Genomic DNA, 58071 nt, shown 5'->3' on the forward strand with positions numbered 1-58071 from the left:
AGAGACGAAGTTGGAGAGAGAGATGGACGGAGATACACAGAGACTGCAGTTGTTGGGACAGACAGAAGAGAGAAGCCATGGACCATTCTAGGACTAGGAAAAGTAGGAAAGGGAAATCGAGTGGGAGGATTTTCAAGAAGAATGCCTTGGTTGTCCGTGACCCATGTGATGGCCCGTGTGCTTGCTGGGCTCCAGGGCTTGCAGGGGGCAGCTCCTGTATGGCCACATGTTTGTCGGATCTGTCCAAGTTGAGCAAAGTGGTGGTGGCTGAGGGAGCACTGCTCTCCTGGGGAGAGGTGCGAGAATAAAAGTGTTAAGGGATTGGGAGGCTGACGGGCTGGCCGGTGGGGGCAGTCTGCTAACGCAGGGGCAAGGGGATGTTGTGGACTGAGGGGCACATGTCTGTGGATTTCAGGAAGAAAGGGTAAGTGGTTCTGGAAGGGCTTTGTTGGCTTTGTCCGGTGAGAATGAGGATGCTCTTGTAGTGCAAGGGGAAGGGCCAATTTGCAGGGCAGAGGCAGAGGGCGTGGCCCTCATGCTGGGGCAAAAACAATTAGAGCACTTCCTTCGAGCCGGATTCGAACCAGCGACCTAAGGATGTCCACCTAGCATCAAGTCTACAGTCCTCCGCTCTACCAGCTGAGCTATCGAAGGATGCACTACTGTATATCCACTGACAAGCACTGGGTCCTTTCTTTTTGCAGAAATGGTGGAGACCAAGAAACTGGAGCCTCACCGGTCCTCAAAGAGGAGCACTGCCTCTAAGCGCCTCCCCCCATGCCCTCCATCCCACCCCAAACCCCACTCCCGGTTCTGTACCTCCCTCAGTTCACCACTCACTCCAGACAGGGGCCGTGGTGCCCACCTAAACCTAGTTTTACTTTTCCGCGCAGTGAGGGCACCTGGGAAGTGATGGAGAAAGGACGTCGGGCCAGGCCTGTCTGGGGACTTGGCTCGCGTTCTCCGCCCACAGACCCGGATTCCTCTGGCAGAGGCGGGTGCTCCCTGAAGCAGCTCAAGATTCTGCGGGCTTCCTGGACAGGCAGAGCACATCGCTGTCCAGGTCGGACCTCTCGCCCTCGCTCCGCGTCTTTGACAAACGTTTCAGATCCCATCTGGTGCGTGCCCGCCACCTGACACCACTCGCTCACCCACCCAGCTCAGGTCACACAGAAGTACGGCAAGCCACACCCAAGTCACCTGCCCTCCTATGCCTGTGTCGCCACCCCTGATCGGGAGACCGGCAGGTCTGCACCTGCGAGGTTGAGGGCCATGTCTGCGGAGGCCCCCTACTGCCCACTGTGAGGCCCCAGACAGGAGGAGGTGGCCGTGCCGGGGCTCACCGCGGTGTGTCCAAGTCACCAGAGTCCACCTCCCAACCATGGGCACACCCTCCACCCCTGTTATATCCCCCAAACACCAAAGCTAGTTCCCCCAAACCTGGGAACCTCCAATTCCCATGGCGGGTGGAGGGCATGGACACATCCAATGAAAGCCTTAGAATCTCTCTCTGGTCCCTGTCCACTGGTCTCTGCAGATGGTGACATTCAAGGCTGGGGAATCTTTGTGGCCACAGAGCAGTAGGTTCCTCCTGAAGGGCTCCTGTGGGAAAGCAGTGGCACTGCCCCCTGGACCCTGGAAACTCCACAGCCCCAGGCTCAGCTCCTCTTGGTCAGCAGTGGGGCAGCGGGGAAGACTGCTGCTGCAGAGGAGACCTGGAGACGAAGATATGTGGGAAACGCAGTCTGGATGCATAGGCAGAACCCGAACCAAAAAGGAGCTCATGGCCGCAAGGGTCAGGGGAGGGCAGCGACTGGGCCCCAGGGCCTGCAGAGAGCCACACTCCCATCACCGTTCCTCTGACAGTGCTTTCCAACTGTATCGCCAGCCTTCGGGAGTTTCCCTCCCACAGGAGAGAAAAGAGCAAGGGCCACTCCTTGGCTTTCCTCTCTGCACCCACATGCCCTGACAACCCTCCCCCAACCAGCACCATCCCTGAAACCCGGCTCAGTGGTGGTGGAGGGAGGAGGGTGTGGAAGGCTGTAGCCTCAGGGGCCCAGCACTTAATTCAGCCAGCTGGTCAGAAGGCACAAGCCAGTGGCCTGTGTCAGGAGGACAGTTGTTGTGCCCCTCCAGTATCACACATCCAGCCACCAAGCCCCACTCCCTGGCCCTTTCTGCTCCCTGCCTTCAGCCACCATTATCTGCCCCCCACCCCGGCCTTTTCCTACTCTCAGGTCTCTTTCTCAGGTCTCAGCCTTTCCTTTTGCTCACAAACTCCCTTCCTCTCCCCATCTCCCCCTCTCCCTTTGCAGTCGCTCTCCCTCGGTCTCTCTCTGTCTCTATCTTTATCTCTGTCTCTATTTCTCTGTGTCTCCATCAGAAGTAGCAGGAATTGGTGCAGGGGTTTCTCCCACAATTGTACAGAGTGTGAGCAATCGTTGCTCTTGCAGAAGGAACTCAAACCTTCCTACGGCAGCAAGAACAGGTGTGAAATTTTGAGGAATTGGAAGTTTTCCCGTGGCCTCGGCCTTGTTCTCTGACTTGACAGGAGAACTGAGTGGGGCCTCTGAAGTTTTCATCGTGACTTCAAGCCTCCTCCCCTGTCCTGAGAGCCCTGGTGTCTTTTGCTCCTGCCAATGCCAGCGGTTCTTGGTGCAGGAGCACAATTGGCAATGGCTTGGCAAATCTCAGGGTGGCAGTCCTGTCCCACAGTATATAAAGCAAATGGTGAAGGTTTTCTGTCTCCCTAAGTCTATATATTTATGGTCATTCAAGAGAGACACGGAAAGAGAGAACGAGTTCGAGAATGAGGGAGAGAGAGAGAGAGAGAGAGACAGTTGGAGAGAGGGATGGACAAAGATACACAGAGACTGTGGTTGGGCTAGACAGAAGAGAGAGGCCATGGACTAACCTAGGACTAGGCAGAGTAGGAAAGGGAAACTGAGTGGGAGGATTTTCAAGAAGAATGCCTTGGTTGTCCGTGACCCATGTGATGGCCCGTGTGCTGGTCAGCCTCCAGGGCTCACGGTGGGCAGCTCCTGTGTGGCCACATGTTTGTCAGGGATCTGTCCACATTGAACAAAGCAGTGGTGGCACAGCGGGCACTTCTCTCCCCGAGGAGAGGTGAGTGAATAAGAGTTTAAAGGACTTGGGAGGTTGAAGGGGCTGGTTGGTTGGGGCAGTCTGCTAAGGATGCTAAGGGTGTTTTTTGGCTTAGAGGCATGTGTCTTGGGATTTTGGGGAAGGGACAAGTGGCTCCAGAAGGGCTTTGTCGGCTTTCTCCTGTGAGAATGAGGATGCTCTTGTAGTGCAAGGGGAAGGGCCAATTTTCAGGGTAGAGGCAAGGCTGCACTAGGCAGTGGTGGGCTTCATGATGGGGCAAGAGCATCAGGGGTATTGACTTCGAGCCGGAATCGAACCGGCGACCTAAAGATATCCACAGTGTGTCAGATATACAGTTCTCTGCTCTATCAGCTGAGCTATCGAAGGATCTACACTGGTAAGTGCTGAGTCCTTTCTTTTTGCAGAAACGACAGAGGCCAACGCACTGAATGGCCCTGGGTACAACATGCTTTTGGTTGGTTGGAAGGCCCCTAGGCAAGGAGCGATGCATATGCTGGTTCCGTGGTTGTCAGGCATCCTGGGGCAGCAATTTTCAGAATGCCTGGGACTGGACAGTCACCTGTTGACTCATTTCCTCTACCCACCACCCCCCCCCGTCCCTTTCTACACGGAGTAGGGGGAAGACGCCCATCCCAGGCCAGAAAGCCGGCAAGAGGGTGAGGGGAAAGGGGACGTCGGGCAAACGGATGCGTGGGTTGGTTGGGGGCGGGCTTGCGGAGGAATGGAGAGCAGAAGAACGCAGCCCACAGGGTCACAGAAGATCCCTTGAGGAGGAGCACAGCCTCTAAGCGCCTCCCCCCATCCCACGCATCCCACCCCAGCCCTCGTCCCCGGTTCTGTACCCCCCTCACCTCGCCACTTACTCAAGACCGGGGCCGATGTGCCCACGTAGACCTAGTCTTACTTTTTTTTTTTTTTTTTTTTTTTTTTTTGCGGTACGCGGGCCTCTCACCGCTGCGGCCTCTCCCGTTGCGGAGCACAGGCTCCGGATGCGCAGGCTCAGCGGCCATGGCTCACGGGCCCAGCCGCTCCGCGGCATGTGGGATCTTCCCGGACCGGGGCACAAACCCGTGTCTCCTGTATCGGCAGGCGGACTCTCAACCACTGAGCCACCAGGGAAGCCCCCTAGTCTTACTTTTACGCGCAGTGAGGTTTCCTGGGATGTGATGGAGAAGGGATGTCGGGATGTCGGGCCAGGCGGGCCGGGGGTGGAGGGAAGGGGGTGGGGGACGACGACGACACCACGCCCATAGGTACCCATCGGCCCGGCCCGCTGCGGCCAGCCTACGGGCTTGGATCCCCTTTTCTGCCCACAGAGCAGAATTTTTTTCAGTAGCTGTTTCTCCAGCATCCATCTTCCACTCCCTGCACCCTTCAGTTCCCTTCCTTCAGCCTGCTTTGTTTTCCCCACCTCCTTCCTGCTACCAGGTGTATTTCTGATCCCTAAGCCTGTGTTTTTCTCTCAAACTTTTCCCCTTCTTGTATATCTGTGTCTGTTTCTCACTTTCTTTCTATCTGTCGGGGTGTGTGGCTCTCTTTTTTGATTTTTTGGTCTGATTTTTCTCTGAAACTTTTTTTCACTGTTTCCTTCTTTGTTTCTATGTCTCTTTCTCTTGCTTTTTGTCTCTTTTTTTTTCTGTCTCTCTATATTTCTATTTCTATATCTCCATGTCAGAATTTGCAGTGTATTTGTTCCTGATTCACCTAGTTTCGGCAGTCATTGCTCTTTCAGGTGGAACTAACACTTTCTGGGTGCAATGAGAGCTGTGTATAGGGCAATAGATATTATCTGAAGTGTAGGCTGAGAGAAGCCAGTGGGAAAATAAAGGGAGAGGTCCAGAAGTTTAGGAATAGTTATCCTGGATGTGTTTTTAATTATGTATGCTCAGATTCTCTTGGGCTTTTGCTGCAAGTTTCTTTTACTCTGCAGTTTTGAAGAAATCTTTAATGGCAATCAAATAAATTTTGCTAGGATGAAACTTACGTATCCCTGGATTTAATTATTAATAAAGTAGTACAATTGGCTCACCGATTGTAATAAAATATATTATACCAATGCAATTTGTCATTAGAAGGGAAAATAGTGGAAGAGGGGCAGTGAGAACATATATATGAGAACATTCTTGACCCTGTGCTCAATTTTCTTTTACAGAAAACTGCCTCCAAACAGAAACAGTATTAACTGGAAAATTAATAAATTGATTTTGTCCATGTATATTCATTTATGTGTATACAGCTGCTGGAAAGAATGTTCTGGGGTAAGCAATAAAGGATGGCATCTAGTGCACAGTTAGAGGGGATGGTCTTAGCTAGGATCTTGGATAGGTCATCCACAGTAACAGGAGGAATAAAAGTACTCAGATGCCTGTAAATGGGTACCTTGTAGATGTTCTCCTGTGAATGCTTCTGTTTTCTTAGTGAAATAGAAAGCTGAGAGTGAGAATGTATGCTGAGGTATTGCTATTTTGAAGACACAAGAGAAGGGATGAAAGAGTAGAAGTGAAGGGATTGAGAAAAATAGTGAGATTGTTATGCATATGCACTTGAAATTATTGTCATGAATTGAAATTGAGACCATTTCAGCATCATTGGGTTTCTCTTCATTCTAGTTCAGCTAGGTGAGGGCACGTATTGAATGCTTACATTAAATAAAGATTGCTATTTTGTTAAGTGAGTTTTTCTAAGCAAAAGAGGGACGATCATATTCAGACCCCTAGATCAAGAATTCAGCCAGGAACTTGAAACTTCTCTTGGTGATTCTTTTCAGGACATAGATCATCTTCATTCCTTCACCACCTCCTGACAGTGCTCTCTCCTTTGCCTAAAGGCGCTCTCCTACTAAAGGTGACCTCTCCAAAGGCACACTAAGAAAGGGGCAACACTTTGATTCAACCTGGGTTTCAGTGGACATCAAATTCCACCCATCCACTCTCTGGGACCCCCAAAATATGGGCAAAGATCCAAAGTACACTGTACTTACAGTTCAAGCCGTGAAAATATCTAATAGGAGTTCAGATTATGGGTTAAAACATTCTCGGGATCTTTGAGAGCAAACCGTAGGGGCAGTGAGCTAATTTTCCAAGTTAGTTGTCCAAGATGCTTGATTCAAGTCTGCAAGAATTGAAACATCTCCATCATCCCCGGGGCATTGCCTTTTTGCTGAGTCACATCTCAGGACAGTCCCACTCAGACCCTCTCTGTCCTTCTCACTTCCTGGCAGAGAAAGATGCAGAGGGAAGGGTAGGAGCTCCATCGGGAGATCAGAAATAGGACTTGGGGGCTTCCCTGGTGGCACAGTGGTTAAGAGTCCGCCTGCTGACGCAGGGGACACGGGTTCGTGCCCCGGTCCGGGAAGATCCCACATGCCACGGAGCAGCTGGGCCCATGAGCCGTGGCCGCTGAGCCTGCGCGTCCGGATCCTGTGCTCCACAACGGGAGAGGCCACAACAGTGGGAGACCCGCGCACCGCCAAAAAAAAAAAAAAAGTGCAGTGCAGGAAGATATTCCAACAAGCGTGTTCTATTCCTTTTAAAGAAATCTTACTTGTCCTGCCTGTCAAGTCAAAACCTGCTTGGCCCACAGCTCTTTCTCTGGACACCTCCTGGGACACAGGCAAGAAATATCATTGCTGGGTTCAATGCTTGGATGGCAGCCTCCAAATGCTGCCTGACTACTGTTGTCAGATCACGGAAAAGATAGTGTGCTCTACATCTTACCAGTTACTAGACTATCAATAAAAACAAGGTAAGGTTGTTATAGATTACAATGAGGAGCCACATATAAAAAGGGCTCTTCCCCAGTCCCTCTAAATTCCTGTCTTTCAGTCCCGTTCTTTGACACGTCTCAGGATGACCCAGGGCTTCTAACTCCCTTATTCCCACCCACACACCTGAAGTGAGATCTGGACTTAAAGCCTTAGTACTAGGAGCAAATATATCTCCAAAATGACACCTGAGAATAGGTTTTCCGGTTCATGATTGTGCGGATCCTAAATCGTTCATTTCATCATCAGTGGCTGTCTTAATCAACATAGTCTAAAAGTACTGGCTTCTCTTTGACCTTTGACACGGCTTATAGAAGAGATGAGACAGAGATGTTGCTCCCAGAGCCATTGCGCTCTTCCCAAAGCTTCTGCCCAGGAACTGGGGAGAATGTTCGGGGGCGGGGAACCTTGGAGGAGGGTCTGGCACCAGTCTCAGAGCCGTCTGCACCAACACGAGATTTTTTTTTCTAGGTTAGAAGAGACATGGAGGTTGAAGTATTGTGCCTCAGTGGTCCCCAACCTTTCTGGCATCAGGGATGGGCTTCGGGAAAGACAATTTTTCCACGGTGGGGTGTTGGGGGATGATTCAGGCGATAATGGGGAGGCACAGCAAGGGGTAGCAAGATCAGTGAGAGCGGCTGTTTTTTCTTTAAGGATTAGTGTTGGACTCTTCTGGATAACATGTGAACAGGCCCTCGGGTTGAGTGGCTTTGGCCTAGACAGAACTCTTCTAGCAGGTGGGGCACGGACCTCTGAGGACAACGTGCGGGATTCTGGGCTCTCACTGTTCCTGTGAGATTTCCAGTCAGTCTGAGCAAAGCGGCAGGGTCAGGAAGGGAGACACTATACTACTGAAACCACACACCTGCGAACTCAAGACCACAGGTTGTTCTGGGAGCTGGCTGAGTCACTGACCGCTGCTGGCCTGGCTCTAGGACTTCGTTCTATATTCCTTGAAAATCTGTAGCTGACACCACACTCACAGCTGAGAAGTAGCTTCAGTTCTTTCGTCTGTGGGTTGATGGACGATGGAGCTGTTAGCAGTGGGGAAATGTACTGGGTTTAAAGTGTTCTGGAATAAAACTCAATTGGAAAAGTGAAAAAAAGACATGAAAGCCTATGTAAAAATCCTATGGAATCTACAGAAAGCTATAACTAATAATTGAATCTAGAAAAGTTGTAGACTACAAGATTAATATTGAAATTAATTGTATACATTACTGTTTATACTATATATACATATATAGAGAGTATATACCATATATATGTGTGTGTATATATATATATACATATATATATATATATACACACACACATATATAGTATCTAGAAATGAACAATCAGAAATCAATTTTAGGGCTTCCCTGGTGGCGCAATGGTTAAGTAATCCACCTACCAATGCAGGGGACACGGGTCCAAATCCTGATCCGTGAAGATCCCACATGCCATGGAAAACTAAGCCCATGCACCACAACTACTGAGCCTGAGTGCCACAACTACTGAAATCCGTGTGTCTAGAGCCCATGCTCCACAACAAGAGAAGCTACCACAATGAGAAGCCCGCAGACTGCAACGAAGAGTAGCCCCTACGCGCCACAGCTAGAGAAAGCCCACACACAGCAACAAAGACCCAACACGGCCAAAAATAAATAAATTTATTTTAAAAAATCGATTTTGGATTCTTTTAAAAAGCAATCCAATTTACTATAGAATCATTAAATATGAAATACTTAGCATTAAAACATGTACACTTGTACACTGAAAAAAAAAATGCTGAGAGAAATGAAAGAAAACCTAAATACAAGGAGAAACATTTTGTGTTTGTGAATGAGAAGACAATACTGTTAAGATATCGATTATCCCTAAATTGATTTATGGGTTCAATGCAATCCAAATCGAAACAACAACAGGTTTGTTTCCCAGAAAATGACCAGCTGATTCCAAAATTCATATGAAAATCCACAGACATAGCATACTCCAAACAACTTTGAAAAGAACAAAGTTGGAGGACTCACTGTGCCTGACCTCAAGACTTATAAATCTGCTATAATCAAGACTGTAGTATTGGCATTAAGATACAAAAAATAGATCTATGGAACAGGAGTGCAGAGGTAGAACCACACATGTATTATCAACTAATTTTTGACAAAATTTCAAAGGCAATTCAGTAGAGAAAAGTAGTCTTTTCAACAAATGATGCTTTTAAAAAACCCCACAATTTTTATCCCTACTTCACACTGAGTGAAAAATTAACTCAAAATGGATCAAAAATCAAAACTATAAAATATTTAGAATAAAGTCTTTGTCAACTTGTGTTGGGGGAAGATTTCTTAGATGCAAGATTAAAAGCATGATCCATCAAAGAAAAATTAAGTACAATGATTAATTGTACTTCATAAAATTAAGAACCCCTGACCTTCAAAAGACACTGTGAAGAGATTGAGAAGACAAACCAAACATTGGGAGATAATACTGTAGTTGCACCCTCAGTCTTTAGAGAGGATTTTGCCTCGTAGGGGACATTTGACAATGTCTGGAGACATTTTTGGTTGTCAAAACTGGGACAGTACTACTGGTGTCTAGTGGGTAAAGGCCAGGGGTGCTGCTAAACATTCTATAATACATATGACAGGCCCCCACTACAAAGAATTATCCAAAATGTCACTATGGTAGAGGCTGACTAAAGTTACAAGTCACAAGGACAAATTTATCTCTTGCATCCTTTAGGGCATGGGCCAGTCAGGACTATCACCACCTACTAAAATGAACTGATGACTCCTTCTCAAAGGCTTGAGGAAGGGACAATGCCTGGATTCAGACCTGGGGACAATGAGTGCCAAACCATGCCCAGTGCACCCTTTGGGTACCAAAGGCAGTGCACATGGGGCAGGAAAGTCATTGTCCAAAGGTCAGAAAGTGAGAATGTTCTTTAAAGAGTTCAAATTCTGACTTTGAACCCATCCTAGGATACCTTGCGGGCTGGGCGGGGGTGGGGGGGCGGTCAGGGTACTCTTCCTTGGCTGGCTCAAGCCTGGGAATTGAATCACTTCCCTGAGCTGGTGAGCAGTTGCCTCCCTCGATGATTCGCTTCCTGCTTAACCCATCATCCTTTACTGGCTTGACTTTACCACCTTTACCTGGAGGGAGAGACGGAAAGAGAAAGGGTGGGTGCTGTTGTAGCGGGGAGACCAGTGGAAAAACAGAGAACATCCCGTAGGAAACTGTAGCGGTTCCAGAGGCAGTCAGCAGCAGAAACTGCACAGGGACACTTTGCATCTGCCCGAATTTGGCCGGGTTAACACTTAAGAGCAAATGATGAGACAGTCTCACTTCACTCCCCGCTCTCCTCCGTGCCCCACCCCGGAGTCTGCAGAGTCTTCCTCCCCAATTCAGCCTGCAAGGAGAGAGGCTGTCGTTTAGATTGGATCGGTTCTTCTTCCAGGGAGCCTAACCCTACCCCACCCTGCCGGTTTCCAGGCTCTCCACCTCTCCTCAACTTGAACGCCCCAGCTTAAATGCCACAGCTTTGGCAAGTCCTTAACCGCTCCTGTAGTGAGGACACGGGCAGTGATCACTTGTGATTAAGAAACAAAACCTTGGCAGCGGTGGGATTCGAACCCACGCCTCCAAAGAGACTGGAACCTAAATCCAGCGCCTTAGACCGCTCGGCCACGCTACCAAGCCTACATCGGATAATTCTGTACACTTGCTAATTATACCTTTCTGCCTTTTTTTTTTTTCTTGCGTTGTTCTCTACTGCCTGACCCGAAACCATGATTCTAGGTATCACCAAGGGACACCAAGAAAGTTCTTCTCAGCTCTACTAGGACTCGAACTTGCATTCACCCAACCCAAACAGCTCTTCTCACTCCAGGAGCTAAAAGGCAAAGACCTTCAAAACCAAGTATCCGCTCCCGAAGCGCAGCACTTGGGATCTAGAATGTAACATCTTTGCGAAGGCGGGTCACGTCAGCTTCAGCCTGGCGCCCAGTAAGCGCTCAAAAACTGTTGAAAGGACGAATGAACTCCTTGACTTAGACTCCAGATCACTTGGGGATCGCGGTGGTGGAATATGAAAGAGCAAACTGTCACCCTCACCCCCGCCACCCCGCGCCACCCCGCGCCACCCCGCGCCACCCCCGCCACCCCGCGCCACCCCCGCGACTTCAATTCTTTGCTAATTTTTTTTTAGTTTATTAATTAATTAATTTCTTTTTGCTGTGTTGGGTCTTCCTTTCTGTGCGAGAGCTTTCTCTAGTTGTGGCAAGCGGGGGCCACTCTTCATCGCGGTGCGCAGGCCTCTCACTATCGCAGCCTCTCTTGTTGCGGAGCACAGGCTCCAGACGCGCAGGCTCAGTAATTGTGGCTCACGGGCCTAGTTGCTCCGCGGTATGTGGGATTCTCCCAGACCAGCGCTCGAACCCCTGTTCCCTGCATTAGTAGGCAGACGCTCAACCACTGCGCCACCAGGGAAGCCCCTGATAAATTTTGAGTTTGATACTTTTCGGTTCTGAAGCCGGGAGAGGAGTCTTCGAGTCTCCAGAAGTCATGCACAGTGCGTGCGTTAAACGACTGGGGGCGGGGGGGGAAGCTTGTCTCCTAGTTTCCTTTTGCTTCTCTTGGCCGAAAGCGCAAATAGCCGACGCTGATCAATGCCCGCTCCCTAGTGCCATCCCAAGCAGAGTCTGCAGTCCTCCTCCCCAGTTCAGCCTGCGGAAAGGGAGGCTGTCTTTTAGGTTGGATCGGTTCCTGCTTCCCGGGAGCCTCCAGTCCCTTTTGTATCTCTGTGTCTCCCATTTCTGCGTCTCCCAGAGAGGTCCCGTTTCCCCTGCGCAGCTGTAGCCCTGTGGAGACTATTATTACTGGAGACTGCGGAAGGAGACGGACTGAGACGTCCTTCCATAGGGACTGAGGCCGGATTCTGAGCCCAGACTGGTACTCAAGGCGCCCGGGATTCCTGAGAACTCTCCCGCTCCCGCTCCTCATCCTACCTAGAAGCCCAAGCCTGCCAGCCTCCGGAGGGGAGCCTGGGAACGGGGCCAGAATAGGCGAGAGAATTAGCTTTACACTGTCACGCCTCTTGACACGAAGGGGAGCCACACATCAGTTCTCCAAATGTTTGAGCATCTGTCTAGGGTCCACCAAACTTGAGTTTCCATGTTCCCTATGTGAAAAGGAATTCTTGCTGCTTTTAATTACAACGAAGTGGAAGTTACAGAAGGCCAAGATGCTGATATGTCTCTTTTGCTACTTTGTGGCAGTAGCTGAGAATTATTTCACAACTACTGCCTAGACTTGGGGGTGGGGGGGGCGGGCAATAATAACCATTGCAGCAGAGATCGGTTTTGTATTTTGGAATTCTAACAGGTGACTGAGCAAAAGGCTGGGCGATGGGATTGGGGGATGCTTGGGCCAATTTTCTGCCTTCTAAGGGTAGAAATTGTGGTTCCCTGGTGATATCCGATCACATCCTTCATTTGATAAAATTAAAGCTATTTGGGGGGCAAATTCCACCAAGAGCTTTAAACGGGAAGGTTGTATATGTATATGTTCTGTGCTTCCCTCTCTCTTGCAAATATGCAGTCTATGTCAGGGAAGAAGCACCCAGACCTGGCTTACTTCCTTAAGAATAGACAATTGTCATTGTCTCTTAATTCCTCCAAGAGAAGGGAAAATTAATCCCATGGTGGTGTTGGAGGTTCCCAGGACACATAAAGGGGATTTTCCCAGAGCCTCCAGTAAAATTCTATGGTCTTTGTTTTGGGTGGAATTGTGTCCCTCCAGAAGGATATATAGAAGTCCTAATTCACAGTGCCCCAATATGTGACCTTATTTGGAAATAAGGTATTTACAGAAGTAATCAAATTAAAATGAGGTCATTAGTGTGGGCTCTAATCCAATATGACTGGTGTCCTTATAAAAAGGGGGAAATTTGGGCATAGAGATAGAGATCTCTTCCTGAAATCCCATAAGTTTCAACATAAAAGGGAAGGGAACAGGGATTGCAGGAAGACTACTAACTCAGCTTCTCTGTGGGATCTCTGTAAAAGAACCTCAATGTATTTTCAAGGGTAATAGAGGTAGACATATTGGGGCTGGAGCTCCCTGCTAGTGTGGAAAGAGATCACTGGAGAGGGGCATCTCACCAGTGGTAGAGCAGTGGCCCTCAGATGTTAGCATGCATCACAGTCACCTGGAGGGCTTATTAAAAGGACAGACTGCTAGACTCAACTCTTGGAATTTCTGATTTAGAAGACCAAGGGCCTAAGAATTTATATTTCTAACAGGTTGCGAGGTGATGCCTGCTGCTACTGATCCAGGGACCATGCTTCGAAAACCACTGCAGCAGAGATCAGTTTTGTATTTTGGAATTGTAACAGAAATGAGGAAGGCAAGCTGAAGGAGTCAAAGATGTGCAGACTTCTTGAAAGCAGTGTGCAGGGAAGAGATGTATGCTCAATATGGTGGCAGTGGGGGGAAAATGAGAGGCCTTGGGTATAAATGAGAGGGAAAAGCCTGGCAAAATAGTAAAGACTACTGTTAAGGACAAGGAAAAGGTCCTCCCAATACTGGTGAACAGTACCGGTCACTTTATGACCCTTAAGACATGAATAGAATGTGGACCCAAGGATGCCCAGGACTAGAAACACTAGAGGTCTCAGATGAACTACACAAAAATGGAATCAAACTGTGCTATCTTCTGAAGTCTCTGGCCACATGTATTTGTCTTACTGGGCATGGCATAAAGACAGATGAGTGAGCAGGAGAAACTAGGAGAAATGTTTGCACCCTTACCCTCTTCTAGGCCACATGGGAAACTTTGCACATGTCCAAATTAATCAACTGAGGTCACCCTGGAAACTTGATACCAGAGGTCTTTCTCATCTGTGAAAGAACTTTAGAGACTTGAAGCCTAGGAAGTCTGAGGTCCATGAACAATGCACCTGCAAGATCTCGGCCCAAGAACAGGGAATCTCATCTACCCTTGATCTTCTATGTCCAAGTGTATTTTTTTATCATGTCCATTTTACAGACTTAGACAACATAGAGTTCACACCCTTGTCAGTAGTGTGCAGAATACTTGCATTCTCCTTCGAACCTTAGAGACCTAAGGATGTCTACCAGGATATGCATCCTACAGTCCTTCATTTTATCAACTGAGTGATTGAAGTATGTGTCGACTGAAAAAACATGTATAATGTGAGAGTTGTGAGTTAGTTTTATTTGGGGCAAAATGAGGACTATAGCCTGGGAGACAGCATCTCAGATAGCTCTGAGGAACAGCTCTGAAGAGGTAGGGAGGAACTCAGTATTGTATATGATTTTAGTGAAGGGGGGTACATGCAGTCAAGCACATATTTTGGCAAGGCTTGCTGCTAGTCACAAGGAGCAGATGTCTCTGTTAATTATTTTAGTGCTTTTCTAGATGTAAGAAGATGCAAGAATTTGGGCTCATAAAATCTTCTCCTGAAAATATCTAACTATCTGAAGGCCTGTTTTGCCAGTTTTTCCCAGAGCACAGATTGCCTCATTCCTGATCTCCACCCTGAACTCCTTTCAGGGTGTGTTGAAGGTCAGGGACTGCAGGGGCTAGTGACTTAATCCTTGTAGAGGCAGATGGCAAATGCCAATTTGGAAGTCCCCACTGAATATTTTGTCTACTTGTTTAATATTTACTGAGAAAGGATTGTTTAAATATCCAATGATGATTGTGTATTTTTCTATTTCTTCTGTCAGTTCTGTCAACTTTTGTTTCTTACTTTTGTTTTTGTTTGTTTGTTTTTCGGTACGTGGGCCTCTCACTGCTGTGGCCTCTCCCGTTGCGGAGCACAGGCTCCGGACGCGCAGGCTCAGTGGCCATGGCTCACGGGCCCAGCCGCTCCGCGGGATGTGGGATCTTCCCGGACCGGGGCACGAACCCATGTTCCCTGCATCGGCAGGCGGACTCTCAACCACTGCGCCACCAGGGAAGCCCCTGTTTCTTACCTTTGAAGACGTGTTATTAGATACATAAAAATTCAAGGATATTGTGGAGAGTTTAAATAGAATTTCTTTTCAGGGTAGTTTTAAGTTCACAGCAAAATTGAGTAGAAAGTGCATAGAGTTCCCATATACCTCCTGCCCTCACACATGCACAGACTCCTCCATCTTCAGCATCCCACACTAGGGTGGTACAGAATAGTACATATGTTACAATCAATGAATCACACTGATACATCATTATCACCCCAAACCACAGTTTACATTAGGGATCACTCTTGGTGTTACAAATTCTATGGATTCTAACAAATGTATGACATGTATCTACTGTATCAAATAGAATAGTTTCACTGCCCTAAAAATCCTCTGTGCTCTGACTATTCATCCCTCCCTCACCCCAACCCCTGGCAACCAGTGATCTTTTTGTTTTGTTCATAGTTTTGCCTTTTTCAGAGCATCATATAGTTGGAATCATACAATATGTAGCATTTCAGAAGGGCTTCTTTCATTTAGTAATATGCATTTGAGTTTTTTGTCTTAGTCAGCTCAGGCTGCCATACAAAATACCATAGACTGGGTGACTTGAACAACAGAAATCTATTTACTTACAGTTCTGGAAGCTGGAAGTTCAGGATCGGGGTGCTAAGATGGTTGGATTCTGATGCAAGCTATCGTCTGGCTTGCAGGCAAGCACTCTGTCCTCACATGGCAGAGAAGGAGAGAGAAAGAGAAAGCAAGCCCTCTGATGTCTCTTCTTATAAGGACACTGCTCCCAGTTTGAGGACCCCATCCTCATGGCCCCATCTAACCCTACTTACCCCCAAAAGAACCATCTCCAAATACCATCACATTGGGGGTTAGGGCTTCAACATATGAATCTGGGGGAAACAGGCATTCAGTCCATAACAGTTCTTACATGTCTTTTCATGGCTTTATAGCTCATGCTACAGGTCTCAGTGTTGAATAATAGTCCATTGTATGGATGTACCACAAGGAATATTGTGCTTTTGTATATAATTGACCCTTTTATAATAAAATATTCCTCAATATCTCATATAGTACTTCTCACCTTAAAGGATCTGTTGTCTGATATTGATATAGCTACATCGTCCTTTTTCCTTTATAGAGTTTTCAATGGTACGTCTTTTCCATTTCTTTACTTCCAGCCTATCTGTATGATGGAAGAAATTTTCATATATTTGCATTCATAAACTCAAAAATTTCATAAATTTCCATATATAAATGTTTAAAACATTTGCATCATCACAAGTCATTCTGACTCATACAAATTTGGTTTGAATTTTACACTACCTAGAACAGCCTGTCTTATGACATGTCAAACATGCATTGTACATCTGCTTTAACCATTAAGGAAAATAATGTATTGTAAAATCAAAATGGAATAACTGTGGTTTAGGTCTCTTCTTGTAACTATGCAACCATTTTGGACCCCAGCCAATCCTTGCTTAACAAACACCCTTACTTCTTGCCAACTCCAAACCTAAATCTTGACAAGCAACTTACATAACTTTGCAGTTTTTGCCTATGTAAGCCTCCATTTTATAGGTTGGTGGAACACAGTTCAATTGCTTCTTGAATCTGTGTCTCCTAGGGTACAGTCCTCGGTTTGGAACAAGTAAAACTCTTTTCTCTTTCTATTGTTCATTGTTTATTTCTGTCAACACTTGTCTTTACATTTAAAATGTGTTTTCTATAAACAGCATAGAATTAGGTCTCATTCTTACTCAATCTAACAATTTTTGCTTTTTTTTTTTTTTTTTTTTTTTTGCCGTACGCGGGCCTCTCACTGCTGTGGCCTCTCCCATTGCGGAGCACAGGCTCTGGACACGCAGGCTCAGCGGCCATGGCTCATGGGCCTAGGTGCTCCCGCGGCAGGTGGGATCCTCCCAGACCGGGGCACGAACCCGTGTCCCCTGCGTCGGCAGGCGGACTCTCAACCAGTGCGCCACCAGGGAAGCCCCAATTTTTGCTTTTAACTACAATATTTGTTACATTTACATTATATGTAATTTCTGATACAAAGGAGATTGAGTCTACCAATTGCTATTTGCTTTCTATTATTCCCATCAATACTTTAAAAAAATAACTCTATTGAGGTATGATTTACATACCTTAAATTCATCTTTGTAAGTGTACAATTCAATGATTATTTTAGTAAATTTACCAAGTTGTACCACCATCACAATAATCAAGGTTTAAAACATTTGTGTCATCACAGTAAGATCCCTCTTTCTCTGTTCTTTGTTTCTTTATTCCTTGTTAACCAAGAAATCCAGGAACAGAGACCTGGTTGAGACAGAAAATAAATGCTTTTATTTGGGGTTTGTTAGGACTGCAGCCCAGGAAGCACAAATTCAATGAAGCACTTGAATTGTGTTCCATTGGATTACAAAATGAGGGAAGCTTACAACGGCAAAAAACTGTGGGGTTACATAAATTGTCATGGTTAGAAGAAGTAAGTGTGCTTATTAAGCAAGGATTGATTAGTATTTGAAATGATAACATAGTCGTGACATAGGTGGGGGACATTTTGAAACTACAAGGTTGTAGCTAGCGGCTGCTAGCAGATATATATATATATTTTTTTATTGGAGTATAATTGCTTTACAATGTTATGTTAGTTTCTGCTGTACAATGAAGTGAATCAGCTATATGTATACATATAACCCCTCCCACTTGGACCTCTCCCCCATCCCACCCATCTAGGTCATCACAGAGCAGCGAGCTGAGCTCCTTGTGCTATACAGCAGGTTCCCACTAGCTATCTATTTTACACATGGTAGTGTACTTATGTGAAACCTAATCTCCCAATTCATCCCACTCTCCCCTTCCCCACCGTGTTCACACATCCATTCTCTAGGTCTGCATCTCTATTCTTGCCCTGCAAATAGGTTCATCTGTACCATTTTTCTAGATTCCACATATATGAGTTAAATCGACAGATGAATGGATAAAGAAGATGTGGTATATATAAATATATACATATACATATACATATAATGGAATATTACTCAGCCATAAAAAGGAACAAAACTGGGTCATTTGTAGAGATGTGGATGAACCTAGAGTCTGTCATACAGAGTGAAGTAAGTCAGAAAGAGAAAAACAAATATCGTACCAGATATTGTTTTGAAAATGACTGGTAATGTCCTTGAGTTTGATACAGTTCAGAAAATTCAAGTTCTCAGCGATTTGGGAACGTTTCTGAAACCACATCCATAGTGGGTACCTGGCTCCATTTTGGATGCTTGAAACATATTTACTCCATGTTGATTTCTAAAATAATCTTAAATATATCATCATTGTCCTTTTCTGACTTTCTTTGTATTAAGCAAGCACTTTTATCATTCCATTTATCTCCTCCATTTTGTTTTACTTTTAGTTATCATTCTTTAAGTTCTTAACCTTAAATTTACTAAATGTATCAGTTTTATTAGTCTACCTGAAATTAACATTTTAATCATATCCCAGACAATGCAGAAAACTTACAATGCAAGAAATGTATTGCAGATGGCAGAATTTCCTTCTTTTTAAAGGTTGAATATTACTTCATTGTATATATGTATACCATATTTTCTCTATCCATTCATCCATCAACATTTAGGTTGTTTCCGTATCTTGGCTACTGTGAATAATTCTCCAATAAACATAGGAGTTCAGATGTCTGTTTGAGATACTGATCTTATTTCCTTGGAATATAAACCCAGAAGTGGAATTGCAGGATCATAAGGTAGTTATATTTTTAATTTTTTTCAGTATCCTCCATACTCTTTCCAAAATAGTTCTACCAATTAACATTCTAACCAAAGTGCACAATGGTTTTCTTTTGTCCACATCCTCATGAACAGTTGCTATCTTTTGTCTTTTTGATAAAATCCATTATAGCAGGTGTGAGGTGATATCTCATTGTGGTTTTGATTTGCATTACCCTGATGATTAGTGATGTTAGTACCTTTTCCTATATCTGTTGGACATTTGTATGTCTTGTTTTAAGAAATGTCTACTCAGGTCCTTTACCCATTTTTTAATTGGTCATTTGGTTTTTTGCTATTGAGTTATATGATTTTTAAAAAAATATATTTTAGGTATTAATCCCTTATCAGATATATGGTTTGCTAATGTTTTCCCCTATTTGGTAGAAAATATTCACTCTATTGATTGTTTCCTTTGATGAACAGAAGCCTTTTAGTCTGATGCAGTCCCACTTGTCTATTTTTGCTTTTAGTGCCTGTGCTTTTGGAGTCATATACAGAAAATCATTGCTTAAACCAATGTCGAGAAGTTTTTCCCCTATGTTTTCTTCTAGTAGTTTTATAGTTTTAGGTCTAACACTTAAGTCTCTAATTCATTTTGAGTTGATTTTTGTATAAGATATGAGATAATGGTCCAATTTTATTCTTTTGCATGTGGATATCCAATTTTCCCAACACCATTTCTTAAAGAGGCTATCCTTTTCCTATTGTGTGTTCTTGGCACCCTTGTCAAAGATCAGTTGAATATATATAAGAAAATTTATTTCTGGGCTCTATATTATGTTCCATTGATCTATGTCTATTTTATGGGAGTATGTTACTATTTTGATTACTGTAACTTTGCAATACATTTTGAAATCAGAAAGTATGATGTCTCCAGCTTTGTTCTTCTTGCTTAAGATTGCTTTGGCTAGACAAGGGTTCAAAGAAGACAAAGAGATCAAAAAGAATAAATCCAGTCCTAGTAAGAGCTGTAAATAAACACTGATATTTACTTTAAAAAATATATATATATATATATTGCTTTGGCTAATCAGGGACTTTTGTGGTCCCATATGAATTTTAGGATTTTTTTCTATTTTTGTGGAGAATGCAATTGGAATTTTGATAAAGATTGCACTGAATCTGTAGATCACTTTGGGTAGTTTGGATATTTTAACGCTATTAATTCTTCCAATCCATGAATACAAAACACTTTCCACTGAACAGTTGTTTAGAAAACAAAGGTTGTCCTGTTGCATAAGATAAGTTTCTTAAGTGGGGCTTCTCTCACTAGAAAGTGTGTCTGCTTGAGAGTCTGAAATCATGAATTGGCCTGAAAAAGGAGGTCAGAGATTTTTCAGAGGAAATCTGCCCCAGCAAGGCTAAATGCACATGCCATGTTAAACTGTTTCTACCCAGTGTTTTGTTATGAACATTATCTTAGAGATTCTCAGTCTCAGTAGGTAACCATATGTTTATTCTTAGGTAACTTCTCCTTTTTCTGTAAGGATACTCTGTGTGTGTTGGGTGGGTGAGACATTCATCTCTGTGCTGGTGTCAGGTACACCATTCAGTGACCACATAAATATGAGAATTGGCACCTGAATTCAGACTAGTTTCCTGGAATTTATGCTTAAATTGGGTGATAGCTAGAAGTCCCTTAGAGATTTTCAGTGCTTGTTTTACCAAGAATTTCAGGAAGAGGAAACTATAAGAGTCTATTGTATTCCAGATTTCTGAAGGTAATAATTTCCTTCACTCTCTGCACATATCTGTGTATTTGTTTGCTCTCCATTTCTAGTATTTATTAATGCCCTGATATGTGCTGGTCACTTTGATAGGTATTTTGGAGACCCAGAAGTATAATCCATACAACCTTCCCCTAAAGGAGCTGTATAATATATAAACAGTGGATGGTGTACTAATACACACAATTCTAAAAACAAAACAAAGCCATTTAAGTCAAAGTGCAGTAGAGTCTCCTTCCCTTTTTCTTTTCCATCTCATTCAGTTCTTTCTTTGTATCTTTTGTAGCATTTTCCAAAAGATGGACATAGAAATAGACAGAAAACCACAACTCAGAAGTAATTCTGGAAGATTAAAAAAATTAAAATGTGCATCCTTTTGACAATATTTCATATAAGATGAAGAAATATGGGAAGACAGACAGAATCATGATAATTTCATGATTGACTGAGTGTAGTTGAATGGGTAATGTCAGTCTGGATGCTTATTTCTGGGTGCTGGGGGACACTTCCATTACATGTGTCCTATTCAAAATCTTGAGAGAGGGAGTGTAGAGGAAGGAATAGCAAGGACAAAAAATGGTTCATGGGTTTCAGAGGGGAAAAGAGATGAAATCTATTTGGTAAAAAGCAAAAGCATTGTGAATTAGAACATTGGGATGGTCTTTCCAGGATAAGTAGTGTTTGATAGGTATGGAGAAATGGGAAATCATTCTAGTTGAAGAAATAATAAGCAAATGATCACAACTGGAAAAGGTGTGAATTATATCTGGGGAATTATAAGTGGACCAAGTTGACTGGAGCAAAGATCTGTACAGGGCAACCTGTTGCTAATATATAACTGCCATTTGATAAATGTTGATCCAAATATTGGAAGATAAAAGCAGTGAGGTAGAGAGACACATACTAACACCTTCAGTGTTAGTTAGGAGTCTTCAGTTGAAGATAATTTTTGCTAAAACAAAAAGGGAGGGTTTCTGTAAGAATTCAGGGAAGTCTCATAGATTCCAAGTGGGAATACAGTGAGGCCTCTGGAGTGGGCCATAGCTAGGGACTTAGAAGGTATCCAGGCATCCTTTCTCACTGTCACCGCTCTCTTTTTTGTTTTTTGGCATTCTCTCCCTTATGCTCTTTCTATAGTAATGCTTCTCAGTCCATGTGGTAGAATATGATTGATGTTATAACTCCTACCACTCTAATTTCCTTTCTAGTAATTTTGGGCTAATTAATTTGTACCAACCTCCTTGAGGAAAAATGATAAAAATATTGGATAAGATTTTACCAAATCTTCGTAAAAGCATCAAAGTACTGATATGATAACAAGCAACTAATAGGTCAGAATCTAAAGGAAAGATGGAATCTGAGAGCATTAACCTTTGTAGCTCTTAAGACATTTGCTAATTACTGCAAAATTGGGCTATAGTTTTGGCAGCATCTTTGGGTGGGAGAAAAAAGAGGGACAGATGTCAAGATCCAGCACCCACCAAAAGTGGAAATTCTAGTAAGGCACTCTGCCAGATATTAAGTTGGGACCCCAAAGAGATATTCTCACAAGATAAGGATGAACAAGAAGTTAACCTTCCACTTCCAGTTAACTGTTGTGGAGCTCAGCAGAAATCAGCTAAGCTTAACAAGAGAAAACAGAAAGGATGAGCTGTCAGCTTTTCCTGGTCTTTTCCTGGTGATCACAGGTCTGATATGCAGATTGGGCTTACATCATCTTGGAGGCCCACATCATCTTGAAGGCCCAGGGAATGTCTGGCCATGACCTTTTTTCAGGGTCCTCTTGGGCTGATAATGGTCCAGGTACATGTGAGAAACAAAAGCCATATATATATATATATATTTTTTTTCCCAGGAAGACAGCTTCAACTTGACCTCAAAAATTCACTGTGTAGGGTTTCCCTGGTGGCGCAGTGGTTGAGAGTCTGCCTGCCGATGCAGGGGACATGGGTTCGTGCCGCGGTCCGGGAAAATCTCACATGCCGCAGAGCAGCTGGGCCCGTGAGCCATGGCCACTGAGCCTGCGCGTCCGGAGCCTGTGCTCCGCAATGGGAGAGGCCACAACAGTGAGAGGCCCACGTACCGCAAAAAAAAAAAAAAAAAAAAAAAAAAAATTCACTGCATATAATTTTGCAAAGATATTGAGCAGTACACATTCAAAGATGACCAGTTACACACGGAAACAATGTGACATGAGTACGAATCAACTAAAGCAACAGATAGCATAATACAGGATTATCAGTTATAGATATTAAAAATTATAATTACTATGTTTAAAGATATTTTTTTAAAAAGTGGCAGATATCTGGGAGGAATGGGAAATTACAAAATTTGGCTTAGTAGTTTTGAAAAAGAAGCAAATAGAACTTCTAGAATTGAAAATTACAATTTATAATTACAGTTTACTCAGTGGGTAGCTTTAACAGCTGATTAAACACAGCTGTAGAGAAAATTAGTGGATTATGAGTAAGAACATATAATCCACAATGCAACTTGGAGAGAAAGAAAGACAGGAAATACAGAAGAGAGGTTAAAAGAAATGGAGGACAGGGTGTGAAGGTCTAATATATGTTTAATTCCAGTTTCATGAATGGAGGAAGAAAAACAGAGAAAAACAACATTTAAAAAGATAATGACTGAGAATTTTCCAGAACAGAAGAAAGACAGCAATCTATAGATTTAAGAAATCTGTAGTGTTAGTATGTGTCTCTCTACCCAAGAATCTGACACCTTCACCATTGGAAAAGTATGGGATTTCCCTGTGGGATTATTTACTCCTGGTTTACACTTCTAAACTGAAATCTTTCCTGGATGCATCTGATTGGTAGACCTAGGTAACATGCTCACTCTCAGCTGCCAGGTGGGAAAGCAACTTTTCTAGGACAGACTTACTTATAATATGTCAAATAACAAAAAGTAAGGAAAATGTTTAAAAAGTGTTGGACACTCACTAGTATGACAAACGCCTGCAACAGGGCTATTCAGAAAGCTCATGTTTAGATGTCTGCTGTTTTCTCTTTGTACTCTCTTCTTTCAAGAGCACATAACTCTTAGAGGCTCTGACTCAATAAATGACTTATATAATTTGATCTAACCTTGACCTATCAATCTACAGAACTCTAGATAGAAGAGTATTCTGGCTATCGTAAACTCCTATATCCTCCAACCACACCTCAGATTCAGCCTACCTAAATCTGAGCACTTCTCCCCCCCTCTGCCTTCTCGAGATACCCATCTCTCCCTTAGATTTTTTTTCAGTATCATCTTGTTTCTTCAAGGTATGGTATTTGAGAATCCTCCCTGACTCTTTCCTCTTTGTTGTCTCCTTTCTTCTTCATTCATATCTAACTTCAGCAGAATCTCCCTTGCCTGTGTCTCTCTCATCCATTCCTTCCTTTCCAGTCCCATAACTATAACTCTCCTGCATTTTATGTTTGAGGATCTGCACCATGGCCAATCTCTGGTGTCCCCTTGACTCTGGTTTCTCTTCCCTTCAATTCATTCTGCATCTCCAAGCCTTGTGAGTTTCCATGTTCAATTTTTAAAAAGGTGTAACTTCATTCCAGAAATTTCACAGTCTCCTGCTAACTTGTCTTACATTCCCTCACTTCCACCAGGCCGGCATCTGCCCCAGTGTCTGCCTTGGCCCTTTAAATGCCTAGGTCTTTCTCTCAAACTTTGCTCATAAATTTTTCTCTACCAGGGATCACTCCGCCCCCAAACTTGCATGTCTTAACCTTTCTTCAAAGCATAGCTCAAGTCCCATTCCCTCCTGCAGGCCTGCCTCTGTGATGGCTCACTCTGTAGGTTTGTGAACCTTGACACTGTCCACCGCCCCTCACACCCGGCACAGCTACTTTTCATTGTTCTCTTTCATGAAAACTAACTTTCTTTTATACCACAAGACTATGCCAGTGACTTCAAAGTAGAGACCATATCTGGATGCCTCGTTCCTAAGTGCAGAGCCTAACACAGAATTGGAGCTCAGTGTTTATTGAATGAAGGGAAGAATTAAACAGAGAATTAACGAATGCCTGCTCTGGCGCTGCGACTCGAGCTGTAAAGAGGTCCCTAGTCTAACGAACTTGAGGCAGACGGTTGCCGGTCGGTGGATGTCCAAATCAAGGAGAAAACCAAGTGCGGATGTCTGGGTTTCATGTGAGAGATCTTAATTTTCACAATCTGCAGAGGGCAGAGGGGGGGAAAGCTTTCACTACATCAGACTGTGTTGGGTTGGGCAGACTTCTGCAATTTAAAATAGTGGTAGTTCCTGCACCGCCCCCCATATTGCTCTGTCCCCAGCAAAAGAGTCTACAAACTGAGTTCCAGTAGTTGGGAAATAGATCGAAACGACGTTAAGGTTTTGGTCGCCCGGTACGTAAAGACACTCTAATAAAGGCCCAGCAGGGAACGAGAGAAAGAGGTCGTACGGAAGGCCCTATAGCTCAGGGGTTAGAGCACTGGTCTTGTAAACCAGGGGTCGCGAGTTCAAATCTCGCTGGGGCCTGGTGTGTATTTATTATTTTCAAATCTTCCTCACCAGCCACCCACCTCTCTCTCGTAACCTAAATCTATGCGAAAATTCCGCTCGTATCTTCTCGCCAGTGCCCAGATGTGCCAATAAACACCCGAGCGGAACCGCTTCCTCTCAGTTTCCAGTACTAGTGCGCAAGTGCTGCTTCGCTGCCTAGATTGTGGCGGAGTCCATTACAAACTGCGGGGTGCGCTGCCAGCCTCCGCGGACGCCCTGGCTGTGCGGACCCGCAGCAAGAGCCCTGAGGGCGGCCGGAGCCGGAGCGGAGCTTAAGGGCGGTGGGGGAAGAGACGGTATCGAGCCCTCAGCACCCGCTCTGAGCAGATTTAGAGCCCAGAGCAAGGTCCCCTCCCCACAGGGGAAGAGCCGGAGTCAGCTGTCCAGATTTGGGAGTCCGACAAGTTTTCATGTTTCAGTGCGTTTTCGAACATTTAAGTATCTCAGCGAGAAAATTAGCGTCGGGACTTGGGTCACTAAATTTGTTATTGACTCAAAGAAACTGTGGCTTCCTCTTTGAAAAACCTTAAAATAGTTTCTCCAAGTCAATTCTCATAGCAACATTGGGTTTAGCCATACGTATTATATACCCCTCCCTCCCCTACTCTGTAGACGTGTAAGCGGAAGAGAGAAGCAGCTCGCATGTGCAAACGCTCCTGGATTTGGAGGCGAGCGCAGGAAGTGTGGAAAAGAAAGGCCCAGGCCAGAGCTCCGAGGCCCGCCCTTCTCCCTGGCTCGCAGTTGCACGATCAGAATTGTATGTTCCACCACCTCAGCCCTTAGTTCTCGGATGCCCGGGTGTCCGCTCCCACTTTAGACACACATCATGCCAGGAAGGCCCCGGGCAGCGCACTACGTGAAGAGAACAGCCCGGGGGCGAGCAGACAGCCACGGTCCGGGGCGGCCTCGGGATGCACAGGCTCTAGGTGCGCCGGTGAAGAGCCCACTGGCTGGTCCTGCTTGGAAACCCGTACCTGAAGCAAGAGAATCCAGCTCTAGAGGGGTTGACCGCAGAACCGCAGATGTAGGACTTTCTCCTAAGCTGGCTGCTACGTGGTGTCCATGCACCGGCAACTAATGGGCCATTATGCACGAACCTCTGCTTATCAATGTCCTCAATATAGAATAGTAGGCCCACCTTTTTCTGTGCTTCCTTCGATAGCTCAGCTGGTAGAGCGGAAGACTGTAGTATGCGAACAATACGGTTATCCTTAAGGCGCTGGTTCAGTTCCGGCTCGAAGGAAGAGTTGGTGTTTTGGGGGTTGCAACCACCCAACGAACGAGCCGCTGCTCTCCTGTTTCTTACGTCGTTTTCTCTCTTCTGGAGTCATTTTCTCCAGACCTTACCCCGTCCCAAAGATAAACTTACCATGGTTGTATGAACTTCGAGAATCACCACTTGAAAAGTTGGACTTGTTGGGCACGGTTCTCAGTAAAAAAGGGAGTGTGCACTAACTCTTCCGACCAACTAAGGAAGTTCTGGGTTTGATGCTCTAGCTGAGCTTAGGTTGCTGCCTGAAGTCCAAAGTTTGGAGATTCCAAGACCACTCGTTGGTACAGAATATATATATATATATATATATATATATATATGTATATATATACATATATATGGGACTCTTAATTTGCGGGACAAACCCCTGAGACCTTCATTCACTCTATACACATACATTCATTCAGGGGGAGGCCCTTTTAATTTATTCAGCTGTTTATAGATTTTTATAGTTCCACAAAAAACATTTTGAGCTGGAGCAGGAAGGAGGAACAGGATTTGACGTGAATTGGGATGAGACTGGGAGAGAGAATTCCAGACTGAGGAAACAATTTAAGCAGAGGTGGAGAGATGGAACATTTGATTCTCATTCTGGGAAACTGAAGGGATCTGGACTTTACGAACACGCCCCAGACTGGTTCACCTCCAACAGATCAAAATACTGGCTCCCCGTATGTTGATGCCCATCAGTCCTGCCCCTAGGATTTTATACTCGCGCGAAGCAGTAGCAGCCCGGCAGATACACATCCTGTGCGTCTGTCCTGGGGCTCAGGACCCTACAGTGTTGCAGTCGACCCCAGCTCGGGCCCTCAAGCTCCAGCTCGGTTCTTTCCAGGCTCCCTCCAGGCTGGAGCTCAAGGCTAGACTCCTCCCGGCGGGGCTTGCGGGAGCACAGACAGGTGGCCTGACGTCTGAAAATCTGCCTCTTCTCACCCCATCCGGCGTCTGGAGGCGTCCAGGACAAGGATCGAGGAGAATTAGCGAGGCTAGAGTCAGACGTGAGACTTCTTGAAGACGGAAGAGCTAAGCAAAGCGAAAGGTACATGTCACAACAGAAGATAAAACTTCGGAGCAGCCTGGCAGCCAGTTGCTGACGGAGAAGTAAGATTGAGAGGAAAATTAAAGAAAGAACTGTCAGCGTGGCTCGTTGGTCTAGGGGTATGATTCTCGCTTTGGGTGCGAGAGGTCCCGGGTTCAAATCCCGGACGAGCCCGAGTGATTGCAACTTTTTCTTTCCCCCTTCCAACCGCTGAAAAAAACCCAGTTCTATACAAACTTTCCAGCTTTCCGAACTGTTCTACAAAAGAGAACTGTTCTACAAAAAAAGTTTATCTGTGCGGGGCCAAACTGCCTGGCTTCCTGGACTCTCTCCAGAGGACGCCTGGGAGGCGCAGCCTCGCTCCCGGGAGCAGGGGCCAGGGTCCCGTCGTCTGCAGCCCCCGAAGGCCGTGAGCGTCGGGCTCGGATCTCCAGGCTCGCTCCCAGCCCAGGTGGGGACCCACCCCTCCGCCTGGGGCGGGGGCTGCTCTGATGCCTGCGTCGGAGGCGGGTCCTGGAGGAAGGCGCCTTCTCGGAGAAACCGAGCGGGGCCTCAACTATAAAAAGGCTCGCACCCCGACGCTCCTCTCCTCTTTGCCTTTCTACCGGCTCCCCATCGTCCTCACAGGGAGGAAGAAGCGGGTGAGAAGCAAACACTTCTCTTTCCACCGTTCTACCTGCTTCTGCAGACTTGTTCTGAGGCCGAGGTGGGTTCACACTCCTCCTCCTCCAGCTCCTTTTCCTCCATCTCCCCCCCACCCCCGCCTCCTTTTTAGTAGTTTCATCAGGGGCGTCGAGGTCGCGGAAGTCGCCTCTTAGCGGAGGCGGTGTGGGGCTCGGTGGGGAGGCGTTTGCGGCACCGGACTGGAGGAGCTGAGGAATGGGAAGGAAGGTAAAAGTCCAGTTCTTGTAGAGTCAGAGATTCCCCATTCCTACTCCGATAATTATTTTCCGCAGCTGAGTGGAGATGCCAGCGTGAAATGCCTGTTGCCTCGAACGTAGGCTCTAAGGGGGACCCCAGAATTGGTGAACCGAAGGAAATACGGGGAGGCCTACACTTCCTCAAAACTAAGGATTCTTTTGCTTGGTACCCAGGATGATCGCCAGATTTATGAAAGAGGTCTTGTCCAGTTTTTGCGACCGTAACTGACATGTGGGAGCTCGTGTTTTCGTTTTCTGTTTACTCCTCTGTCTCCTCACCCTTAACCCACCTTCAGCCAGAGTTGAGAAGTTCTTTGTGACATTGCCACCAACCTCTTCTCTAAGCTTTCTTAGTGGAACCTTGGGATCCTCAGCTTTCTTACTCTGTGACAGCACATCAAATGGTAACAACACAGGGCTTATTTAGGCAGGATGATAAAAACAGTTTTCAGCAGCATTCTGGGGCCTGGGGAAATCTCAAGTGAGCTGTAGAGGAGCAGAATTTGCCACCCCAAAATATCTCTGTAGCATATTATTTTAACCTGGTTATTTCCTAAGAAACAGCAGACAAGGGGAAAATCCTGAAAGCCTAGTAGGAGTTAACTTTTTGTAATAAGAAACATTTACATTTATAAGGGAAATCTCCATTTGTAAGAGTGTCTCCCTCGCTGTACCTGGAAGAGGATGACCAAATACCTGCAAATTCTTGCCTGCTGGATAAGGCAAGGACTTAAGTTTGCATCACTACCCTACTTTTGTTTACTGCGCTTTTCCTGGTACCCTAACATAACTGACTCTCCCCACGCTCAACATCCTTTTTTGCCTTGAGGGGAGGATGGTATTTAAAGAGAGGGCTTCTGCCATTTTGGCGAGTTACTCAGTTTTCCTGGGTCTCTCTAATGTGTCCATGATTTTAAACATCTGTTTGATTTTCTCCTGTTAATCTGTCTCATGTCAATTTGATTCTTAGACCAGCCAGAAGAACCTGGAAGGGTGGAAGAAAATGTCCTCTTCCCCAACAGAGCCAAGACCTTTCCTGTGTTATTGGAACCTCACAATTAAGTCATAAATGTAATCACTAGAGACCCAAGTGACATAATTATCTGAATAGCACATGGCTAACTTCCCAGAAGCAGCCAGAGATATTCAAAGAGCCACTGAACTACACAGCTATTAACTAGTTAGTGCAGAAGGATAAGACACTTTATTTCAAGCAACTTTTTAACAGATAATGGGGGAGTAAAATATTTTGGGAATATATGGAAATATCCAAAGTAGTTTTCTCTTAAACAGCAACTTTTCATTTTCACCTTTAAAATTACCTTTGATTTCCTAGAAATTACTAGTGTGGACTATGAATGCTGTGTGGTACAGTGGGAAGCTTCTAGTCCCTGGAACTGCATGTATTCACTGGGCGATACATGTTCTTTTTTCGTTCCTGGTTCCTCATCTGTAAAATGAGGGGTTGATAGATAGTCTCTGAGGTCCCTCTTCTAATTCCGACTGTAGGATGTTGGTAACATGACTCTTATATGAAAGAAGGTACTCTAGTAATATGGAGAAAGACTATAGTTTGGCAAAGAGGCTGGGGAAAATCATTCTAGGAAAAGAAGAATGGCTCTGGCTATTGTTGAAAGAGCAGATGTGAGCTTATAAGCAGTCAAAACTAAGGGGTTTGCCGAGTTACTGTTGTAAGCATTTGCCAGTGTGATTCATAAATTAAAGTAGATGGCCAAGAAAGTGGACCACAGCAGGCCAGTGAAACCTCTCTTTAGTTTTTATTTAATCTTTATTTGAGCAAAGAACAATCTCTGTAAACAGCTATTCTCCAAACACATTGAAATACCTGGGAAAGAGCGAATGGGCACAGAACAAGAGTTTGTTGAAAATGGAATGTTTAATGTTTGTCTTTGTTTGGAAATATAGGTGGGTCAGCTGGACTTTGTCCCCATCCTCCCTCAATCAATAGTGTCCCCTACTTCCTGGAGGTAGAGGTGTGACCCTTATTTCCATGTGAGCTTCATCCTCTTTTTTTTTTTTTGCAGTACGCGGGCCTCTCACTGTTGTGGTGTCTCCCATTGTGGAGCACAGGCTCTGGACACGCAGGCTCAGCGGCCATGGCTCCCGGGCCCAGCCGCTCCGCGGCATGTGGGACCCTCCCAGGCCGGGGCACGAACCCGTGTCCCCTGCATCGGCAGGCAGACTCTCAACCACCGTGCCACCAGGGAAGTCCCACTTCGTCCTCTTTTAACCATTACTTCTGTTACTAAATAAGTTTCATGCTTATAGACCTAGAAAATTTTGAGTTATGAAGGAATTTAGAGATTAATCCCTTCCTGCCATCAGCTACTTTATAATTAGCCTAAAGGACAGAATTAAACATATGTACTGTGCATAAAGGGAAAAGTACATCAGCACTAAGGCCTTAGAAGGAGAACCCATGCTTCCTGTGTCCATGTGCAGGAAAGCTATTGGCTTGAAGGAGAGAGAGAAAAACATTTCAGGAAACGGGGAATGGCTTTAAGTTCAAGCTGTCAGAACATATGTGCATTTTTTTCAATTGGCAATTGCTTCACATCTATTAAAGTTACTGACAAAAAGATATAACATTCATTAATCATAGATTATAGGTAGCCCCTCAGTATCCAAGGGGGATTAGTTCCAGGACTCGCCAAGGGTACCAAAATCCGATGCTCAAGTCCCTTATATAAAATGGCATAGTATTTGTATATAATCTGTGCACATCCTCCCTATACTTTAAATCATCTTTAGATTACTTATAATGCCTAATACAATGTAAATACTATGCAACTAGTTGCTGGGGCACAGCAACTTAAAAATTTTGCTTTTTGGGGCTTCCCTGGTGGCGCAGTGGTTGAGAGTCCGCTTGCTGATGCAGGGGACACGGGTTCGTGCCCCGGTCCGCGAAGATCCCTCATGCCGCCAAGCGGCTGGGCTGGTGAGCCATGGCCGCTGAGCCTGCGCGTCCGGAGCCTGTGCTCCGCAATGGGAGAGGCCACAACAGTGAGAGGCCCGTGTATCGAAAAAAAAATTTTTTTTTTTGCTTTTTGGAAGTTCCTAGAATTTTTTTTCAAATATCTTCGATCCATAGTTGGTTGAATCCGAGGATGGGGAACCTGTGGATGTGGAGGGTTTAACTGTAGTTCCTCATTATAAGTATTTTGAGTAAGCACTTAGATGCATTTTAATGAAATAGTAAAACTTTCTTTTTTAATTTTTTCCAAAATCTTATATTCTGTGTCATCATAACCTCATTGTGCCAAGGTGAAAAGAAAAACAATTAGAATGAATGCAATCATTCACCATTCACCAGCTGGCTTTTGGCATTGTCAGCTCTATGGACAGGTTGTGAAATCTCCAAAGGTTGTTGAGTGAAATCCTAGAGGAAGAGAAAGGACTCGGCTGTGTTCAGAGGCTGAAGGCTGCCCGCCAGCACTACTGCATAACTCTAAAATCAGAGGCTGATCTGTTTGTGTGAGTTGGTGCTTGCACTGGTGTTTCAGGCCATAGGACTGTATGTGCTCGATTTTGGAGTGGAGTATCTAATCTCCACTTTTAGGCGATTTATCAGACTCGGGTGGGGTTATGTTGATCAAGTCATCTTGATCCCCACAGACTGTGGGAGTTGCCTGCTGCTTCCTGGTCCAGGACTGCTGAGGCAATCAGGGTGTCAGCAATGGGTATGGCAGCCTTCTCCGCAACAAGTGACTGGTTTGATAACTCTTTTTTTTTTTTTTTTTTTTGCCACATGAAGCACCATGTAAGATCTTATTTCCCCAACCAGGGATGGAACCCTCGCCCCCTGCATTGGAAAGAGGAGTCTTAACCACTGGACTGCCAGGGGAGTCCTGATAACTTTTTTAAAAATCATATTATTTGTATTAATAAATCTGAACTCATTACTAAAAGAAAAAGATCTTCAGATTGAATCACAAAGCAAAACCCAGTTGTGTGGTTTGTAACGGCTGATAACTTTTTAAAACTCAATTCTTCATTTTGTGTTTAAAAAGTGATGTGTGATTAATTTACAGTAGGTGCCCCTCTCAAACAGTGTGTTTGCCCATAAAAGGAAAGTGAGTGTTTGGGCACGTTGTTAGAGCCAGTAGAGCCCCACATCCCGCTACTGCTCTTTGCTCTGTTAAAAACCAAGATTCAACCGAGTAAGTTTGAAGACCTCATGGACTTTGTTGAACGACTCACGAATGGGACAGCATCTCATCTAGTAGATAAAGAGGTGCTCCGAGGAGCTCTTCAATGGAAGGCTTTTATAGTCAGAAGCTGTATGAGGCAAGAAAGTTATTAGCAAAAGAAAAAGAAGGGTTGTTTCAGTCAAGGGCCCCTGCTGTTTGATTTCAGAGTTTCCTCGTAAGAAAAACTGGCTTACATAATACCCACCTCACACAGTCTTGGTGATGGTTAAATGTAGTCATGTATATGAGCGCTTCATAGAGTGAAAGGTAACACTGATTATTATAATTATTATGATGATTTCAAGTGCATTTGTTTTACTGGTAGGCAGCCTGTCTTCAGTTGACACCTAAAATACAGTGAGACTGAAAACTTGGAGGTGTGTGGATGACAATAGAAGGTTGAGGATTTTTAAGAAGATAACAGTGTCCTAGATCCGACATCAGTGAAGGTGGGTGCTGAGGGTTTGTGAAATAGTTGGCCTCCTGCTGCTACCTGATATTTGAAACCATAGGATCTATAAGTGATCCTGATGACCTTCAGTCCACTTTCTATGCAGGCAACGAATGCACTTTGTGAGTGGATGCAATGTCAGTGTTGCATTGATGGTGGAGATAATCAATTTTACAACTGTGTTACAAGGAACAGAAGATTGAGTGCTCACAGTTAGTCATTTGTGGACAGGTAAAGAAGAAAGGAAAGAGAAGCCCAGGACATATGATAAGGATATTTCCGAGGGTTAGTAAGGGTTAGTAGCTGGGAGGTTGAGGTCAAAGGCAGGGTGCTAACAGCTGTCACATAACCTTCTCTGGAAGTGCTTTCCTGGTTCTGTGAAACCTACTTAGCACCCTTTCATGAAACCAAATTATGTGGGTAAACAGAAAGCACAGTGGAGCAGCATCCTGCTGAGAGACCCCATCTCACTCTGCAGGCTTCTTCTGAGGCAATTCTTAGAGCTGGCCCAAGAAACGACATCTTCTGGATCCAGATCATTGCATGGAAACAATGAAACCTCGGTCCTGTCCTGGGCAAAAGTAAGAACCACGATGTCAGGAAAAGCAACTTTGGGACAAGAGGCCATGTTTATCAAACTTTGCCTCTGGAACAAATCTATTCAGGTGGATTAATAGTTGGCCCGGTCATGCCCAGGGAAGAGGTGAATGACTCTCATTGTTTGTCCAAGAGCAGTGTCCTTGGTTTGCCTGTCTCTGCAGAATTGGGGATTTTTAGATCTAGTCTCCCTACCCTGTTCATCTGATCACTATATAATGAGAACCAAGAGGGGCCTCCAGGTTCGCACAGCTGGAACCCATCTCCAGAAACAAACAGCTGGAACCTCTCTTCAGTTGGAGGGAAACTTCCAGGTTTTTGTAAGATTCTTCCATCTAGGTAATCCGTTGTTTTATTTATTTACTTGTTTGTTTATATACTATTTTTAGCTGTCCATCCATTTCAGTGAAACTATTTCCCCCCTTTTAAAGTCTCTGGGCCCAAGCTCATGAATTAACAAGAAAATGAATTAGATTCCAAAGTTTAAAATGAAAACAGATTTCTTTGGGGGATATCCTATATCAGGGGTCCCCAATCCCTGGGCTGTGGACAGGTAGCGGTCCGAGGCCTGTTAGGAACTGGGCCGCAGAGCAGCAGGTGAGTGGCGGCCGCGCAAAGCTCCATCTGCCGCTCCCCATCGCTCGCCTTACCGCCTGAACCATTGCCCCACCCCCATCTGTGGAAAAATTGTCGTCCTCAAAACCGGTCCCTGGTGCCAAAAAGGTTGGGGACCACTGTCCTATATGTAGATAAAGGGAAATTAGTGTGATTAGGAGCAAGTGGAGGTTTAGGAGAGACTCCTAAACTGTGATAAAATCCCCAAAGATTTGGGAAAGCTGTTTGCTGAAGGGCATCCGGAACCCCCCTCACCGCCCCCTCCGCCATATAGGCATTGTATGTGGCTTAACAAGAAAAGAAAACAAAAAGTATATTTTTAGCTCTGTTTTCTTTTTCGATATTTATTTATTTGACTGCGCCGGGTCTTAGTTACGGCACATGAGATCTTCGATCTTCGTTGCAGCATGTAGGATCTTTCAGTTGCGGCCTTCAAACTTAGTTGGCATGTGGGATCTAATCTAGTTCCCTGACCAGGGATGGAACCTAGGTCCCCTGCTCTGGGAGCGCAGAGTCAGCCACTGGACCACCAGTGAAGTCCCAGCTCTGTTTTCTTATAACATTCCCTGATAATTTCTTTCCTTAAGAAAGTTTTGGGGGAATTCCCTAGTGGTCCAGTGGTTAGGACTCTGCGCTTTCACTGCGGAGGGCGTGGATTCAGTCCCTGGTCAGGGAACTAAGGTCCCACAGGCCGTGCAGTGCGGCCAAAAAAAAGAAAGTTTTGGGTGCTCTTTGAAAGCAAAGTGGGACACATCCCAAGATCAAAAGAAGGTACACTGACCATAGTTACTCATCATTAAAGGTCAAGGTAATTCCCTGGTGCATAAAGTTTGGTGGATCCCTTGAATACAAAATATTGCCTGTGGGGAGAGGAAGAGAATGTTAATTTTTATAAAGACCAAGGGATTGGTTTGAGACAGAGGATAAAGTTAGTCTAAAGAACATTTGGAACAAATTCCACTGACACTTATGTGCTTGGGTCTGGAAGGATATGTGTAAATGAGTCTGACCACCCTTGACCAAATGTGAGGCTCTGCACCGTTGGCCTAGGCAGATTCACTTCTGTACCACAAATAATCTCTTATTTGTTTTCTTCCAATTCCCTTTTACCTCTCTTTTTGGGAAATTGAGAATTGCATATATGCTCGTGGAAGGTATGAGTGGGGGGAGCGGATGTTAGATAGTGGTGGCCACTATCACCAGTGGTGTGTATTTGCTGGGATATGGTTTCTGGATGTCTCAGGGAGTCAAGATTACAATAAGCCTGAGCAAACTTTAGCTGAGTTGTTGTAGAATGAATGTGCAAATTTTGTAAGTCAGAAACAAAGATATTCCTTTACCTCCGCAGATTGGGACACGAGGACCTTCAACCTCCCAACAAACAAGTGGCTTTTTAGGGTGACAAGCCCTGAGGTAGGGTCAGTCCAGTGCCTTAACTAGAAGTGGTATGGGCTGGACTTACACACTGAGCCTTCAGGGATGATGCATACCAGTGAGATTGGGCTGCAGACCATCCTATCATCTCTTTCTTCCAGCTGGTGCCTTGTGCCACCAACTAAACTTATACAAACTTATCTTTACAATTCCATGGTCACTGGACTTTTGCTAGTGAAAGTAGAAAGGCTCTCTTATGCTTAAAGAAAACCAGGGAATTTCAAACTTTTAGAGCTAGCAACTCTCATTTTATAGATGAACAAATTTAGGCCTGGAGAAGAAAATGAAGTCATTCGTTTAAAAAAATTATTATTGAGAGTCTACTGTGAGGCAGGTAGTATGATACAAGGTGAATAATATGAGCCCTGCCCTCCTGTAGATTATGCACCAGTAGGAAACACTGAGAAGTAAACAGGTAATTGTTTGCTCAAGATCCCATGAATAATGGTTTGCGAACGGCACCCATGAAACCTGACGAGGTAAATCTTTATTTTGTGATATCCTTGTTGGCATATCCTGAGCTTTGTGACTTTTGCTTTGACACTGGTGAGCTGTCCTTGGGCTTAATATCTAAAGCATAGAGTGTTTGGACAGAAACTGTAGACAGGCCTGCCAGCTCACACCCCCTTGGGTGAACAGCAGTATCCCCTGTACAATACCGGCACCTCCTACAAGGACCCACTGTTTTCTCTACAGCGTGGGAGACAGCATTCCTATCCACCACTGCCACCTAATGACTCTTTTGGGTACTACCAGCTCAGGTTCTACTTCCAGATTTTTGGACTCTGGGATTCTGGCCTCTGTTCCCTGTGTGACCTTTAAGGACCCTTCCAACCTTGACAGCCTGCCATTCTACAATTGCCTGTGACATTAGAAGGCAATATTTGTCCATTGCAGAGCAAGAGACTTAACTGATTACAATTCAAGAAAACTTTGTCTTCCAAAAAACTAGAAAGAGAAAACACACCCAGGAGACTGAAAAGCACAATGTAAATGTAAAGAGCTTGGCGCATGGGGAGCATGGCAGCCCAGCAGCTGTGTCGGAGCAGCGGGCATGTGGGACTACTTATTATTCTTTTAGGTGTGACTCTTCCAATCATGTACCACTTTCTTGCTAACCTCCCAAGAACACACTTTTGCTGCTACTATTACAGATCATACTCTTATGTGCTTAATGGAAACCTTTTCAGTGACTATTTCTTTATTTCAGAATTGAGGAATGACCAAAGAATTTCTTAGTGTATAATTTGGTAATTATTTGGCAGTATTCCAAATTTGTCTACAGTTATGATAAAACAGACAAGGTAGTGAAATGCCCCATAAAAGTGATTCAAACTACCACGAGGGCATGACTCTCTCTCTCTCTGAGCCCTTCTGTGTGTCTATCCACATGTACTGTACTCTTTTTCCTCCTAATAAACACTTTACTTGCTTCACTAAAAAAAAAAAAAAAAAAAAAAAAAGGAAGAAAGAGAGGTCATTTCGCTCACCCTGTCACATGCCTTCACGTTTAACCAGCAGAACCCTGAATCCTCTTGTCTTTCTGGAGTCACAGTTGTACTCCCAGGGCTGGTTAGCATCGCTACAGGCTCAGTGCTACAACCCGTGGCCTCTTTAAGGGCTACAAAAATTTTTATTTTTTTTATTATTATTATTTTTTTTGCAGTACACGGGCCTTTCACTGTTGTGGCCTCTGCCATTGCGGAGCACAGGCTCCAGGCGCGCAGGCTCAGCGGCCATGGCTCACGGGCCCAACCGCTCCGCGGCATGTGGGATCTTCCCGGACCGGGGCACGAACCTGTGTCCCCTACATCGGCAGGCGGACTCTCAACCACTGCACCACCAGGGAAGCACTACAAAAGTATTTAATATGAAAATATGTTTATTGACTTACACACAAGAAAAGCACAATATAAAAAGTATTAATTTAATATCCATGACACTATACCATTTATTATTTTTTAAATAAATAAATAAATAAATAAATAAATTTATTTTTGGCTGTGTTGGGTCTTTGTTGATGCGCACAGGCTTTTCTATAGCTGTGGCGAGTGGAGGCTACTCTTCGTTGTACACGGGCTTCTCATGGCGGTGGCTTCTCTTGTTGTGGAGCACAGGCTGTAGGCACGTGGGCTTCAGTAGTTGTGGCACGTGGGCTCAGTAGTTGTGGCTCGCAGGCTCTAGAGCACAGGCTCAGTAGTTGTGGCCCACGGGCTTAGTTGCTCCGTGGCATATGGGATCTAACCCGTGTTCCCTGTGTTGGCAGGTGGATTCTTAACCACTGTGCCACCTGGGGAGTCCAAGACTTGGTGTGTCTTAATGGTCTTTGTGTTCCAGGACCTAGCACAGTGACTGGTACCCAGTAGGGGCTTATGTAGTGTTTGTTATTAAATTAGTTAATATGAATTAAAGAGTGTGAATGGATTTTGTAATGCTACAACTGATAGAAACGTAAATTTTCAGGGATAGGAAAGAGAGGTTGGGGCTAGAAGGTGTGTCCAGGAAACTTTTAAATAGACTTTCCAAAGGAATCGATTGACAAGACATATGAGACTAATGAGGAAAGGAAAAGAAAACGATATGCTTAGGTGACGGAGGATACCTGATTTATGATGCCCTGTCAGAGGGAAAGGTCCCTGTCCTTTTAGCCTAATTTGGCAATGCTATTCTGTGCCCCTACTGCATCTCCTTTTGCTCTTGGCAGGAGCCTTTGTTGAAAGAGATGATGATGGTCCTGAGCCCCCTGTTTTTCATCTTCATGCTGGATCTGGGTCTGACCCCACTGACCCTGGTTCAGGATGACCACAGATACAGACACTTCCTGTCCCAGCACTATGATCCCAAACCAAAGGGCCGGGATGACAGATACTGTGAAAGCATAATGAAGAGCCGAAACCTGACCAATCCCTGCAACGGCGTCAACACCTTTATTCATGGCAACAAGAATGACATCAAGGCCATCTGTGAAGATAAGAATGGAAAACCTTACAGAGGCAATCTCAGAATAAGCAAGTCTCCCTTTAAAGTCACCACTTGCAAGCATAAAGGAGGGTCCTCCCGGCCTCCATGCAAGTACAGAGCCACAAGAGGGTACAGAGTCATTGTTATTGGCTGTGAAAATGGCTGGCCCACCCACTTTGATGAGTCCTTTATCCCTCCAAGGCAGTAGCCTAGAGCTGGCTCTGCTCTTCTTTCCTTGCATTTCCCCCTTATACTGTAGCAACATTCATTGCTAGGAATCCAGAAAATGAGCTGCTGAGCTTTTGTTTTCTGTTTTACAATATGCTTAATAAATAAAAATGTCTCTGGGGCTTCCTTGGTGGTGCAGTGGTTAAGAATCCGCCTGCCAATGCAGGGGATACGGGTTCGTGCCCCGGTCTGGGAGGATCCCACATGCCACGGAGCGGCTGGGCCCGTGAGCCATGGCCGCTGAGCCTGCGCTCCTGGAGCCTGTGCTCCGCAACGGGAGAGGCCACAACAGTGAGAGGCCCGCGTACTGCAAAAAAAAAGAAAAAAAAAAAAAAAAAAAGTCTCTGAAAGCAGTAAGAATCAAAGTCTTCTCACTGATTCTTGGTCTATTGATCTTTCCCCATTTTCTCTATTCAGCTGTCCCCTGAGAGGGTTGGATGGGATAGAAATGCCTTTTCCCTTATCAGTCAGTTCCTTATCAGGCATTAAGGAGGTGGACTTTACCTTTCTGTGAAGGTAAGGATGTTAAATTCATCTTACAGAGATTGCTGGGAAAATTCCAGGGCTCAAGGCCACTAAGCAGAATTTTTAGGAGAAGCAAATTGTTTTGCTGTCACCTTTAATAAGCCAGTATTACTTTTACAAATGTTAAGCCTTAGGAAGAAGAGTTTAGAACTAAATACCAACAGATTAATTATACTCTCTCTCTCTTTCACACAGACACACACACACACGCACACACACACGCACACACACACATACATTTGTAATCCTGCATGAATACTAAAATCCATTCAGGGTAGCCACTCTTACCTTAAGCAGGAAGTAATTTGATATTGCTTTGAATGGAACACTGCCAGGATATTCTCATGGTTATTTTATATAAAGATCAAAAAATTGATTACTACATTATTTTCTCTTTAATCTTTTACTTTATCAACTGACGTCTGGCAACTCTGAGGTCTTGGGGAGGTCATAGAAAGATTCCAAGCTTATCCTTTATTCTTCTTCAACTTGATATGTTTTCAAGTAAATACAAACTTAGGTTAACAGTCTCTGTAAAATATGCTAATTAATCCACAGGTTCAGTGGTTAACTTCCTGTTACCTAATCTCATCAACAGATGCCTGGATATTTTATTTAGAAAGTAGTTAATAAATTAGTTATGCATCACTAGTTTTACCATCTTATGAATGACTATAGTGGTCACAGTATCCCCCATGGTGTGGCCTCCCCTGCTGCCTACATGCCCTGATATGGACCAAAAGCCCTGGTTCCTCAATACCTGGGTTATAGGCCAGTGTCCTGGTGCCACAGAGAGCCCACCCTCACTGAAAGTACTCAATTTATGGAGAAAAGGATGAAAAATTACTCAATTTATGGAGGAAAGGATGAAAGGTTATGGGTATACACTCAACACATGAATATATCTGCCTTGAATTCATCTATTTCAAAATTGAAAACATTGTCATTTCTTTCTGAAGTAGGGAGAAGGGTTTTCCAAACCTCCTTTATTAGAAAATTTGTCTTGGGACTTCCCTGGTGGTGCAGTGGTTAAGACTGCACCTGCCAATTCAGGGAACACGGATTCAATCTCTGGTCTGGGAAGATCCCGCATTCCTCGGAACAACGAAGCCCGTGTGCCACAACTACTGAGCCTTAGCTCTAGAGCCCACGAGGTGCAACTACTGAGCCTGCGTGCTGCAACTACTGAAGCCTGTGCACCTAGAGCCCGTGCTCCGTAACAAGAGAAGCCACCGCAATGAGAAGCCCACACACCGCAATGAAGAGTAGCCCCCCACTTACCGTAACTAGAGAAAGCCTGCGCGCAGCAATGAAGACTCAACACAGGGAAAAAAAAAGTTCTGGAAATGTATAGTGTTAAAAAAAGAAGGAAAGAAAGAAAATTTATCTTACTATAAAATCAAAAAACCCTTAGGAAGCGAGAAATTTCCAGAGTTTGGTAGACTATTTGGATTTTTTTTCTGGTTCTCCAACCAGGACTATCTCCCTAATATTAGGCAAAGAGGCTTCCAAACAGACTCTTGCCCATCACGGTCTTGATGGGGAAAGTCAAAGGCATGGACCATTATTACATTGATCACATCATAGTTGTGAAAACTCACATCTCCAAACATCTACTTAGAGCATTATTATTGCATACCCTGCCCTGGTGTTAGGACAAATGACACTTTCCCAGGAAATCATGTGGCAGTGGGATAGGGTTGTTCCTGACCTGCTGATGGAGCTAGCAGCTGAGTAGCCAACGCTAGTAGTTTTTGCTCTTGATCTTTTGTTCTCTCACAACCAAAGTTTGTTTAGAATGAAATATTGAGTCACAGGCAAATCATTTTATCTCAGGCCAATCATTTGAAGAATTGAAATCCTAATCCACTATGTTTTGTTGACTTTGCAAGGAAAAGAGAAGAAGAACCCCCAAATGTCAAGTCCTTTGAAGAATGGTGACATGAAAGAAAGAAAATTCCATGCACTTTGGAGAGGAAACATTTGTCTAGGGACATAGCATAAATTCTAGTAGCTGAGATATTTTGGCTTAAAAACAGCCTTCTAATCTCTTGGGAATACAGGTTCTCTACAAAATAAGAGAGAGGGTGTCAATAATATGTGCCATTCAGTTTAGTTGTTATTATATCAGATTGAGGGAAGAAAGGAAACCAAGAAAAATGGAAATTGTAAAAATGGCCATTGCTGACATTTACTGAACACTTAACCATAGGCTAGGCATTGTGATAAGCACTTTACATTGATCTTATCATTTATTCTTCACAACATTCCTAAGAAGTAGGTATTACTATTATGCTTATTCTACTTGTGAGGAAATATACTGAGAGAGGTTAAGTAATTTCCCCAAGGTCACACAGTTAGGGTGGCAGAACTAGGTCTTTGGGATCACAGTATCAAAAGAAGTTCTTACTGAGATTTGATGTGTGCGGTCGAGAAAGCCTTTGGGGCAAACTCTAAACAAAAGTATGTGTTGGGAGGATTTGGGGATCATTTTATTTTCTGTTGTAGGTAGAACCTTGAGATGTGCCCATTGATGTCTACATTGGACTTCTGTTCATAATGTTTTTCCATGTCTCGTTAAATCAGTTGGTTACTGTGGCTGAGGTCATGGGTTTGCTCTTGTATGAATAGTTGAATCTACTCTATAGCTAGTCATCTTGCTAAACCATGTTGTTGGTCACAAAGAAGCAGGATGAGAGAAAGTAGACAGAACTGTGCAAAATTGGATTTGGGAAAAGCAACCCAAAGTACATTGCTGTGATGAAGCTCTTACCCAAGTACCAAGTGTATCTTCAGAAGTTGTATCCAGTGGTCCTGGGGTTGAGGGGTAAATCAAACATCGTTTCTTCCTGCCATCCTGCTTCCCACAACTCCTTCACTTCCCTCACTTCCCAACTCCATATCGCATAGCTGCGGCATCAGACACAGGAATATGACATAGAGCTTCGTATCTTTCTGTGCACAGGCAAAAGGTGGTTGTGAACTTAGAAGCTGGCATTTAAAAGAATAATAGTTATGTTTGATCCTAATCATTATCGTTAAGGATAGGCTGTAGGTGGAATCAAGTGCAGGTCCCTCGTCAGCCGTTTAATCACTCACACGGTGTGATCCACCATCATGAGGCAGCCTCTTTGAAACAAATGACAGTAGTAACCATATATATCAAACTAGGAGTTCAGCTGGGGCTAACCCTTGGACTGCATGTGTAGAAAATGGACCTGTCTGACGCTCCAAAAATTGTCCTTCCTGCTTTGGGTTGCTCACTTCCTGTTGAATCAGGGATGATTTTGCCTGACCCTTGGTTTCTCTCTAGGCATCTCCAAGGTAGTGATGGCTCTCCAGAGGACCCATGCATTACTTCTGTTCTTGCTGCTGACCCTGCTGGGGCTGGGGCTGGTACAGCCCTCCTATGGCCAGGATCGCATGTACCAACGATTCCTGAGGCAACATGTGGACCCTGATGTGACAGGAGGCAATGATGGCTACTGCAACTTGGTGATGCAAAGACGGAAGATGACTTCACATCAGTGCAAGCGCTTCAACACTTTCATTCATGAAGACCTTTGGAGCATTCATAGTATCTGCAGAACCGCCAATATTCAGTGCAAGAATGGCCAGATGAACTGCCATGAGGGTGTAGTGAAGGTCACAGACTGCAGGGAGACAGGAAGTTCCAGGGCTCCCAATTGCAGATACCGGGCCAAGGCCAGAACCAGACGTGTTGTCATTGCCTGTGAAGGTAACCCAGAGGTGCCTGTGCACTTTGATAAATAGATGCCACCCAGCAGGAGTTATGGCCCAGCTGCTGACCTTTAACTTACTCCTTAAATAACAATGAGTAATGCATTTGAGCTGTCCCAGGCTCCGTCTCCACTGCTTATTTCTTTCCTTCCTTTTTTTTTTTGTTCATTATATAACCAATTCTGTTAAATACATTGCATGAAAGAGAAAGATGAGACATAAACTTATAATGAATCTGAGCTTTTCTGTAATAAGCTTCCTTCTATAATATTGGTCAGCTTTGCTCTCTCTAATCTTATCCTCTGGAATTTAGTCATTACTTAGCACTTCAAGAATTTCAAGGTGCTTTCATCTAAGTTATCTCATTCTAATACCATAGCACCCTTGGGATGCTGCTGCTAGTGCTTCAATATACAAAAGCCCAAAGTTAAGAGATTTGCTAAGACCAAAATGTTAGTAGAAAAGCTGAGACAAAAGTCTAGTTTACACGGTTACTAATCCAGGGCTTTTTCCACTTCATCACAAGGAGTGTTTTGAAAATATCTGGTTTCTGTTATTCCCAAATGTCAGCTGTTGGGGGAAGCATTAAAAATTTGGAAATAGACACTGGCAACATGAGAGATCTATCTGTATAATGTGGCAACCTTGCTGTGTTTGGATCTAATAAGATCAAGAAATGATACAAGGGATTTTCTTTTCCTCTTCCCAAACTTTTGAGTCGCCCTAGTAAGTCAGAGTATTAAAATGTACTAGATCATTAAGACTCTTCCTGACTGAAAGATTTTTCAAGTCTTCCTTATAATAAAGGAAATAAGATACCTTCAATTCCAGGTATTTGAGAAGACTATGGTCTTGTGTGTGAGATTTTTTTCCCCTCCTATCCTCTTTTAATTCTTCTCTAGTTTATAAACATGCGCACACTTTAATATCCTCATAAACTCTGGCTCAAGACTAAAGCTCATCAGATCAATGACCATGACACAAAAAACTTTGTCTCATTTGCTCCAGAGAGAATGATTCCTCTCAAGACAATTCTCATACCCCTTCCTTCTCCCTTTAAATATTTAGGAGCAAATTGGTGGACAGAGATGTATAAAGACATTAACTGCTAAAGAAGGAAAGTGTGTGTGTGTGTGTGTGTGTGTGAGAGAGAGAGAGAGAGAGAGAGAGAAAGGGCTGAACTGAAAGCATTTGAATTATAGCAGACATATATTATTTATATTTAAGATGTACAACTTCATTTGGTATACATATACATTCTGAGATAATCACTATAATCAAGCTAACAAACATATCTGTCATTTCACATGGTTACCCTTACGTGTGTGTGTATGATCCGAATCCATAGGATTTACCCTGTTAGCACATTTTAAGTATACAGTACTGTATTGCCACCTGTTAAAAAACTTAGGGGTTCAGAAGAGGCCTCCCCAAGATGTGCTACTTTGGCATGTGGATTATTTTGAGCTAATGGCAGTGGAGACCCTGTTAACTCAAGAGAAACTACTGCCCCTCACTTAAGTTACTAGAAGAATTTAAACTGGGGATTTTTCCCAGAAAAAGAGTTATTAGCAGACATAAAATGGATCTCTTTCTTAGCTTGCCACTTCACACATGAGCCCTAGGAGTGTCTCCCTCCTGCCTCTACATTCCTTGAGTCACTACTTGATTTAGGTCTTCAGTAGATAACACTAAGTTGCTGGGAAGGGCTCGAGATGTATGGGCACATGATGGCCATCTTATCTTTTCTTAGGGTCATCTCTCAAGTCCTCCATACCCAGATGCCCAGAATTCCTGCCTTTTTACCTCCCCTCTTCACCCAAAGAACTAGAGTAGTTGGATTTACAGCGTCCCTTGAGACAATCCCCGTCTAGACTATCAGCACATGATTCCCCGTTATTCAAGGAATACTTGACGAGTTTCTGTAAACACCAACATATCCGCATCTAATCCTGATGACATATTTCCCATTCAAAGAGAAGAAACAGGATGGCATTGCTACTAACATGCTTTGAAGACAAGTTCTGGGTATAAACTAAACATTCTGCCTATAGGACAGGAAAAAGAATTTTCCCTCTATCCTTCTAGGTTCTGAGACCTGGCTGAGATCCCCCTGTAATAAGAGATAGATTAACAAGAGAAAATGTTGACCTAAAACAAACAGACTGCCAGTTATTTCTCCAGCAAAAAATAGGTTTATCTGGGATCAGCAAAGAATTGCAATTTGAGGTCTACAACCATGGCGAGCCACATGCAAGTCTCCAGCAAAAATGGAGAGGAGAATTTTATAGAGGGGAAAAGGAAGTTGGGAGGGCTATGGTAAACCAAGAGAGCATGGCTTTTTGTTGGCTGAGTTGTGACAGTCTCTTAATGTCTGGGTAGGAAAGAAGAGGAAATCTTTCTTCTTCCTGTTGGCTCTGCTATCCTCATAGAGCATGAGAGCTCCCCTTCTGGTCTCCTGACTCTACTTAATTGAGATTTCTATTTATTATTATTTTTTTTTTTTACAAAAAACAAACAGAAGCCTAACAAAATGTATATTTCCTGTATGCTTGGGAGATACCCAAGAAAGCTGACTAAAACTCCCCCCAGTGGCCCAAGCTGATACCTCAAATACCATTTCAGCTAAAGACAAAAGAGGATGTTGGGGATAGTATTATGGGAAGGAAGGCAATTCACCAGAAGTTGAAAGGAGCAAATGGTGGTAAACAAATATTTGTTGAGCCTTGCAGAGACAGTGGGACAGAGAGAAATTTTAACAAACAGACTTTGCTAGTTTCCTCCCTGTCTACACACCTAGTTCATATTATACTATAATTATCGATGGTGTAACTATCTTCCTGGAACAAGTCCCCTACCTACATTCTGTCGACTGAAAAAAATGCACAACCTAAAAGATGAGAATTATGTTTTATTTGGTGGACTTACTGAGGACCTAAGTTTGGGACACAGCCTCTCAGATAGCTTTGAGGGGCTGTTTTGAAGAGGTTAGGGAGGAGCCAGGATATATAGGAGTTTTAAAAAAAAAACAAACAAACAGGTAGTTGGAACATCAAAAGATTACTGTTAATTAAAGAAAAACCAGGCATCTTAAGTTTAATGAATTTAGCACTTTTCTATGTATAAGAAGATGCAAGAGTCTGGGCTCATTGAAATCTTTCCTTTGAGATGCACCTTGGCTATCTAGGGCCAGTATCCTATTTATCTCCATCCTGAGTTCCCCTCAGGGGGCACCGTTCTGGGTGGCTGCAGTGGTTGCTGGCCTGATGGCTTCAATATCCTTTGTTTACTGAAATGGCAGGTGATATTCTTTGTCCATAATTCTTTTAGGTAGTTAGAGGGGAGGTCAATGGTTCTTCCTGAGTCTTGTATGCCATGATTGTTTTCAGCTCAAAATAATCCACGTGCCAAAGTGACACACTTTAGGGAGGCAAATGTTGCTCCCCTCAGAGGCATATTTTGGGGTGGCATATTCTGCTACCCTTTATGGCGTTCTGATAACAAGGTGGCCCAGTGAGAAATTCAACCAAGGAGGCTTAGCTAGGAACAGCCCTTGAAGAAATATGTTGATAGAAAACACATTCAAGGATCTCACTTTATCTGCAAACTGTGCCTTTGACAAGATACTTTTCACCTCTCAATGTAAGTCCCACAGTTTACAACTCCAGATGTGGTTTTCCTCACTGAAGTTCCCATGGAACATAGCCATCCAGGGAATTTCCCCTAGAAGTTTGTTGGGAAATGAGTTTAGGAGCCAGATCTCTGGTTGTCTCCTGATAACTCTAGATAACCCCTCTCTGGTGTTACCCAAGGCCTTGTAATTCCTTTATGCCCACAAGTCAGTCTTTGGTGTTTGACACCTTTGCTCCAGGCTATTCTCACAGTGAGCCCAAGTATTCTAGATGAGAAGCTATAGGAACTGGTTCTCTTAGTGAGGCTGTCCCTCACCCCCACCCCACTGCCAATCAGTTGGAACACCGTACCTCCCACTGCTATTCCTTCCTTCCTTCACTGCTGCAGACTTCCTGGTTCTAAGAAAAGGGGAAAGACACAGAATCTCTGCCCTTCAGATCCATAAACTTATCCGTAATACAAACAGTGACAGGAGTGTTGGATCTAAATAGGGTGAGTTACGTTTGGAAGCGTTGGTGCTGAGGATGCTTAGAGGGAAAGGCCCAGGAACACTGGAAGGGGCTTGATTGGACTTCTAGATGGTGGAATTAAGAATAGACAGTGACCCAACTTGTAAGAACCAAAGACCTGGATTCAAATCAGCGTTAATCTCACTGATACAGTTCTTGGAGCCTCTCTCCACTCTTCCACCCCTCCCCACTTCCTCTCCACTTCCTCCCCAATCTTCCTGAGCATAATACCATTGTCCCTTGGTATCCATGGGGGGCGAATTGGTCCAGGACCCCCCCATGCCCAGGATACCAAAATCCAAGCTTGCTCAAGTCCCTTATATAAAATGGCATACGTAGTATTTGCATCTAACATACGCACATGCTCCTATATACTTTAATCATCTCTACATTACTTTTAATACCTAATACAATGTAAATTTTATGTATATAGCTGTAAATACAATGTAAATGCTATGTAAATAGTTGCCAGCACACAGCAAATTCAAGTTTACTTTTTAGAACTTTCTGGATTTTTTTCGGGGAGGGGACTACTTTTAATCCATGGTGTGGTTGGTTGAATTCCTGGGTGCAGAACAAATAGGTACAGAGGGCCAACTGGACATTGAAGCAGCTTGAATCCTGGTCTTCTCTTCATCCTATTTAGGCTTTTGAGCCAGGGGTAGGGTGCCACAAATGAGAACGTGCCTACCCCTCGTGCTCTGTTTGATGGAGTACTTGACATTCTCAGATATGCTCTCAGTACACGTATCTCATTAGCCTCTTACAGGTTTGTGAGGGAGTTATTATTAAGCCCATCTGAGGACATCACATTCAGAGAGTTGAGAATCAGGTTAGAAATTCCACAGGGCCAGGGCTTCCCTGGTGGCGCGGTGGTTGGGGGTCTGCCTGCTGATGCAGGGGACGCAGGTTCGTGCCCCGGTCCGGGAGGATCCCACATGCCGTGGAGCGGCTGGGCCTGTGAGCCATGGCCGCTGAGCCTGCGTGTTTGGAGCCTGTGCTCCACAACGGGAGAGGCCACAGCAGTGAGAGGCCTGCGTACCACAGAGAGGAAAAAAAAAAAAAAAAAAAGAAATTCCACAGGGCCAGGTATACTCCTCATGGTAAATGACGACAGAGAGCTAGTTTAAAGGGAAGACTTTTTCAAGCAACTCTCTGCTCTAATTTTGACCAGAGTGGCTCTTGTGAGGGCAGTTTCAATTTTGGTACTTGATTGATTAGAACAATATTTCAAAACTGGAGTTCCTTTATGATGACATTCTTAACAATAAATCAAGATCGTTTATAATGATGATAATTAGGGAAATGGCCTCTGAGAAAGGTTGTGGGTAGTCACAAGTGATAACATGTTTCACACAGGCTTCGGGGAAGTGTTATAAAGAAGTCAAGATCCTGGTAAGCACCATCTTGCAGAGTCAGCGTAGTTGCAGCCTCAGATTTCAAGGAACCAAAGCCTTCCTGCTTCAAAAATATCTCCCAAGTCTCTATTCATCTTCTGTATCCCCTTAAAAGGCAGCAACATTTTCCACCTCACAGACATAGAGCTTAAAATACCATTTTCTTTAGGCCATGCTCTTTTGAGAATTGATTTGGGGACTCCCTGGTGGTCCAGTGGGTAGGACTCTGAGCTCCCAATGTAGGGGGCTCGGGTTTGATCCCTGGTCGGGGAACTATATCCCACATGCATGCTGCAACTAAGATGTCCGCATGCTGCAACTAAGAAGTCCGCGTGCTGCAACTAAGAAGTCCGCATGCTGCAACTAAAAGATCCCGCATGCAGCAACTAAGACCCGGTGCAGCCAAAATAAATAAATAAATATTAAAAAAAAAAAAAAAAGAATTGATCTGGACTGCAAAACATCTAGCTAGAGGGTGATTGGTTCCTCAGTTCAGGTGGAAGAGAGGGCGGACAGGACGTACTTGGAATTCTCAAAATAAACTTCATCAGTTTTTTACAACTTTGTGCTTATCTCACTCAGGCTGTAGCATATTTCCAGTTCTTATAAACTTTATTATCTAATGAGAGTTATCACCTTCTAGCCTGGGAATCAAATGATAAAATTTTGTTGAAGGGCCTACGTTGTCAGAGAAAGGAATTTTAAGGTAGAGCTCAGCAGTGTTTCCTCTCTCTTCTCTGTACACCCTGATGTGGCCCTGGTGACTGAGATGGCATCCTCTCTAAAGGTCCTAGGCCCTCTCTTGGCCCTATTGTTCCCTCTATGTGGGCTCCTCGTACACAGCCAGAACATTTCCTGGAGGGAATTCGTGAAACGGCACCACCCTAGCACAAACTGGGAATTCAGCAAATACAAATGCAGTGATCTGATGAGGGAAAGAGGTGTTTCAAAAGACAAGAACTATCACATCTTCGTCTATACCGTATGGTACAAAATTGAGCATATATGCATCAGGAACTGGAGAGATCACTACAGAAATGTATATATATGAGCCCCATACCCTTCAAAACACTCAAATGCTACCAGGAGAATAGCAAAAACAGCTACAAAGATTACAAGAGCTACAGCTACATTGAATTCCATTGTGGCATGAACGGGTTTGTTGATGGCATAGTGGACATGCAGTTGTTAGAGGATATCAGCAACTAGAAAGCTGACCCACACCCACGGGTTTTAGCGTTCAGTGCTTCCCAAGTGGTGGCCCCTCCCTGCATCAAGAGCCCTTGCATTTATTTGCCAATGTTTTCCAACTACTGAGAGTTATGTTTCACGTGGTTTCTTACTATCGTAACTTTGCCTATGTTGTTTCTCTGCCTGGAATACCCTTCTGTCCTTATTTACCTGATTTATTCTACATTTTTGAAAAGGTTCAGCTCATATGGAATCTCTTTTTGACTAACCCAGGAATTTTCCTGATATTGACTCTTATTATAACTTTGCAAGTGGAATGATCTTCCCATCCCTAAATAAATTTTATCATTCCAATGTGTGAAATTTATTTATGTGTCGTGTGATTAGCACAGGTGTTATAACTGTGAGTTATATAGCTTATGCTTGAATGTGATTTGTGCTGTATGTAGGTTTAAAGTGTATTATATGTGTGTGTCTAATGTGTGTAATAGACTTGTGTGTATGATGAAAGTATAACTGTTTATGTGCTAAGCTGGGGAAAATTTGTGACCTAGGCATTGATTGTGGGGACATGCTGAGTTCCCATACCCACTCAGATTGGTGGGTGTGGCCAGAGCTGATTAGATACAAAATATGTAGCATGTTCCTGGCACATAGCAGGTGTTCAGTCAACACTGATTTTCTTCCTTTCTCATCCTTTGACTTGGTATTTTAATTTTGACTTTGACAAAACAAACATGATGAGTGCCCATCAGTTGTCTCCTCTCCCTGGATTTCTTTAAGAATGTCTGTAAGCAAAGTGAAAGAGCGGCATGGACATATATACACTACCAAACGTAAGGTAGATAGCTAGCGGGAAGCAGCCACATAGCACAGGGAGATCAGTTCGGTGCTTTGTGACCGCCTGGAGGGGTGGGATAGGGAGGGTGGGAGGGAGACGCAAAAGGGAGGGGATATGGGAACATATGTATATGTATAACTGATTAAATTTGTTATAAAGCAAAAAATAAAAAAATTAAAAAAAAAAGAATGTCTGTAAGGAGGCTATTGCCTTTTAGATGAGTTACGGTAGTATGTATGTTTCCTGATGAATAATACATTAAGTAGAAGATATGAGCACAAATGAGTTTATCTGATAAAAACCATTTTCACTTGGCAGAGATATAGGGTAGGGCTAGAGGACTTTAAAATGAAACTCTCTTCAAGAGTGGGGCTTAGGGACTTCCCTGGGCACAGTGGTTAAGAATCTGCCTGCCAATGCAGGGCACACGGGTTCGATTCCTGGTCCAGGAAGATCTCACATGCCGCAGAGCCACTAAGCCCATGAGCCACAACTACTGAAGCCCGTGCCCTCTAGGGTCTGCACGCCACAACTACTGAGCCCGGGAGCTGCAACTACTGAAGCCCACGCGCCTAGAGCCCGTGCTCCGCAACAAGAGAAGCCACCACAATGAGAAGCCCGCGCACTGCAACGAAGAGTAGCCCCCGCTCGCCGCCACAACTAGAGAAAGCTTGCGCACAGCAACGAAGACCCAACGCAGCCAAAAATTAAAAAAAAAAAAAAAGAGTGGGGCTTAAGACTTGCATTTTGTTGGAGGAAAGAGGAAGTAGACTGGAGAAGGAAATGTTGAAGACACAAGTAAGTAAGGTCCACAGAAATTCTGTTTGCTAAATGAGAGATAGAGATACAGAGTAAGAGAAATGTTCGCTTCGTATAATTTTGCCTGGGGCAGGTATGCGAAGGAGTAATACTGAATATTAAAGGACCCTGTGTTCTTCAGCCTCCTGCATCACTGAATGACTCAAGCTTTGAAACAATTAGAAAAAAGACCAGGGTATAAACATTTTAAATTAGATGACACTTTAAATTAAGCTGCACACTATAAGGGAGCAGAATTTTCCACCCTAAAATATGTCTCTTTGGCATAAGGATTATTTTAGCCTGGTTATTTTTTAAGAATCAGCAGATATGAGAGGAGCTCTGAAAACCAAATAGAAGTCACTCTTTTGTAAGAGACATTTACAGGTAAAAGAGAAATCTCCATTTGAAGGTGTCTTCCTGCTGTACCAGGAAGCGGGGGTGGGGGTGGGACTCATTCTCTAAAAACTCTTAGTGGTGGACAAGACAATGATAAGTCTGCACAACAACGTTATCCTTGTTTCCTGTGTTTTCCTGGTCCTCTCCCATAGATTTCCCTCCCCAACATCTCCTTTTGTCTTTAGCCGAAGATGATATTTACAGTGATGGCCTCGGCCATTTTGGCAAGTTACTCAGTTTACATGGGTCTCCTCCATGTATTATACGTGTTATTAAACTTTTGTTTGTTTTCTCCTGTCAGTTTGTCTTATATCATTGAATTATGAGACGAGCCAAATATCCTAGAAGGGAAAAAAGGAAAAAAATTCTTCCCCAACAACACCTTCCTGGAGCTCGGGCCTCAACGAGTAGCCAGTGAATCTAGATTGGTCATCGTGCTCCAAGCATAGCTCCTCAGCTTTGCCATTTTTCAGTGTACTTGGGAATGAGCAGATACCTGGGAGATGATGACCTATACCAACCGAACTCACAAGAGATTAGTGTTAAACAGCAGTTCTGTAAGCAGATAGGGTAGGGGGTCCCTGGAGAAAGAGAACCAGGAAGGGTTTTCTTGACATAAGAGAAGCCATTTTAGCCTAAGCCATTTTGTGGTCTAAGCCTGGCCACAAGATCGTCAGGGAAGTAAGGGAATGCAGGAACAAAGGAAAAGCAGTCAAGAAACAGTAGTTCAGCAATAAAACAGAATCTTAGTTCCTCCTCAAGGGACATACATTACAATCTGATAAAGTCTTTGAGTTCTGTAGGAACTAAGGTCCCCACCCAGGTGGAGGACAGAATGATGCTGTTGACCTTCCTGACTTCAGTCAGCTAAAGCTTGGACTCTGTCAACCTTTCCCCAGTTCTATGCTGAATTCTCCTCTGCTCAAACCCCTTCATGAATATGCATATACCCTTAGCTTAAAACTTCCCCAGTTTTGCTGTTCCAGGGAGACTGCTTTGGGAAAGATTCCCAGTGTTCTCCTTACCTGCTGCAAGTAATAATAAACCCTTCCTTCTCCTGATCTTTGGCTTGGTTGTATCTTTTGGCTCCACATCCATTGAGACAAACCCAGTTTTGGGGTAATAGTTCTTCATCAACAATCATTTTACATGTGGAAAATACTGATTGTTTTTCTCACTTGATAAATGCTGCTTCAAAATGTACTGGCATATTCTGGTCTCCTAGAGTCGTATTTTAGGGTTATCTCTTCAGCTCTCCTACAGTAAGTTTTCACAAATACCTCATTTTAAAAACTCTTTAAGATTTGCTTTAAGGGACTTCCCTAGTGGCACAGTGGTTAAGAATCTGCCTGCCAATTCAGGGGACACAGGTTCAAGCCCTGCTCCGGGAAGATCCCACATGCCGTGGAGCAACTAAGCCCATATGCCACAACTACTGAGCCTGCCCTCTAGAGCCCGCGAGCTACAACTACTGAGCCCATGTGCCACAACTACTGAAGCCCACGCACCTAGAGCTCGTGCTCCGCACCAAGAGAAGCCACCACAATGAGAAACCTGTGCACCACAACAAAGAGTAGCCCCTGCTTGCTGCAACTAGAGAAAGCTGCACACAGCAACGAAGACCCAATGCAACCGAAAATAAATAAATTAAAATTTTTTTAAAATTGCTTTTATTAAAAGGTTATAAGATGATGGTTCAAAACAGTATAGGAGGAAAATGAATTTAAGCACAATTCGTTATAAAAAATTAATAAACAGAAACCTTAATTAAATAGAGTTGGAAGACCAGAAGGAGGAGCTCTCACACCCTGTGACCATAGCTGAGCCCAGCTGGAAGAAGAAAGAGTTGTCTTCTTTCCTGGCAAGGACTCAGCCAATGAAAAGCCATGCACTCTTTGTTTACTATAGCCCTCCCAACTTTCTTCTCCTCTCTGTTAAAGCAGTCTCTTTCCCGTGCTGTGCAGGGACTTGCACATGGCTTGCCATGGTTGCAGACCCCAAATTACAATTCTCTGCTGATCCTGAATAAACCTATCTTTGCTGGAGAAACATCTGGCAGTCGATTTGTTTCAGGTCTACATAGAATAATAGCCTTGTGTTTTTGCTTAGACTTTCTCACATCCACTTCCCTTGTTTGGAAAGATGCATATTCATTTCCCTTAAGGAACTATCTTTCCCCTTTTTGTGTGCACATTGGTGGGGCTGTCCTGTAAGGTTCCCAATCTCCTCTACTGAGCCAAACAATAGTAATGAGACCCAAGGTAGGCTAACTGGACTCTCTCTTATAGGAGACCAGAATGTACCTCTTTGACATAGGATTATTTTGAGAAACAGTAGATAAAGGAGAAACTTTGAAAACAGAGTATAAATTACCCTTATGTAAGGGAAATTTACAATTACCAAGGAAATCTCCATTTGTAAGGGCGTTTCCCTCTCTGTACAGGAAGAAATAGATGACTCTAAATCACAAGAAACTCTCATCAATGGAGAAGCCACAGACTTAAATCTGCATAACAAACCCTACCCTTGTTTACTGTACTTTTCCTGGTCACCTTCCCATAATTTGCCTCTTTCACACTCTTCCTTCTTTGTTTTAGCTGAAGATGGAAAGTAAACCCAAGTTCTAGCCACCTCCTTGAGTTACTCATTCCTGAGCTTCTCCCATATATATGTGGTATATTCATACTAATAAACTTCTGTTTGTTTTTCTCTTGTTAATCTGTCTTTTGTTATAGAGGCCCTAGCTGAGAACTGAGAAGGAAAAAAGGAAAAGGTATTTTTTTCATTCTCTACACTGTCCTCAGAGGCTAAATCTCAAGTAGTGATGCAAGGATTTTTTAAAAATTTGAAGTGGATTCATGTCCATTTGGCAGTGCTCTGCAGCTCACCCAAGCTTCTTGGGTTCCAGCTATTTCCAAAGACTGATCCTTCTGCTATATTTTTTCATATTGTAATCTCTCCCAGATTCTTCCAATAAATCCCCACCCTATTCCCACTACTACTGAAACAGGAGGGAAGCGGACAGGGCACAACCTGTAAAAGAATGACATAGTCCTTGAGGATATGACATAAACTGGTTAGAACCAACTAGATCCAAGAGAGTGGAAGATTTGACTTCCAGTGGACCTTGAGCCTCATTATACACTCACTGTAATACATTAGCACCTAAATGACACACCTACAGGTGCCATGACAGTTCCAAGGCTAACCATAAAAGGTCAAAAAGTGGGTGGCGGGGGCTTCCCTGGTGGCGCAGTGGTTGAGAGTCTGCCTGCCGATGCAGGGGACACACGTTTGTGCCCCGGTCCAGGAAGATCCCACATGCCGCGGAGAGCTAAGCCTGTGAGCCATGGCCACTGAGCCATGGCCACTGAGCCTGCGTGTCCGGAGCCTGTGCTCCGCAACGGGAGAGACCACAACAGTGAGAGGCCCGCATACAGCAAAAAAAAAAAAAAAAAAGTGGGTGGTGGCCCAGTTCCTAGAAATCTCCACCTCTTCTCCAAAATGGTTGGTATAATCCTCCCACTCATTAGCCTGTGAAATTTCCCAACCCATAAAAACTAACCACCCCATATTTTGGGGCCTCTTGCCCTCTTCTGAGATGGCCCACACTCTGTCTGTGGAGTGTGTTTCTCCCAAGGCTGTTCTCGCCTTTTGAGACAGACCACGTTCTGTCTATGGAATGTGTATCTCTCTAAATAAATCCACTTCTTACCTATCTCTTTTTTTTCTCACTGAATTCTTTCTGCCTTGAGTCATAAAGAACCTGAGCTTCATTAAGTCCTGAGACCAAGTGTGTGATCTCAATTAAAAGACAGTGGGTTCATGGGACTTCCCCTGTGGTCCAGTGGGAAAGACCCCATCTGTGTTCCCAATGCAGGGGGCCCGGATTCAATCCCTGGTCGAGGACCTAGATCCTCCATGCATGCTGCAACTAAGAGTCCGCATGCCATGACAAAGATCCTACATGCCACAACTAAGACCCAGGGCAGCCAAAATAAATAAATTAAAAAAAAAAAAAAAAAAAAAAAAAGACAGTGGGTTCAAGTCCCAACCTGGGTTGTGCAGTTTCACTACCACTTAAAAATTTCCCTCTCAAATTAGCTCAAATTTGTGTTGCTTGCAAACAAAATAAACCTAAAGGATAAACTCTATCTGCAACCTTTGTGATCCTCATCATGCTTTCCAAATTTGGGGATCTGCCATGCATACTAGGTGCCTATCCTACAGGAAATACTCACTTTCTTTAGCCCAGCATGTTGTCAAACCCAAGTTGTTGTGCCTGATACACTGTGATGTCAAACAACCTGAAACATCAAAGTTTGGAGCAGAGAAAGGTTTATTGCAGGGCCAAGCAAGGAGAAAGGGGTGACTCATGCTCAAAAGACTTGAAATCTCTGATGGTTTTCAGGGAGGAGTTTTTAAAGGCAAAATTTAGGGTGAGGGCTGCAGGGTGTGGGACTTTCTTCTGATTGGTTGGTGGTGAGGCAACCGGGTGGTGCTCCAGAACTCGTGCTCAGCTTGAAGTTACCATCTTCCACCTGGGTGGGGGCCTTAGTTCCTGTAGAAGAATTCAAAGGTATGTTGTTATGTATATCCCTTGAGGAGGAAGTAGGACTCAGGAGGACTTTATCTCAGGAATCAAGCTTAAGACCAGTCTTAAGAACTTGGACATTGGGTGAAAATCAATGTCAGTCAAGAAAAATGGTTCTCTACAAAGAATGGGTAACAGAATCACTGTGGAGTTAATCAAATATAGATATGCAAAGACGTCCATCCCCAAGATTCTGATTCAGTAGGCCTAGGATCTTGGCATTTTAAAACTTTTCATAGGCAATTCTGATGTGAGGCCAGGGTTAGGAGACCCCTACTTAAGGACATGGGTAACGGTATTGTCTTGCTTTGTAGTGGGTTTGGTGTACAATCAAGTTGTGCAGCTGCAGAGAGAAGGAGGACTGTTCTAATACATAGGATGTGGAATAAGATATATGAGCACTAGGCAAACAGACTTTTTTTTTTTACTCTTTTTTTATTAATTTTTATTGGAGTATTGTTGCTTTACAATGTTGTGAACAGACATCTTAACATTTTTTTTCTTCAAGTGATGGACTTATTTGTTCAGAGCAATTTTAGATTTACAGAAAAATTGAGTAGAAAGTCCAAAGAGTTCCCATATGCCTCTCTTCCCTCCCTCCTCTCCTAACCACACTGTTCACAATTTTCTTATTATTAACATCTTATTTTACTGTGGTACTTTTGTTATATTTGATGAACCAGTATTAATAAAGTCCATAATTTACACTAGGATTCGTTCTTCATGTTGTATACGTTTTGACAAGTGCATAATGCCATTGTATGGGAAGAAAGTTTTCCTCAACACTCTTAGGGTCTCTGGCTGGGTCTGAAAATTCAACTGAGAAAGACAGATCAATAGGAGAAAATCATACAAATTTTATTAAATATTTACATATACATGGGAGCATTCACAAGAGGATGAAAAATCCAAGTAAGTGAAAAGAGCAGGAAGCTTTTATACCTTTTAGCCCAAGAAACAAGATATTTGTAAAGAATTGGCAAGACAAAGGGGTTTGGTCTATGGTTAGTAAGTGGTGGAGAAGTAACTAGGAAGATAAGGGTTAGTTTCAAGATTCTTTTGCAGATTCCTCTGGTGTCCTCTCTGGGAGGTTGAAGGTCTATCACCAGTAAAAAGAGAATTTATTTTCTGGCTCTGGACAAAAAGGGGGGAGCTTTTTCTGCACTTCATGATTCTTAATTGCCTTCAGTGCAAAATAATTTTTATGTCAAAGAGCCATTTTTGGGGGTTACATATTCTGATTTCCTTCAGCATGAACCTGGAATATCTCTCCATTTATTTAGATCTTCTTTTGATTTATTTCATCAGAGTTTTATAGTTTTCCTAATATTGATCTCGTACATATTTTATTAGATTTATACCTAAGTATTTCATTTTTCTTTGGTGTTAATATAAATGTTAGTTGTTTTTTTTTAATTTCAAATTCCAATTGTTCATTGCTGGTATATAAGAAAACAACTTTTGTATATTAACCTTGTATCTTGCAATTTTGCTCTAAACAGAAATCATTTTTATCCTAAAGATTATTGGAGCCATTAAAAGTACTGGGCAAGAGTGTTTCTCTGTTACATTTATGCTCAAGAAATACTAATCCGGAAGTATTAATATGTAGAATGGATTGGAAGGAAAAGAGACTAGAGGCAGGGAGTCCATGTAGGAAACCTTTATGTGAGTCCTCTATGAGACAATAACGTTCTGAATAAGGATATTGCACCACCAATGGAAAAGCAAGAACACATTTAAGAGGCAAATACCCTAAATGTGCCTTTCTCCTTCATATGTATGGGTCTCTTCACACAGTTTCCTCTTTG

General features: G+C 43.9%; 2 protein-coding genes across 6 annotated transcripts; both read left to right on the forward strand.

Moving 5' to 3' along the window:
* The first annotated feature begins 26725 nt into the window (after nucleotides 1-26725).
* Nucleotides 26726-38748, forward strand: ANG (angiogenin). 3 transcript variants are annotated; one of them, XM_082618140.1, is made up of 3 exons: nucleotides 26726-27921; nucleotides 33276-33378; nucleotides 38148-38748. In XM_082618140.1, the coding sequence occupies exons 1-3, from the start codon at nucleotides 27707-27709 to the stop codon at nucleotides 38610-38612; spliced, it is 783 nt and encodes a 260-aa protein (XP_082474266.1). In that variant the 5' UTR covers nucleotides 26726-27706; the 3' UTR covers nucleotides 38613-38748. The 3 variants fall into 3 exon arrangements, with proteins under 3 accessions (XP_082474266.1, XP_082474267.1, XP_082474268.1); XM_082618141.1 differs by lacking the exon at nucleotides 33276-33378 and having other exon boundaries at nucleotides 27822-27921; XM_082618142.1 differs by lacking the exons at nucleotides 26726-27921; nucleotides 33276-33378 and adding an exon at nucleotides 33648-33733.
* On the forward strand, nucleotides 27834-43724 carry RNASE4 (ribonuclease A family member 4; the record flags this gene model as incomplete). 3 transcript variants are annotated; one of them, XM_082618144.1, is made up of 2 exons in its annotated part: nucleotides 27834-27921; nucleotides 42471-43724. In XM_082618144.1, the coding sequence occupies one exon, from the start codon at nucleotides 42488-42490 to the stop codon at nucleotides 42929-42931; it is 444 nt and encodes a 147-aa protein (XP_082474270.1). In that variant the 3' UTR covers nucleotides 42932-43724. The 3 variants fall into 3 exon arrangements, with proteins under 3 accessions (XP_082474270.1, XP_082474271.1, XP_082474269.1); XM_082618145.1 differs by lacking the exon at nucleotides 27834-27921 and adding an exon at nucleotides 33321-33378; XM_082618143.1 differs by lacking the exon at nucleotides 27834-27921 and adding an exon at nucleotides 33505-33733.
* Between the last annotated feature and the right edge of the window lie 14347 nt (nucleotides 43725-58071).

Source organism: Mesoplodon mirus (genome assembly GCF_964341445.2).
Source record: "Mesoplodon mirus genome assembly, chromosome: 4".
Lineage (NCBI taxonomy): Eukaryota > Metazoa > Chordata > Mammalia > Artiodactyla > Ziphiidae > Mesoplodon > Mesoplodon mirus.

Excerpts from the sequence above, each read along its gene's own strand:
- ANG (XM_082618140.1), top strand. The coding sequence starts at position 27,707 with ATGCCTGCGTCGGAGGCGGGTCCTGGAGGAAGGCGCCTTCTCGGAGAA. Across the intron at positions 27,922-33,275 it reads AGACTTGTTCTGAGGCCGAG|GCTTCTTCTGAGGCAATTCT; the intron begins GTGGGTTCACAC and ends CTCACTCTGCAG. Across the intron at positions 33,379-38,147 it reads CGGTCCTGTCCTGGGCAAAA|GAGCCTTTGTTGAAAGAGAT; the intron begins GTAAGAACCACG and ends TGCTCTTGGCAG.